General features: G+C 43.2%; 1 long non-coding RNA gene across 3 annotated transcripts; it reads left to right on the top strand.

The window, feature by feature from the left end:
* The first annotated feature begins 5,633 nt into the window (after positions 1-5,633).
* LOC110743422 lies at positions 5,634-28,346 on the top strand. Of its 3 annotated transcripts, XR_002522414.1 has the most exons (5): positions 5,634-6,182; positions 7,343-7,455; positions 10,523-10,688; positions 26,300-26,489; positions 27,231-28,346. It is a non-coding gene; the product is annotated as an uncharacterized LOC110743422 (long non-coding RNA). The 3 variants fall into 3 exon arrangements; XR_002522415.2 differs by lacking the exons at positions 5,634-6,182; positions 7,343-7,455; positions 10,523-10,688 and adding an exon at positions 10,710-13,315 and having other exon boundaries at positions 25,804-26,489; XR_002522413.2 differs by lacking the exons at positions 5,634-6,182; positions 7,343-7,455; positions 10,523-10,688 and adding an exon at positions 10,729-13,315.
* The last annotated feature ends 43,743 nt before the right edge of the window (positions 28,347-72,089 follow it).

Genomic DNA, 72,089 nt, shown 5'->3' on the forward strand with positions numbered 1-72,089 from the left:
GATCCTCCCACCACGCTCACAGCCCACGGTGGAGGGGTCACTCCCGGCACCTCCTCCCGCAATTGAATTACGAGGGTTCCCAGGCCGAGTCCACTCCGCGGCTTTGTGAGAGGGTGGATGTGGGCAGAGCTCAGCCGCCAGCGCCCGCTGTCCCAGGGCCCTTAGTGTTGGCAGCAGTGGGAGAACCGTAAGGCTGGCTTGAGGCGTAGGTGCAATCCTCCGTATAAATCTCAGCTGTCCTCTCCAGTCAATTGTGTGTGCCTGCTGCACCTTTCCTGGCAAGGCCGGTTCCCACACCCTGCCTCCTGCCCCCGTTAGCCAGAGACTTTTTTCATTTAACTTCTTAGGACAATGTGAAGTCAACGTCTAATGGACCCGAGTTCAGGCAAGACACACACCAGTTGGTCCAGGGAAGAACCTCAAGGTGAAGCAGTAGTGAGTGTCCAAGCAACTCACAGTCTAACCTCAGGGGTCTGACCCTGGGGCTGCTTCTGCCACGGCTCCTGGCTGGCGATGGGGCTGTCTGCGTGTCAGCCAACCATGCATTGCAGATGCACTTTGAGGGAAAATTAATGTACCTGGGTACTTAACAGGATTCCCTGCATGAGTGGGGTCTAATTGAAACAGCCAGGACATCAAAAAGCTGGAACACTGGGAGCCTGGCCCTAGGATGGCGGAGGCCTTAGCGCAGCCGCCAGCTGGTTGCAAAGAGGCTTCCTATGCTTTCCTTTCCTTGCCACTGCGGAAGTGTTAGGGAACAGGAAGACCAGGGCATTGCCAAGTGAATAATAACAACCATGTGTGCACTGTTCACGATATCCCAGGTTCAGTGAGAGCCTTTTACTCAGGATCTCATGTGATGCTGAAAACAATCACACGAAGTTTAGAAGCCTGTGCAGACGAAGGGATGTGCTGTTTCCCTATTGATCCAAACTGCATGCTGACCTGTTCCTGCCAGGGCTGCCCTCCTCCTGCTTTGCCCTGGCTCTCCCACTCTGTACTCCCTCTCCTGCCGCGGATTCCTGGAAGCACCTTTCATTCACAGTGTGCTTTGAATACACACAAATAAAATTTGTAGTCCATTCCACACAATTGAAAATATAATGTAATAAAAATCAGAAAAGTAAATCCAGTAAAGTCTCTAACACATGTTAGGGTCTCAATAAATGGACCCTAGGAGGGTGAGGAAATGGCTTTGGTTTTTAACTGTGCCGCTTTTGAGCTTGATGCTGTTAACTTAGTACAATCTATCAATAAATATTGTCATCAAGAAAATATTGAAGGTGTACCTGAGTCACAGGCGAGGAGGTGCAGGGCTTCTGAGAAAATGCCCTTCAGTCACCCGCCGGGCAACAATGGAACTCGTTAATGTCCCCTCGTCCTGCGTACCACCAGGGGGCACTGATGAGCTGAGAAAGACTTTGCGGTCCAAAAAACGTACCAAATGAAAAGGCCACTTCCCAGCTTCTGTAATTAAGGAGAAAAGCAGACAGGGAATTTATTCAAGACCTTATTCAGATGGCAGGGGGAGGCGGGGCCGAGCAGCCAGTGTTGAAAAGGGTTTTATCCAAGCCAGTTTAACATCTTAAAAAAAATTGTTGGCCATTTTGGTTTTTTTAGATGGAGTTTCATTCTTCTTGTCCAGGCTGGCAATTTTTACTTCTGATAATTTTCTTCTCACTATTGTCAAATCAAGTCGAGCTTAAAGCTGCCTTCTTACATATTTTCAATTTCACCTAAAGGATTTTTGGTACATCATAAACTATAACTGTGTAAACAGACTGCAGCCCATACCTGTGCCAATCACTGAATTTTGCCAATCAAATGTAGCCAACTCTTTGAACCGTGTTCCAATAAATCCAACACCAAGCCATAACCAACCCAGCCGTTTCTATACCTCGCTTCCTTTTTCTGTCCATAAATCTTCTTCCATCATGCAGCTGCACTGGAGCCTCTGAGCCCACCCTAGCTCAAAAGGCTGCCTGATTCATGAATTGTTTGTTACTCACATAAACTCCTTTAAATTTAATTTGGCTAAAGCTTTTATCACTAGTTTTTAAAAATGTCCAAATTGGTTATTTTCTTTTATCCCCTAATTAGATGTTATTCTCTTTATTCTCTAATTAGATTTATTTAGATTCCCTAATAAGATTTTATTGGGGGGGGAAAAAAACCTTTTATCATCTTTTTTGGACTGGAATGTACAGGGTCGCATCCATAGATGTGTAGCTGGTTTTCCCAGTGCAAATTCACAGGTGCTGGGCCAAATGGCCCTGTGTAGGGCTCAGAACTCCAGCCCTGAGAGCACCATTGTTCTAGAAAGTTCTGTGTTCTTTCCACAGAACCATTTCTAGAACCTTTTTTCTAGAAAGAACAAAGAACCATTGTTCTGTGGTTCTAGAAAGGTGTTTCCACAAATCCCTGACCGAGGGATGAAGCACAGAAAGGCAGAACAAGAGAAAAGCAGGAAGAGCGAGGCTGGCGAGAGCCACAGCAGGAGCGGGTGAGAATCCAGCCTTGCAGGGTCACCACCCTGGAGTAGACACAGGTCTGGGAAGAAGCTGCTTTCCCCAAATCCTCGGCCTTCACTGACTGCCTCTCTCCTGGCAGCTACGAGTATGCAATTTAACTCCTTGTTATTTGCTGTTGAGTTATCTAACATTATTATCAGGACTGGTCTAGACTTCCAGAGTCCCCTAACTCACATGAGGCATGAGAACCCAGCAATCTGGGTACTTAATGTCTCTGACGCTGCATTTGGGCTCTGAAATCTGCATGGCCCTGGGTCTCCCTTTGCTTAGAGGGCCCTGCATTCTGCCTCGGCATTTTGTGCCAGCCCTGTCCTGCTAAGTACTAGACAGACTGTCTGAACACATAGGATGGGGCTTCTCCTGAGCTTCAGGACAGATGCAGGGAAGTGCTATGCCTCCTTGACAAGAAATGGGTGTGTGCTTGACACGACTAGGACTAAGGCTTGCATTCCTTGTGCCACTCTTCCTGGGAGCAAGTTCATGTGGAAAAGTCTCCCACCCACCTAGGGTAACCAACGGGCACACCAGCGTGAACAATACAGCGTCTAGCCAAGGGGGAGCCATGCGCAGGGAAGCGATGGATGCCTTTGTGCCTTGGGGTCTCCATCTGAAGCTTCGTTTAGTGGCTGAACATTGAAGCAGTGGAGGACCCACCAACTCATGTGCAAAGTCAGCTATTCCACAAAAGCCCTCAGGACCACAGAGGCCAGGATGCCAGGGACTGTCAGCCAAAGTTCCCTGTGGGCCAGGCTGTATCTTCCTGCAGTGGACACTGTCTGGCCCACAGCTTCTCCTTCACTCCAGTGTGGTCAGGGAGGGAGCCCACTGTGACTTGTCCCCACCTAGATTGTTAGCACTGGTGTCTTGGCCTTCACTAGCAGCACCCATCTCCCTCTCAGGAGAGGACAGACACCAAAGGATGCTGAACAAAGCACAGGACCTGCGTGGAGAGGACCACGTTTAAACATAAAGGCACTGATATGGTTTGGCTCTGTGCCCTCAGCCAAATCTTATCCTGAATTGTGATCTCCATAACCCCTACCTGTCAAGGGCGGGACCAGGTGGGAGGTGATTGAATCATGGGGATGATGTCCCCCATGCTGTTCTTGTGATAGTGAGTGACTTCTCACGAGATGTGATGGCTTTATAAGGCAGTTTTCCATGCTCTTCCTCGCTCTCTCTTTCCTGCCGCCAAGTGAACAAGGTCTTTGCTTCCCCTTCACCTTCTGCCACAGTTGTAAGTTTCCTGAGGCCTCCCCAGCCATGCGGAACCGTGAGTCAATTAATCCTCTTTATAAATTACACAGTCTGACGCAGCGTGAGAACTAACTGATACATGCACTTTTGGGTACCGAGAGATCCCAGCTACAAATACTATACTATAAATTTAATTCTATATTAAAAACTTAATAGGAATTGGTTTTTAAAATAATTATATGATGCAGATAAACTCAAATTGAGCAATAGTCTACAAATGCTGGCACTCTTCACAAACACCAATATGGTGAAAAATGAATAATGGCTAGAGAACATTACAGAATAAAGGAGACTAAAGAGCATGGTAACTAAATGCAATGTGTGAAAAAATTACCGTAAAGATGCCATTGGCATATTGGAAAAGCTCAAATATAGATTGTATATTAGATATTAGCTTTGTATTGATGTTTAAATTTCTGAGACTAATAAAGGCACTTAGGTAATTTGAGAGAATACTCTCGTTTTTGTGAGATACATGCTAAGCTCTCAGGAGTGAAAGATTTCACAGAAGTGAAAGATCATGACACCTATGATTTACTCGCAAATAGTTCTTCCAATCAGCAAAACAACTACATGTGAGTATAGCTGTGTATTCATAGGTGGGGAGGGTGATGGTTCAAATGCGGCAACATTTTGAAAAGAATATCACTGGACAATGTGTTTCAATCCTTTGGCAAAGTTCAGTAGATTTGGGTTTGCAAATCCTAAGTATCCTTGCATAAGAGAGAAATGAGAGGAGACCAAAAGGCAACAATATAGCAGAGAAGGCAATTCTGATTTTTTTTTAAGTGAAAATGGAATTAAAGAGCTTTTTTAAAAAAATTAATGTGCAAATGGAACAGACCTGATGATAAATTTCGAAATTTAAAGTTTTAGTTAGCTTGATTTTTCATCGGCTCTTTCCCATGAATTTAGCAAATTACAAGACAAGTCTAAGAAGCAGAGATAAACTAATAGGGGTCAATATGCTTGAGTCATCTCACTTTACCGCTAATAAGAAAGAGGGTCGCTTTCCGGGAAGGAAGGGAAGCTGAGGAAGAGAGGAGAATCCGTCGTAAAAAGCTGAAGTATGAGAATCGTCGATAAAGCTGAGGCGAAAGTAGCGAAAGGCGCAATCATCATCGCTTCAAAGACGCAGGCATACATCATCGCAAGGCAGCGAAAGTGCATAAATCAACCAATATGAGAGGCATCGCGATCAATAAACTGAAGGGCCTGCAAATCACAATCTCACAAAAAGAACTGAAATTGAGGAAGACGCCGATCGTCATGAAGGAAACAAAGGAAGAACAAAGCCGCCAATCATCGCTCGCTTAAAAGAAGCAGAGGAGAAGCGAAGAACTCCATCATGCAACTGCAAAAATAGGAAGAGGCAAAGAAAGCCGCCGATCATCGCTCGCTTAAAGGCAAAGAGGCGAAAGCGCCATCAGCAAAGGCAAGCAATCATCAAAAGCAAAGAACCTGAGGCCGCCGATCATCTGAAGAAAGCCAGTATGAAGATCCGTCAATCGCAGAAGCTGAAGAACCTGCGATCATCACGCTTAAAGGCTCTCGAAGCGAAACGCCAATCATCGCCAAAGAACAGGAAGCCGAAAGGCACCACGTCATCCGCAAAGCCGAAAGCGCCAGTATCCGCTTAAATGGAAGCGAAGAAGCGCCATCCGTAAAGCAAAGCAGGAAGGCAAGAACGCCAATCCATCCGCTTAAAGCCAGAGGCAAAAGACCAATCTATCCGCAAAAATGGAAGGAGCGAAGGCATGCATCGTAAAGAAGCTGAGGGCGGGAGGGCGCCGTCGTAAAGAAGCTGAGGGCGAGAGGGCGCCGTCGTAAAGAAGCAGTGACAGGGGACCCCTTAGAGAAGCCAAAGAGGGAGCAGAGATAAGGAAGATAGAAACCAGCACAGGCCAGGGAGCCCCCGGGGAAAGATACAGGGCCCAGATGATGCTGCCTCCCCACGAGCTGCAGCACCCAGGAAGCTCCAAAGGCCTAGCCCCCCCACCCAGCCCCACGGCCCTATGTTCAGGAGCCATCCAATTAGCCTGAGCTCAGCTTGCTTCTGATGGGGAACGGAATCCTTCACCCCTGTTTGGAAGTCAGTTGACTAGAGATTTAGCCTGGAGGCAGGTGGGTTTCCCTGCTTCGAGCCCGGAAATGTGAACCAGGAGGATTTGGTTATCATCTTCATATAGCAAGTGTGAGCCATCTGGGACTTACGTACCCAGGTGTTCCCCAGTCAAGGGGACATGTGCCCAGTCAAGGGGACATTGTCCTTTGTGAGAGTGAACCGGGCAGCGGGGCACAGCACCTAGCAGTCATGGCTGGGGAGCTCCTCCTTTCATCCCAAACACTTCAGCCACTCCCTCGTGTCAAGTTCCATTAGGCACTCATTTAAAGGTAGGAGTCTGAGATTCTCTCATTCTACTTCCAGTTTACAACTGGAAAGCTGAAGTCCTAAAAGAAGTGCCTCCCAATGTCACCCAGGAAGTGGTTACTAGGCTTAAAACTTCCCAAACTCTGACGTGCATGCGTGTCCCCTGCGGATTGAGTTCCCAGGCAGGGACGAGGCCTGACATTCTGCAGGTCTAACCAGCTCCAGAGCCTCCCCATCAGGAGGACCTCACGAGCTTGAGGCAGGGACAGATGAGTTAGGGCCGGCACAAGAGTTGTGGTGGGGACAGACGACAGTCGTGAGTTAGGCTGCACAGAGGCAGCTTCTTACCAAAGTCGGCCTTGGCATTAACGACAAGGTGCCAGCACCCCCACTGCATCACTGTCCAGCACTCCAGGGCTCCGTGGAACAGGAATTAATAAGGACTCTACTGGGATTCAAACCCACATCAGTCGCTGAATCCAGCACCCAGGCACTTCTCTGCAATGAACGGCCACTCAGCGGGAGGATGGTGACAGAGAAGCCAGTGGCGTGCTGCAATTCCAGTGGGCAGCAAAGCGCCCAGCTTAGCTCACACCCCTGGGCATCCCTCCCGCTACCACAGTGCAGGAGACACTCACAGGTCCAGGATCACAACTTTGAATTTTCAAATGACATGAAAAGAGGCTTGGCATGCAGTGTTTAAGGAAACTGGGAAGGATATGAAAGGCATTTACATAATGATTTCCTCGCATAACAAAAATGCTTAAACTTCACGGCCTTGAAAGAAAAATAAACTTCATGGTTATGTGCCAAGTTAGTGTACAGGGAAGGTCTCAGTTTTCTATGACGTAATGCATACGTTACACACTTAGAAGTATCTATATATTTGCAGGCTGGACCACACATGCAACAAGTCAAGACGCATTTGTGCATAGCGTCCATTTGTAACTTGTGCTTTTTAAAAATTACTTTGCTTGCCATAAAAAGGAACTTTGACCATTTGTCTGTAATTTTGTTTAGGACTTGAATGGGAAAACTGTAGGCCTTTAGAAACTGCTGTTCCCTGGGAGTCAGTCATTTTTATAAATATTGGTTCCCCTCTCCCCTTAATCAAAGTTTGCTGTGTTTGCTGTTTGTATTCACTGACTCAAATTTTTGTTCTTTTTTTCTTGCTCTGTTTTAGAATATCTATGCCTGTGCAGGTTCCAGGGTGCCCTGCTGTGAGGAGCTGGCAGAGACTGATGCCTGAGGCCAGTCTCCCGGCAACTGCCCACAGCCTTGACCTGTTTACCTAAGGTCAGTGGTTCACATATGGAGACGGGTACTTTGTAAAAAAAATTTTAACTTCACACTTGTAAATATTTGCTGGCTCTTTTTCTTTTTTAATTTAAAAAAAAAGGTTCTATTTGAAAAAGGAGCTTTGAAATTATTGTCTTAGTTTAGAAGAAATGACCAGAAACCCTTCCCCACCTCCCCCACCCTGCCTTCTTGCAATTATTGATGCTATTAATCTGCCCAGCAAATGCTTCTTTCAGGTTGTTATAGCATCAAGATGAGGAATTCTTAGCTAAAGGGGTTTCTGTCCTCTATGGGGGATCAGAACCGGCCACTCACAAAGCCTTTGGCTTCATTCCTGGTACCTCGCTCTATGCAAAGAAACGTCCATCCAACCTTTCTCAGCCCAGGGCTTCCCGAGCTTCTTCTCACAAAGACCTGATAACAGGAGAACTGTAGACCTTCATTTGCTTTTACCCTCAAAAGCATGCACACAGCCAACTGGGTGAGCAGATGAAAAGGTTAATCCCCCTCCTGGTCTCCACTCCGCTCAGTAGAGAATGACCTCCTGTGACTTTCCTTTCCCCCAGCTCCTACTTCTCCCTGGGGAAGTGCCAGGGTCCCCACTCCTGGAACTTGGCCGGCCATGAAGAGTCCTGTTTTAGTTTTAACCATCAGCTCTCAACTGATTCCAAACCAAAGGCAACGGGTTGCCTGTGAAACAAACTAGGTGCTGCACCACGCACGTTTGGACTGATTGAAAATTTGAATTGCTAGAAAAGTGGTTTATCCCATCTCGTTTTTCAATATGACTATTAAGTGAACTTCTTTTTTCCCTTTTTGGCAAGAGTGGAAAGAAAGGGTCAAGAATCAGCCCTGTTTATTTTGACAGTGGCATATTTCGTGATGGGCTGGGGATGATGATGGGCAGATAGAGGTGGCCCCATGCAAACAGCAGGTGGAAGTGGGGGTGCTCAGCCTCTGTACTCCGAAGGGAAGTGGTCGGGTAGGCCCTGGCAATGATGGGGCCCTGAGCAAGCAAGTTTATCACATCCCAGGTGCATCTCTGCCTCACCCACCCTCGCAGCAGTCTCAGGCAGGGTCCTTCGGAGACCAGGCGGGGAGAGAGGGCATCTTGCCGAGCTCCTTGCAGTCAGGGGAAGCTTGAGCCTGCAGGCCTCCCAGGACCCAGTCGCTGACGGTGAACTGGCCCTGCAGCTGGCAGCTGCCCCACCTCTAAAATCAGAAGGGGCGGCCAGAGCCAGGGCCACAGCTGAACTTCTGCTGTTACAGAAAAGCTTGGTGTAACGGAGGTGGCCTGCTCTTGGCTTTGGGTGATGACCGGACTGGGAGGTTTGGCTTCTCCCTGAGATGGTCACTGTGTCAGGTAATGACGCCACACAGCCCTGCCTTCGATGGACGTGTAACCTTGCATGAGGCCGACACATTGACAGATTGTCACCTGGGCTGAAGACTGGCTACAGCTGGGGCCCTCCTGAGGGTGGCAGGGCCGGCTGGGAGGGTGAGCTCCCTCGGGAGCAAAAACTGCACCGGGAGGATGCACTGTGCCAGCCTGGCCTCCTGGAATGCGGGGCTCAAGCAGGTGGGCTGGGTCCAGGTTGTGGACAGCACCTGCTCTTAAGAGTCCTTCGAATTAACCTAAATAACCAATATAAAACCCTGGTCCAGAGCAAACAAAACATAGATGCTAACACTTTCTAACAGAGGATAACAGAAGAGAGGAAAGTCGACTCCGCACCGACAGTCCCCAACAGCAGCCACACGGCAATGCACCACACTGAGGCTCGTTTCCAAGCCCCCTGCTCCTCTGACGTAGGCCCAGGAGGTCCTAGCAAGAATTTATTCATCCTAGAAGGACGAATTAAATCTGTCTAAGACTGTCCTGATGTTAGTACTGAAGGTCCTGCACCCCAGAAAGCCCCCAACTCAGTCCTAGGCAGACCAGGAGGGTTGTTCACCCTAACTTGGAGGCTGGCGTTCAGACCCCCAACACCCAGTGCAGAGGGACAGGAACAGGGCCTCTCAGCCAAGCTGTTCCAGACCCGACCAGAAGAGGGCAGCCAAGGACCATGGCTGTAAAATAGACTTGGGGTTGCCAGGAATCGCCACAAACACAGGCCCTGGTCCACCTCCCAGGTCGAAGCCTCTTTTATGGGCAGGGCTGTGGAGTGTAGACTTCGAGGGGATAGAACTCTAACATAGGTCCAATGAACCCACGGTACCGGTGTTTGTGAAATGTCTGATGTCCGGTCTCCCGTTCTGATGTGCTTCAGTGTAAATTCTTCCTCAGCATTATTTGTTTTTATTAGATGTAAAGAATGAAGGCTTCTTGTTTAACAAAAATGACAGCTGTGGTTTTGGAAGAAATAATAAAACAACATTACACCTTTTCGTTAAGTATTTGGAGAATCACGGGAGCCTTTAGAAGTCTTGGTAGTTTTTGTGCTGACATTGGCAGGGCGTGCAGCTGCCCTGACCATCAGCGTATCCCTGTCTGGGGATGGAGATGGCTCATGGACAGGAGGCAGCAACCCCGATGGGAACAGCAGCCGCAGGAGCCCACAGGGACATCCTCCTCTTCTTATCTGAGGCCTGCCAGTGCTAGTGCAGCAGCACTTCCTTGGGGCAGAGGGAGTGAGAGAGAGGAAGGGGAAGGACTCACCCCAGCACATGGGGGACCATGGCAGCTGCACCACGGATGCCCCCGTGAGGTGCTGGCTGAGGTCAGAAGGGCTGTGACTCATGTAGCACCCACCTGCGGGGCTGACTCCAGAAACCAGGACCTGTGCCCAGGAAGCAGACCACTCCCCAGGCCATGCACTTCCGGCATCAGTGGGGTGTGCAAACTGCTTGGCAACTGGGGGGCAGGGCGCTGTCGAGGCCAAGAAATCAGCTGGTTTTATTCGTTAACACAGTGGTGCCTGGCATGCAGGAGGCACTTAATAAAGCTTTGTTGGCTGAAGGGTTATGGCCACTGACTAGCGCTGCTTTCTAGAACAACTTTCCTGGGAGTGCTCGGCCCTTGGTTTGCACCCTAAGTACTTTATATTGTCTTGTGCTCTGCTAGGTTCCCAGGGCTGCCTAAAAACTTAAAATGAAATTGACAGCTTCAAGCAACAGAAAGGCTGGAGTGCTGGAGGGCAGAATTCTGAAATCAATGTGTCCAGGGGCCATGCTCCCTCTGAAGCCTCCGGAGGAGAAGATTGCCTTGCCTCTCCCTGCTTCTGATCCCTGTAAGCATTTGGCAGCTGGTGGCTGCCCCCCTCCATTCGCTTCTGACCTGGCCTTCTCCTCTTTTGTCCTGTGTCTCTCTGTGTCCAGATCTGTCTCTTATGCGGACACTCTCATTGGATTGAGGCCCACTCTCATCCAGTATAATCTCATCTCAATTCTTACCTTAATTCCATCTGCAAAGACCCTATTTCTAAGTCAGGCAATGCTCTGAGGTTCCCAGTGTACATGAATTTTTGGAGTACACCATTCACCCACTACATACACGGAGATAGCAGCCTCTGTGGCTGCCGACTTAGCACAGGCAGGCCCTATGTTAAATGCTTTACTTGTTTTCACATTTTATTCTCAGAGTCACACTATGAAGTAGGTTTTGTTTTGACCATTCCCATTTTACAGGTAGAGACACCAAGGCAAGTTATGTCCTCTGTCCAAGGTCTGAAAGCCGAAAGGTGACAGAGCCAGGGATGGCCTCCAAATAGACATGAGCCAGCTGAACCCTACAGCCCCAGCCATACCTGCCCCGTGTTGCCCCTCCAGATGGACTCACCACTCAGCTCTGCCAGAAAATGCCCCAGGGCATGTTTAATAGATGATTAGAACTAGTTGAAGTTTTATTTTTTGTGACTACTTTGAAAACGCAGGACTATCCAGAAAACTAATAGAGGATGAACAAAACCAGCTGTTGATATGTGGATGTCCATCCCACTCTAAAATACTTGGCCTGCCACACACCAGAGGGAGTTCTCACTGATCTTAGATTCCTCAGTGTGCCAAAGATGAGATCTTCCTAAACTGTTTGCTGTAATTTGAAGGAGCATGACAAGTGAGGGCAAAACAAATTATACACAAATTCTGAGCGTCGCAAACTTCCTATGTAGAACGTTAGCTATGTAAGTAGCATGACAAGGGTAGCCACACTAACCACCAGCCCTTCCCTGGCAGTTACGGGGGTACTACTGCGCTGGTAAAGTTAGGAGAGTCTGGAATGGCATCACCATAGATAACTCCCCAATCTGCTCCCATGGATGAGGTCCCCTGGGCAAGCCATCCTGTTGCTTGGAATCAAGGAATCGGGTGCAATGTCTGCTGATCCCTGACCAGTGGCCTTCCACAACCTCCAGCCCGTGAAATGATGCAAATGGGCCAGTTGCATCTTCCCTCTGGGACCAAGGTCATCCCATCCTCTTGTTACTACACAGCCAGCCTGCCCCAGTCCCTGGGTGGATACTCAGTTCCTGAATGTGACTCTGTGGGGCTACATGACGCACGCTGTCTTCCATCCTGGGAATGCTAGTGAATGTGACCAACATACCACTGCCAGCTGCATCTGCCCGGTGCTGGTGTGTATTTGGCCATCTTCATAAGCCTGGAGCAGGACTTCCTCCCTCACCAACGGGATGAGGAGGAGGCCATTGGAAGCTCCACTCACCAGGTCCTGCAGAAACTCACAGTCCCTCGGGAAGTAGCCACCGGAAGAAATGTCTACAATGCAATGCGGAAACATGAGGTAAGAGACAGGAGTCCAATGCTAATGGCAGGCAGAGAAAACAGTGATTTCTGAAAGAAAGCTTAGAGAAGAGGTGACCTTTGAGATGGATGTTGAAGCCAAAAGAGGTTGTTGAAGCCAAAAGAGGTGGTCCCCAGACAGACACAGGGCTGGAGGGCCAGGCTGGAAGGGCATTTGAGTCACAGGACAACAGGCATGAATGTGACAACCAGGAGGCAACTCAGGGCCCTGTGGTTGTGCCCTTTAGCACTCTGCAGTGTGGACGTGTCTGAATCCAGATTCTGGCAGTGTCTCTTCAGTCTACACTGTTGGGGGCAGCATCTGGATATAAGCTCGGAGGCAGCACCACTCTAGGTGGCAGGAAAACATTTACAGATGGTTCTGAGACCTGACTGACAAGAATCTGCCAGGGTCCAGCGGATAGGGTGGCTGGGCTTTGCTTGTCATCATGAAATGGTACAGGGTAGAGACTTATCTGAAATGTTTGACTCCAGGCACTGTAGGTTGACGGTGTTGTTCACTGACCTCCCGATATCTTCACGGGGTCTTTGATGACCTGCGCCAGAAAGTCTTTAGACCTTCGATGTCTCACTTTTGACAGAACTGTAGAAGTAACTTTTCGGAATCCGTATGACATATTAACTACTACTCTGAGGGAGGTGAGGGGATTGCATTCTGGCAAATTTTAAAAAACAAGTGGGGACACAAGCAAAGAAAAGCCATGTCCTGAGGCATCTGTTGCCGGGAACAAGACACATCTCAAGGGTGCAAGCCAAGGAGTACCCCGTTATGATCACAGAGGAGCAGAGTTCAGCAGAGTAATATAACTGTCACCTCGGCAAGGCAGGGCTGGATGCGTGCATAAATCAGGATGTGAATCCTGGATTCACATTCAGTGCGTGATTCTCGCTCACGTTACTGTGCCAATAACTTTAATTTAATAAGCCCACGTGTCAAGGGCCACTTCAGATCCGTCACAGCTGCTGCTTCCCCTCCCTTGTTCCTTGGAAAAGCTCAGATCTCTGGCTGGCTGCTCCCTCCGGCATCCGCAGAGGACTCTGTGCTCACACTCGCTGCCTGCACCGACCCTTCCAGAGGAGGAACTCGGCGTTCCCACAGGTCAGCCTGGCTATGATGGCCCAACTGTACCCTCATGACAGTGAGCGTGGCCATCAGTGTTCCTGGGGACCTTTCCCTGTGGTGAGGAAAAGTGCTGAGCATGCGGGGAGAAAAAGGGAAAACAAATACACAAATCGCTTTAATTTGATGCCCCAAATAAAAATTGCTCAAATTGACATTTAAAGTAGGCATTACAGGAGCAAGTTTTATGACTAACCCTTTTACCCAAGAGTAAGCAACAAAAGGGAGACAAAGGTTATTTTTAAGAAATAGTAACGAAATTTAAGAAAACAATATTGAAAATGAATTAATATTGGTCGTAACATTTAACTGGGGCTTGCAGACAACAGGGAGGAGAGGCAGGTTTGCAGTGGATGTGTTGCTTATGACCGCACTGTTTATGACTGGTCTAATGAAGCCGGAAACCCAGCCAGGAGAAGGAACAATGTTTTCCAAAAATTCACAGATGATTCGGACCCTTAAGTGAATGATTATAACAGAATCAGAGGAAAGGAAGGGTTTAGGTGACCACAAGGCACGGGGAGCATCACAAAGGAGAGACAGGGCAGAGCCAGGGTTTCCTCGGGGCTGTGACAGCCCCTAAGCACCAGAGCTTCCTGTGCATGGGGTCCAGCCAAGTGTTTCAGATAACACTTTCTGGACTGTTGCTTGTTTGTTTTGGTTTTTTAACCCAGCAATCTGTGAAAAGGCCAATACTCTTGAGAATAACTGCACCCGCACTCTGCAGTGAGACCTGCATGTGCCCAGCCATAGGTAACACAGCCCCCAGGCACATGCTACATTCCAATGTTTGGGGCTCTGTAGGCTGGTGTGCACTCAGTGTCTGCTAGAGGTCCAGTCTTCCAGATTCACATCCTCTCTGGGCCTACATTGTGCTTCTCTACGATATCTGAGTTACATTGTTTTGTTTCTTTGATTCACACTCTTTTTTTCCAATGAGAGTTTTTCACATATGCATTTTCAATTCCTCAAGCACTTTCAGTACAACCTTTACATATTTGTTCATTGTGATAGCGGGCTTCTATTTTCCCTAATTAACAGACTTTGCAAATTCCTTGTCTGATTCCGCTGGGAATATTGCTGTGCGCTGCCTTCTCCATGCCTTTCTCTCTGTTTTACTTGAGCAATCTGTCCATCATCGGTTCAGTTCAGCCCTCACTGAAGATGTCTGTATCACCCACCAGGCACCATGAAGACATAGCACCTGACATGGCAACCAGAAGGCCACCCTCTCTGTTCAAGGCTCTGTGCATGCTCTCGAGGGGCCTTCTCTATAGAAAGCCCTTAGAGGATGGCAGTCCTGCCTGAGGTGCTTCAGCATGAGGGGTTGAAATGCAAAGAACTGGGTTTAAAAAGTGAGTAATGAGAGAGGTGGGTATCTGGTTTTCTAGAAAGAAAGAGTTAATGGAGAAAAGAAATTAAGTTTTTGAATACAAATAATCTTGGCCAGAGGAAGAAAACAAAAGCCATATTCCAAAAAAGAGAAGCTGTGTGAGCAGAAGTGGATGGAGAGGCAGATGAGCACACTACTGTTTGCTGAAGATTCACCACCATGGAAGAAAGACCAGGGTCAGGAGTGAAAAAGGTAGAAGGTGGGGAGCTGGATGGGGACTGTAAGAAGGCCTTCTACAGCCACCAAGTGTGCAAGCTCCTGTCCACAGCAGCGGGGTGAGCCGGACACAGGGGTCCTTAGAGCCCGCAAATGAGAAGTGAGCTCAACCCCTTGCCTTTTCGATCAAATGAGCTAGTAGGTTCCTGTGCTGACTGAAGCTATTTTGAATCATCTTGTAGGCTCTAAACTGGGGTGCTAGTAATTGAAATTGGAAAAGAGAAGTTTAAAGAAATACTTACAGAAAGGAGAGAAGTTAGAGATCAATTAGAGGTAAAGAGAGTGAGTGCAGGGGGTGTTGAGATTGACCTCAGGTGAAAAAAAAAAAAAAGAGAGAGAGAGAGATTGACTTCAGGTTGCTGAAGTAGGTAAGTGTGGATAGAGTGATAGAATGACAGATTTGGGAGAAGGAGGACATGCCTGGTCTTTATTATTTGGAGTTTGAATAATCGTTGAGGATTTAGGATCCCAGTAAATAAAATCTCCCTTACTTGAGCTTGGAATCCATTGATAAATAAATGGAGGTGTCAGCCAGTTGGAAATGTGTGAGATATTATTGATAGGAGTTCTACGGGAAGATGGGGCTTAGAAGTAGATTCAGGTGTGCTCATCAATATGTCCCCTGGCTTTGCATGGCCCAGAAAGCAGGTGAGAACCCAGAATCTCTGCAAACACAGGAGCTCCAAGGAGGACCCAGCAGAGCTGGAGCCCCAAGTGGTCTATTGTTTCTGCACAAGCTCACCAATCACAGCAAGTGTGAGAAGGCAGAGAGAAGTGAGGATGGGTGCTGGACAGGGGGGCTCATCACCTGTAGCCAGGGGAGTATAAGCTCTTGCCGCCAAGAGCCCCTTCAAGCCTGAAGCACAGGGTCCAGCAGGAAGTTCCAAGAATGCCTCTGATATTTCAGGGAGAACCCATGGCATGGAATACGTGTGTGTGTGTGTGTGTATGCACTTCTGTGCATGTGTGTGTTGTGACTTTACAAGAGAAGAAACCTCAGGAGGGCCTGGGTTCCCCTGGTAGAGATTTTCCTTAGGGAACAGCAGCGAAGTGTAGTGGCTTGAGGATGGAGCCCTTAGGATCACCACAGTCTACCGAGAGCGATCAGAGGAAGAGAACTCTTTAATGAGACAAAACAGACAGCGAAGTCCATGGAGAACCAGGAGAGAGGAGTGTCCCCAAAGCCAGCAAGGGAGAGTGATAAGAAAATGCAATAAACATCACTCTCTGAAGAGCAGTTCATTAAGATAAGCCATGAAAAAAGGCCATAAGTCATGGCAACGTGGGCGTCAGAGACGACATCCAGAGAAACAGCCAAAGCAGGATTCTCATCATTTATCCTGCAAATAAACAAGGAAGGCTAAGTGCAGGCCTCTGAATAGAACAGGGGCATTTTCTGTTAGGATCTGAAATGGAAATGGCTCCCCAGTGCCAAGCCACGTGGTGCTGGGTGTTGCCCGTTGATGTCTGTCGTAGCACAGAGGGGTGGCTGAGTTTAACCACCTCACATCTCAAATTTTGTTGGCCAGCGGTTTTCAATCTGTGCTCTTGACAACCTGGGGGATCCAGGGATTCCTCAAGGCCAGCAAAAAGGGTTTTGTGACCCGATAACACATGCACATGCACGCGCGCACACACACACACGCACACGCGCATATACATGCATCTTCCATGCCATGTGCTGTGCTTCAAAGGACAGACACATTCTTGAAACTGCCTGCTGTACATTGCGCTTCAGGCTCCAAGGGGCCTGATGGCCTGAGGAGCTTATCCTCATCTTTGAAACTCAATTCCCCTTCATCTGGAGCATTTTTGTAGGGACTGGCTCTAGCTTTCCTTTGCAAAGTGGACGTTCCACTTGAACAAGGGTCCTAAGTTGTTTATCAAAATGGTGCCTGGTAGAGTAGACTCCGAATACATTAGGATTTACTTTACTTTTTTGTCTTCTGTTGGTTTTCATTAAGATTTAACATTTAGTCTCAATTACATTAATTTAATAATAATAAAATATACAATTGAAAGATTAGTATTGTAATTCTGAAGAAATTCAGATCGAAAGTGGCTCATAATTATTATTTTGCTTTGAGCCGTGCAGGTACATGCTGTGTGCATTTGTAGGAAAGATCAGATAATAATTGCAACTTTTTTGTTTGTTTGTTTAAGACTTCATTTAATGTGATCCTAGAGTGTCAACCCTAACAAAGTGAGAACATACCTAAGATATGGGATCTACTCCTAGCTGGTTTTTTTTTTTTTTTCAGATTTTATTATTTATTATTTGTTTTTATTATTTATTTATTTATTATACTTTAAGTTCTAGGGTACATGTGCACAATGTGCAGGTTTGTTACATAGGTATACATGTGCCATGTTGGTTTGCTGCACCCATCAACTCATCATTTACATTAGGTATTTCTCCTAATGCTATCTCTCCCTGAGTCCCTCAACCCCTGAGAGGCCCTGAAGAGTGATATTCCCTGCTCTGTGTCCAAGTGTTCAATTTCCACCTATGAGAGAGAATATGTGGTGTTTGGTTTTCTGTCCTTGAGATAGTTTGCTCAGAATGATGGTTTCCAGCTTCATCCATGTCCCTGCAAAGGACATGAACTCATCGATTTTTATGGCTGCATAGTATTCCATGGTGTATATGTGCCACATTTTCTTAATCCCGTCTATCATTGATGGACATTTGGGTTGGTTCCAAGTCTTTGCTATTGTGAATAGTGCTGCAGTAAACATATGTGTGCATGTGTCTTCATAATAGCATGATTTATAATCCTTTGGGTATATACCCAGTAACGCGACCACTGGATCAAATGGTATTTCTAGTTCTAGACCCTTGAGGAATCGCCACACTGTCTTCCACAATGGTTGAACTAGTTTACCCTCCCACCAACAGTGTAAAAGCATTCCTATTTCTCCACATCTTCTCCAGCATCTATTGTTTCTTGACTTTTTAACGATTGCCATTCTAACTGGTGTGAGATGGTATCTCATTGTGGTTTTGATTTGCATTTCTCTAATGACCAGTGATGATGAGCATTGTTTCATGTATCTGTTGGCTGCATAAATGTCTTCTTTTGAGAGGTGTATGTTCATATCCTTCACCCACTTTTTGATGGAGTTGTTTGGTTTTGTCTTGTAAATTTAAGTTCTTTGTAGATTCTGGATATTAGCCCTTTGTCAGATGGGTAGATTGCAAAAATTTTCTCCCATTCTGCAGGTCGCCTGTTCACTCTGATGGTAGTTTATTTTGCCGTGCAGAAACTCTTTAGTTTAATTGGATTCCATTTGTCTATTTTGGCTTTTGTTGCCATTGCTTTTGGTGTTTTAGTCATGAAGTTCTTTCCCATGCCTATGTCCTGAATGGTATTGCCTAGGGTTTCTTCTAGGGTTTTTATGGTTTTAGGTCGAACATTTAAGTCTTTAATCCATCTTGAATTAATTTTTGTATAAAGTGTAAGGAAGGGATCCAGTTTGAGCTTTCTACCTATGGCTAGCCAGTTTTCCCAGCACCATTTATTAAATACGGAATCCTTTCCCATTGCTTGTTTTTGTTGTCAAAGATCAGATGGCTGTAGATGTGTGGTGTTATTACTGAGGCCTCTGTTCTGTTCCATTGGTCTATATATCTGTTTTGGTGCCAGTACCATGCTATTTTGGTTACTGTAGCCTTGTAGTATAGTTTGAAGTCAGGTAGCATGATGCCTCCAGCTTCGTTCTTTTGGCTTAGGATTGTCTTGGCAATGCAGGCTCTTTTTTGGTTCCATATGAACTTTAAAGTAGTTTTACCCAATTCTGTGAAGAAAGTCATTGGTAGCTTGCTGGGGATAGCATTGAACCTATAAATGACCTTGGGCAGTATGACCATTTTCACGATATTGATTCTTCCTATCTATGAACATAGAATGTTCTTCCATTTGTTTGTGTCCTCTTTTATTTCGTTGAGCAGTGGTTTGTAGTTCTCCTGAAAGAGGTCCTTCACATCCCTTGTGAGGTGGATTCCTAGGTATTTTATTCTCTTTGTGGCAAGTGTGAATGGGAGTTCACTCATGATTTGGCTCACTGTTTGACTGTTATTGGTGTATAGGAATGTTTGTGATTTTCGCACATTGATTTTGTATCCTGAGACTTTGCTGAAGTTGCTTATCAGCTTAAGGAGATTTTGGGCTGAGACAATGGAGTTTTCTAAATACACAATCATGTCATCTGCAAACAGGGACAATTTGACTTCCTCTTTTTCTAATCGAATACGCTTTATTTATTTCTCTTGCCTGATTGCCCTAGCCAGAACTTCCAACACTATGTTGAATAGGAGTGGTGAGAGAAGGCATCCTTGTCTTCTTTCTGGTTTTCAAAGAGAGGGCTTCCAGTTTTTGCCCATTCAGTATATGTTGGCTGTGGGTTTGTCATAAATAACTCTTATTATTTTGAGATATGTTCCATCAATACCTAGTTTATTGAGAGTTTTTAGCATGAAGGGCTGTTGAATTTTGTCAAAAGCCTTTTCTGCGTCTATGGAGATAATCATGTGGTTTTTGTCTTTGGTTCTGTTTATATGCTGGATTACATTTATTGATTTGTGTATGTTGAACCAGCCTTGCATCCCAGAGATGAAGCTGACTTGATTGTGGTGGATAAGCTTTTTGATGTGCTGCTGGATTCGATTTACCATTATTTTATTGAGGATTTTTGCATTAATGTTCGTCAGGGATATTGGTCTAAAATATTCTTTTTTTGTTGTATCTTTGCCAGGCTTTGGTATCAGAATGATGCTGGCCTCATAAAATGAGTTAGGGAGGATTCCCTCTTTTTATATTGATTAGAATAGTTTCAGAAAGAATGATACCAGCTCCTCTTTATACCTCTGGTAGAATTCGGCTGTAAATCCATCTGGTCCTGGACTTTTTTTGGTTGGTAGGCTATTAATTATTGCTTCAATTTCAGAGCCTGTTATTGGTCTATTTAGAGATTCAACTTCTTCCTGGTTCAGTCTTGGGAGGGTGTATGAGTCCAGGAATTTATTCATTTCTTCCAGATTTTCTAGTTTATTTGTGTAGAGGTGTGTATAGTATTGTCTGATGGTAGTTTGTACTTATGTGGGATCGGTGGTGATATCCCCTTTATCAAATTTTACTGCGTCTATTTGATTCTTCTCTCTTTTCTTCTTTATTACTCTGGCTAGCAGTCTATCAATTCTATTGATCTTTTAAAAAAATCAGCTCCTGGATTCCTTGATTTTTTTGAAGGTTTTTTTGTGTCTCTATCTCTCTCAGTTTTGCTCTGATCTTAGTTATTTCTTGCCTTCTGCTAGCTTTTGAATTGGTTTGCTCTTGCTTCTCTAGTTCTTGTAATCATTATGTTAGGGTATTGATTTTAGATCTTTCCTGCTTTCTCTTGTGGGCTATAAATTTCCCTCTACACACTGCTTTAAACGTGTCCCAGAGATTCTGGTACACTTTGTCTTTGTTCTCATTGGTTTCACAGAACATCTTTATTTCTGCCTTCATTTTGTTATTTAGTCATTCAGGAGCAGGTTGTTCGGTTTCCATGTAATTGTGTGGTTTTGAGTGAGTTTCTTAATCCTGAGTTCTGATTTGATTGCAGCGTGGTTTTAGAGACAGTTTTTTGTGATTTCTGTTCTTTTACATTTGCTGAGGAGTATTTTACTTCCAATTATGTGGTCAATTTTAGAATAAGTGCGATGTGGTGAGAAGAATGTATATTCTGTTGATTTGGGGTGGAGAGTTCTGTAGATGTCTATTAGTTCTGCTTGGTGCAGAACTGAGTTCAAGTCCTGGATATCCTTGTTAACCTTCTGTCTCGTTGATCTGTCTAAGATTGACAGTGGGGTGTTAAAGTCTCCCATTATTGACCTAAGTCTCTCTGTAGGTCTCTAAGGACTTGCTTTATAAATCTGGGTGCTCCTGTATTGGGTACATATATATTTAGGATGATTAGCTCTTCTTGTTGAATTGAACCCTTTACCATTATGTAATGGCCTTCTTTGTCTCTTTTGATCTTTGTTGGTTTAAAGTCTGTTTTATCAGAGACTAGGATTGCAACCCCTGCTCTTTTTTTTGCTTTCCATTGGCTTGGTAGCTCTTCCTCTGTCCCTTTATTTTGAGCCTATGTGTGTCTCTGCATGTGAGATGGGTCTCCTGAATACAGTACACCAATGGGTCTTGAGTCTTTATCCAATTTGCCAATCTGTGTCTTTTAACTGAGGCATTTAGCCCATTTGCATTTAAGGTTAATATTGTTATGTATTAATTTGATCCTGTCATTATGATGTTAGTTGTTATTTTGACCATTAATTGATGCAGTTTCTTCATAGTATCAATGGTCTTTACAATTTGATATATTTTTGCATTGACTGGTAACTGGTTGTTCCTTTCCACGTTTAGTGCTTCCTCCAGGAGCTCTTGTAAGGCAGGCTTGGTGGTGACAAAATATCTCAGCATTTGCTTCTCTGTAAAGGATTTTATTTCTCATTCACTTATGAAGCTTAATTTGGCTAGATATGAAATTCTTGGTTGAAAATTCTTTTCTTTAAGAATGTCTAATATTGGCAACCCACTCTCTTCTGGCTTGTAGGGTTTCTGCCAAGAGATTTGCTGTTAGTCTGATGGGCTTCCCTTTGTGGGTAACCCGACCTTTCTCTCTGGCTGCCCTTCATATTTTTTCTTTCATTTCAACCTTGGTGAATCTGACAATTATGTGTCTTTGGGTTGCTCTTCTTGAGGAGTATCTTTGTGTTTTCTGTATTCCTGAATTTGAATTTGAATGTTGGCCTGCCTTGCTGGGTTGGGGAAGTTCTCGTGGATAATATTCTGAAGAGTGTTTTCCGACTTGGTTCCATTCTCCCCATTACTTTCAGTTATACCAATCAAATGTAGATGCGGTCTTTTCACATAGTCCCATATTTCTTGGAGGCTTTGTTCATTTCTTTCTAATCTTTTTTTCTCTAAACTTGTCTTCTAACTTTGTTTCATTAATTTGATCTTCAATCACTGATATCCTTTCTTCCACCTGATCGAATCAGCTATTGAAGCTTGTGCATGAGTCACAAAGTTCTTGTGCCATGGTTTTCAGCTCCATCAGGTCATTTAAAGACTTTTCTGGCCGGGCGCGGTGGCTCAAGCCTGTAATCCCAGCACTTTGGGAGGCCGAGATGGGCGGATCACGAGGTCAGGAGATCGAGACCATCCTGGCTAACATGGTGAAACCCCGTCTCTACTAAAAAATACAAAAACCTAGCCGGGCGAGGTGGCGGGCGCCTGTAGTCCCAGCTACTCGGGAGGCTGAGGCAGGAGAATGGCGTAAACCTGGGAGGCCGAGCTTGCAGTGAGCCGAGATCGTGCCACTGCACTCCAGCCTGGGCAACAGAGCAAGACCCCGTCTCAAAAAAAAAAAAAAAAAAAAAAAGACTTTTCTACACTGTTCATTCTAGTTAACCCTTCGTCTAATCTATTTTCAAGGTTTTTAACTTCCTTGCAATGGGTTAGAACATGCTTCTTTAGCTTGGAGAAGTTTGTTATTACTGACCTTCTGAAGCCTACTTCTGTCAACTCGTCAAAGTCGTTCTCCATCTAGCTTTGTTCCATTGCTTGTGAGGATCTGTAATCCTTTGGAGGAGAAGAGCTGCTCCGGTTTTTAGAATTTACAGCTTTTATGCTCTGGTTTCCCCCCATCTTTGTGTTTTTTTCTACCTTTGGTCTTTGATGTTGGTGACCTACATATGGGGCTTTGGTGTGGATGTCCTGTTTGTTTATTTTGATGCTATTCCTTTCTGTTTGTTAGTTTTCCTTCTAACCATCAGGTTCCTCAGCTGCAGGTCTGTTGGAGTTTGGTGGAGGTCCACTCCAGACCCTGTTTGCCTGGGTATCACCAGCAGAGGCTGCAGAACAGCAAATATTGCTGCCTGATCCTTCCTCTGGAAGCTTCATCCCAGAGGGCCACCTGCCTGTATGAGGAGTCAGTCAGCCTCTATTGGGAGGTGTCTCCCAGTTAGGCTACACAGGGTCAGGGGCCCACTTGAGGAGGCAGTCTGTCCATTCTCAGAGCTCAGACACCATGCTGGGGGAACCACTGTTCTCTTCAGAGCTGTCAGACAGGACCGTTTAAGTCTGCAGAAGTTTCTGCTGCCTTTTGTTCAGCTATGCCACACCCACAGAAGTGGAGTCTATAGAGGCAGTAGGCCTTGCTGAGCTGCAGTGGGCTCCACTCAGTTCGAGCTTCCCAGCCGCTTTGTTTACCTACTCAAGCGTCATGAATGGCGGATGCCCGTCCCCCTACCAGGCTGCAGCCTCATAGGTCAATCTCAGACTGCTGTGCTAACAGTGAGCAAGGCTCCACAGGCATGGAACCTGCCAAGCCAGGCACGGGAGAGAATCTCCTGGTCTGCTGGTTGCTATGACCGTGGAAAAAGTGCAGTATTTGAGTAGAAGTGTCCCATTTTTCTAGGTACAGTCTGTCACAGCTTCCCTTGGCTAGGAAAGGGAAATCCTCCAACCTCTTGCTCTTCCCATGTGAGACAATGCCCCACCCTGTTTCAGCTCACCCTCCGTGGGCTGCACCCACTGTCAACCAGTCCCAATGACATGAACCACGTACCTCAGTTGTAAATGCAGAAATTACATGTCTTCTGCATCAGCCATGCTGGAAACTGCAGACTGGAGCTGTTCCTATTTAGCCATCTTGGAACAGAATCCAATAATTGCAATTTTAAAAAATGTATCCAAATGACTTGTATTTTCACTACTAAGCATTGAATTGAAATTATATAGATATAACTCAAATTCTCTGTGAAGGATTATTTTATCAACTAATGTTTGTATATCTTTAAGATTTTATATTTTGTTGTGTATTTAGTTGTTTGGCCTATAAAATATTTTATGAATGTTACCAAGATATTTTCTTACATGAAATATGGGATTCTGAGAAAGGTATTTTATTGGAATTATACTTGGTATGTAAGTAAATCGCCATTCACCTTTGTCTTATTGTGCTGTGTGGCACAAGAGGAAAGAGGGGAAGGGGAAAAACCACAAAGGACTTTTCAGGAAGGTGCTGGGAGTCACAAGGACTCAGCTAAAGGAAGGAAACAGGATGCACAGAGAATAAGCTAGGGTTGGATTCTCCAAAAAAAGAAATTTTCTTTTTTAACTCCATTGATTAAAAAAAAACAGGTAAGTGAGTCCTTGCCCTACTTTACTTCAAATAACATCTTACGAAGTTTGGGAGAGGTCTCCTAGGTGTCCTTATTTTTTGCTTGTTTTAATTTTGACCCCATGTCTTTCCTAATATTTACTGGCCTCAAATGCTTAGGAAACTCAAGCAGCCTCTTGTTGATTCTGGGGACGCAAGAGGATGATTTAGAAACTTCATAGATTATCATTTTCTTCACTGTAGAAAAATTGCACAGAAAAAGGGGGTGGGAGTCACAGTGGGCCACAGGGAACAGCCCAAAGTTTCCAAAGAAGAAGAGAGTCAGAGGGATGGGTCCATCCTGAGACACCTGTGAGCCCACAGTGGGGACGCTGGCAGATGAGCCTCAGGGGCACCCCATTTCTGCAGCGCTCTCTTGAGTCCCAGGCTCTAAAGGGCCCAAGTAATAGTAAAGGAGCTCTGGGGTAGAAGGATGGCTGTGGCTGCCATTGCTTCCTGGTGACTCTTGGAAGATGCAGTCATGATAGCAAAAGAATTTGCTCTTTAACAGTTCCTAGCATCTTTCCAACACATTTCCCATTACATGTTGACTTTTTTCCAGTATTTCAAGATCAAATGGTGAAAAGCTATAAGGGAAGTGACAAGTCCTTCACACCAGAATGTGATTGAGCTGTGGACTCAATTATTTATATATTTCAACAAATATTTAAAGAATATTGGCTAGCTGGACATTAACTCCAACACTACAGAAAAGAGTATTGGTCTTATCACTGCTTTATATGTGTATTCCTATAATGAGTTCAAATATTCCAATGATATGGTTTGAATGTCTGTCCCATCTGTATTAGTCAGCGTTCTCTAGAGGGACAGAACTAATAAGATAGATAGATAGATAGATAGATAGATAGATAGATAGATAGATAGATAGATAGATAGGGGAGTGTATTAAGTATTAACTCACAGCATCAGAAGGTCCCACAAAAGGCTGTTTGCAAACCAGGGAGCAAGGAGAGGCAGTTCAAGTCCCAAAACTGAAGAACTTGGAATCCAGTGTTCAAGGGCAGGAAGCATGCAGCATGAGAGAAAGATATAGCCTGGGAGGCTAGGCCAGTCTAGCCTTTTCATATTTTTCTGCCTGCTTTATATTCTACCCTCATTGGCAGCTGATTAGATGGTGCCCACCCACATTAAGGGTGGGTCTGCCTTCCCCAGTCCACTGACTCAAATGTTAATCTCCTTTGGCAACATCCTCACAGACACACACAGGATCAATACTTTGCATCCTTCAATCCAACCAAGTTGACACTCAGTATTAACCATCACACCACCCAAAACTCATGTTTAACTGTAATTCCCAATGATGGAGATGGGCCTGGAGGGAAGTCACTGGATCATGGGGTGGATCCTTCATAGTTTAGCACCATCCCTTTGGTGCTGTTCTTGTGATAGACTTCCCACGAGATCTGGTTGTTTAAAGGTGTGTGGCACTGCCCCCCCACCCTTTCTCCCTGCTCCCACCATGTGAAGCAATGGCTACCGCTTTGCCTTTCACCATGATTGTAAGTTTCCTGAGGCTTCCCCAGAAGCTGAGCAGGAGCTGCTATACTTGCTGTACAGACTACAGAACTGGGAGCCAATTAAATTTTTCCTTATAAGTTACTCAGTATCAGACATTTCTTTATCGTAGTGCAAAAGTGGACTAATACACCCATCATTTCAAAACCAATGAAAGCAACACTGATTGAGAGTTGTGTGCCTGACACTTCATATTCCTACAGCTACTCTTTAAGGTAGGTATTACTGTTCTCATTCTAATATTGAGAAAACTAAGAGTCTAAGATGCGAGTGACTTGCTCATGATTTCTCAGCTAGCATGTGGCAGAGATAGAGATGGATAGAAAGCACATTTTGGGTTAACTAATGGCTGTATAGGCCAAGAGGCAAGAATAGAGAATAGGTGAAATACAATTTGCTAATTAATATGAAGACATAATCATGCTTTTCTTTAATAGACCCATCAACTTGCAAAGTGGAGCCAATTTCTTCTGTTCTCTTTGCTTTGTCTGCAATTCCTGGGCATAGAGAGTAACCTGTACATGTTTCTCATCCAGTCATTATTGAATCGAGTGAATGCGATGGTTTCCAAGTGTTTCCCATAGCCTGCCACTTTTTTGAACCCACAGAGGCGAATGAGGAGCATCTTTACAATATCAGCAATTGAAACTGATATGAATGAAGACAAGAATGATGACTGCATAACTCTTCGGAATGCAATTTCAAAACTGGACATGAGTCCAGGGAAATGGAACAAAACCCCGACCATCCCAACGCCTGCATGTGGGAATCTCAGTGCCAAGCACTTCATTATGCAAAGTAGGTGCTTCCCAAGTACTCTGATAAGGATAACGGGTGGATTTTGCCAAATTAAATCTGTCCCAAGTAACAGACTCTTCTTGCTGCTAAGTTGAGAAGTGCTAAAGAAAACAATAAAAGCCCATACCCGAGTCCAGAGGGACGTATAGAGCATACGTTCTTCCCAATGGCAATAAAGCTTCATGTCTGGGCTCACCTCCCTTGACTCAGTGGGATTGCACAGATCCTCTGATTCATGTCAAGCATAAATCCTAACCTGGCACTCTGATCCTCAGCATGTACAAGATGGAAGAGGGATTCTTTCAGCTGTTTAGAAACTAAGTTACAGAATCTACACAGGAGAGTTTTCTAATTTCTAATTAAACATGAAGTCAGAATGAGCTTTTTTTTTTTTTTTTTGGCTTTTAGCTACCTTGCTACCTTAACTCTTCTTGTAATAGGAGACAAAGTGACTCATGGGCTTCCATTTTGAGGATCAATTGAACTCATTAGGGATTTTTAAAAACAGATTTCTGAGTCTTAGCCCCAGGGATTCTAACCGTCAGTTATAATGGGGCCCCTTAATGTGATTTTGAGGTCTTTTCTAGTTCTAACAAAGCTGGAAAAGTTTAGGTGGGGCCCCGAAATGTAATTTTTTAGGTGGGGCCCCCAAATGTGATTTTGAGGTCTTTTCTAGTTCTAACATCCATTGTTTCTTCTTTATTATAAATGTTCATTTATTTCCGTTCTCCGTTTTTGTAGATTTCACCGGACCCACTCTTCAAAAACAATCAACCCAGTTTGATGATACTCCTCTCAGCTGAAGCCATCATAATTCAGTTGCCCTTGGTTTTGTAGACCTATTCTCCAACCTTCAATTATTTCCACTACTCTCATTTGAGTATTCTCAAATTTCCATCTTGTTACAAACATGATCGTCCGTGGTAATGATTATTTTAGAAGCTACATTTGTCATTGTCAGTCTGATAGTTCTTACATGTATGTAAGCTTTTTTTTTTTTTTCAAATTATCTCAGTTAAATTAAATCATCCTTGGGGAAATAAAAACAAACTTTTTTTTTTTTCCACTGACTCAATACTGTCTACTTGATTCCTTTATTCCTACCATCATCTTTCAAGAAGCTGGTCTCCTCCACCTGAGTTCCCCTGTGAGAAAGGGTTTCAGTAGAATATTGCACTGTCTGTGGGGTGGTGTGTAAGTTGGAAGAAATGTGATTTAGTGAATTTGGAAGTATATTGTCTGTCCCCATGATACTTATATATCTGTTATAAATAATTTCTTTTACTTTTCTTTTCAGAAAATGATTAGTTCACCCGAAATGAGTCTGAATGTCCCAGGTCTATTGTTTCAGAACTGGAGCTGCAATCCATAGCCCTGTGAATGTGGTTATTAACTTATTTTGGAAATGCAATCACAGACCACAGACTATTTCAGTGAAACCATGTCTATCCCATATGTTGCATTCCATTTTGTTAGTGAACAGGGTCTGTTGTTGGTGCCACCTACTGTTAAGTTTATTGATGAGAACTTAAGCATTTGGTCTCTAAGGAAATACCCTGGGTCATATATGTGCACCTGGTTTCGGTTGGGAAAAGTTTCATCCTCCAACTATGTCTTTGTGGCTGGAAATTTTCAGCCACCACAACACAAAAGGTAAAATATATGTCATCTCATCTCTAGGCACTAACAAAATAGAAACAGAGAAGGTGTATGGTCTAAACAGAACCAGAGAACAGTTCAGGCCTCACGTGCAGAGCGGCATCCTATCATAAAACCTGGCCACATGCTGCTAAAATGGTGCAAAATGCAGGTTTCCCACTTTTCACATAAAAAAATAAATAAAAGTCAATAAAGAAATGTTGGTGTTTGTTTATGTGCATGCATTTTATCTAAGTTCAGGACATTCAGCTGATTCTATCTACTACCCCATGGCTGTGTTTCCATGGTTCCTAAATAAACTTAACTGACTTCTCCATGGCTAACTCTTGGTTAAGATAATTTTCTTAACTTAAGATTCTTTCAGCTGGGCACGGTAGCTCATGCCTATGATTACAGCACTTTGGGAGGCAGAGGCAGAGGCAGGTGGATAACCTGAGGTCAGGAGTTCGAGAACAGCCTGGCCAAGATGGTAAAACCCCATCTCTACTAAGAATACAAAAATTAACCAGGCGTGGGGGCAGGGGCCTGTTATCCCAGCTACTCAAGAGGCTGAGGCAGGAGAATCGCTTGAATCTGGGAGGTTGAGGTTGCAGTGAGCCAAGGTTGCGCCATTGCACTCCAGCCTGGGCAACAAGAGGAAAACCCCATCTGAAAAAGTAAAATAAAAAATAATATTTTAAAAAGATTCTTTCCATGTCCCTACTTTGAAGAATAATATAAAGTCTCAAAATGACGAGGATTCCACTTTATGCAGGCCAGCAGCTGGTCCAGAAGGAGTCCGATTTCTTCCATCTGCTCCCTGGTCCTTCTGACTTCCCTGCTTGCAGGTGAGACGAGGGGGATAACCCCCTGTGAGTCAGCACCTGCCGTGGAGCCTCCCCACAAGTGGGCCTTCTGCCAGCATGTGTCCCACACAGCATGTGATATGGTTGCACTGAACAGCTTCCAGCTACAAAGAAGCTGGAAGATGGTCTAGCAGGAAATGCACTGGAGGCTGTTGTCCGAAGTGCGCAGGCCTTATCTTCTCATGAAGTCCCTCCTGATATGTTCATAGATGAATATTGACATGTCCTGTGAATGATGATTGAGACCCCTGCTTCAGAGGCCTGAGGCAGTTTCTGGGAACTAGAAGCCGTTGGCGATGCAGTTCACAGAGCTTCAGCTCCAGCCCTTAGGGTGGCCTTGCGATGCGTTTATGGACCACATGTTTGATAAAATTTGCCAGTCTAGGAATGTTACTACAATTGAGATCAATTACATCCCATCTATCCCTTGCCCACCTTCCCTTCATGGCTGCTGGTATTGAACAGGCTATGAACAAGTTAGGGATCTCAGAAAGTGGAGTTGCTTTAGAGATACATTTAGATTGTAATTAACCTGATACAGTTAATGGACTTACAGTAACTTACTTGTATAATCAAGTTACTGTTACCTGTCCCTCCTATAAGACACATAGGAAGGGGCTGGACAGAAGTCCTAGGATAGGAGTATGTCCTCAAGGTGTTGGCATGAAAGCCTGTGGGGCCGATGAGAAAAGTCTTAAAATATATGGCACTATGGTAGGGTGCAGTGACTCACGCCTATAATCTCAGCACTTTGGGAGGCCGAGGGGAGCAGATCTCCCAAGGTCAGGAGTTCAAGACAAGCCTGGCCAACATGATGAAACCCCGTCTCAACTAAAAATACAAAAAAGTTAGCTGGGTGTGGTGGCATGGGCCTGTAATTCCAGTTACTTTGGGAGGCTAAGGCAGGAAAATCGGTTGAACCCGGGAGGCAGAAGTTGCAGTGAGCCGAGATTGCGCCATTGCATTCCAGCCTGGGTGACAAGCATGAAACTCTGTCTCAAATATATATATAAATTTTTTCATATATATATATTTCATATATATTTTTTAATATATATTTTCACATATATATCTTTCATATATATATGTGTATATATATGGCACTAGAAGCCAATCCAATCCCCAGATGTATAAAACTGTAAACAGATTTCCTCAGCAAAATGGATGCTCTCTCCTGTCAGAAACATATCCAGTTAGGCAGCACTAATATTTAGGAATATATTGATAGTTTTTTTCCTTGACTTTTGATGGAAATCTTATGAAATAGAATTTATCAAGATCCCTGTGTCTGTAAAACACAAGCCCACATCAGTAGTGCAAATGCAAGAACTCCTGCGTGTCTTATGCTTTTCCATGTTTAATGATAAAAACCAATAAATGTTACACAAGCAACTTAGAGCAAAGACTAAACTAGTTTTTCTAGCTTTCTGTAGAAAATATATAAAACTAAATAAGTTTTAAACAAGCAAGTTAGAGCAGAGACTAAACTATTTTTCTAGTTTTACTATAGAAAATACATAAACATAAACAAATGTTAAACACGCAAGTTAAAGCAAAGACTAAACAATTTTTCTAGTTTTACTATAGAAAATATACTAGGAAATCACTGTCACTTAAAAAGACAATAAAAGAATATGCAACAGAAAATTGTAGGCAAATATAATAGCAGACATCTAGCAGTTTATTATTTTTGTGTGTGTGTGTTTCCACTTAAGTTATAATCTGATGTGATTTATTTTCTCATTCAAGACAAATATTTTTATTTGTACCATGTTTAGCTGAGTGAGACAGCAGGCTGCCCATAGCTCCCTGCTTGGGCACCAAGCCTTCAACACACGGCTCCATCTGGCACCATCTGACTCTGCTGTTTCTTGCTCCCCTAGTTGTGAAATGCAAGGCTCTGTTTGCCTACCAGGACTTTTTGTGGCCTGGACTCTTTTTTCTTGTTTTCAGGACCTCACTGCTCAGGGGCATAACAGAATACCTGCTTCTTCTCCAGTCCCCTGGTTGGGATTTCTGAGCGTTGTAAATGACCAGCTTATGCTCTTCCTGGACTTTTATCCAATGCCTTGTCCTTGATCTCTGGCAAGACTCACTTATGCCTTTATCCTCGTTCACTCCCTGCACACCAGTGACATCTTCCATATGCAAATTTGGCAAGCTCATCACCTCATATCATGGCCAAAGCTTCCCGAGGTCTGAAGCCCGTCATTCCCACATCCCTCCACCCCATCAGGTCTCTGTCCTCTCTTGCAACTCCAAGCATGGCTGCTCCTGCCATCAGTGTATCCCTGGGTCCATCCCCAAGTGAAGTGTCCACGTGAGGTGTGGTTTAGAGACCCTAAAGACAGGGATGGGAAGTTTTCCTCAGCTGTTAGAATAGGTTGAATGAGTACATGTGTGTATGTATGCCAAAAAGTGACTATATGATTTGCAAACTTGATACTAAGACTTTCTTTTCTTGTGTAATAATCTGGTAGCAAGGCTGTGGGGAGAGGAGGAGACATGTTCCCCCACAGAACACTGAGTGCTAGAGACTTTGTTTATCCAAGGAACTGACAATTGCTGGGAGGAGAAATTCACTTAGGTCAGTTTTCACGCTGCTTTACACACTTGGCTGGTGCCTCTGGGATCATTCCCCAAACCTCGGTTGTTATTTTTCTGCATACTTAGTTCTGTTCTAGTCTCATATCTCCTTCCAGGCCACTTGGGCTCCCCACTTGGGATCCACTCTTCCCGGCTTTTCAATTTCCTGTCTCTGTAAATACAGTTCCTTGTAATTCTACAATGCAAGCCTTAATCATTCCACCTGGCACAGCTAGAATCCAATCCCCCTCACAGTGTACAAGAACCTCTCTTCCTTTCCAGGGATTCCCAATTCACATCAGCCTGATAAACCCGATACTCATCCAGACCTCAAAAGTAACAATTGTCTTGCACTGGGACATCTATGTCACTTAATTTGCATTCTCAAATATCAACTGCTAACTCATATCTGGGCTTTATGCTCCACGGTTCCCCAGGGTAAACCTCCAGGAACTTATGAACTGCTCTTTCTTACAGAAAGATACAGTGGCTGGGACTGCACAGAGCAAGAAGATACTTCTGTAATCAAGCATGATCCCAGTGAGCATTTAGACACACAGGGGATGGAAAGATGTGGACCCTATTTGTCAATCATCAGTTAGTGACATGGCAGTGCACAGAAGGCAGGTTGTGGAAGGTCCATCAGCTCAGGGTTTCAGATGCATCCTGAGAACAATGTGGTCTTGCTGTCTACACAGAATTGGATGAGGTTAGAATCCATTTGGAAGCGGCATTCTCTTCACTATGGAAGGTACACACCTCTAATAGCTCTTGAATTATTTTCTGTTTTTTCACATAGAACATGAGTTCAAGACCACCCTGGCCAACATGGCGAAATCCTGTCTCTACTAAAAATGCAGAAATTAGCCAGGCATGGGGGCGTGTACCTGTAGTCGCAGCTACTTAGAAGGCTGAGGCAGGAGGATTGCTTGAACCTAGGAGGCGGCAGTTGCAGTGAGCCAAGATTGGGACATTGCACTCCAGCCTGGGTGACTCTGTCTCAAAAAAAAAAAAAAAAAAAAAAAAAAAAACACGAAAAACATGAGAAGGGGTTGCCTTAACTATTTTACAAAAATGTAAATATAGAGAGGAAAAATGTGGTTTGGAGCACCCTCAATGAGCACTTTGGCCCTGGTGTCAAAATATCACTAGCAGGAGAAATGGGGAAATACATAAGATGAAAAACTCCAAGGGCAGCCCTAATGCAAGGTTTATGGAGAAAATATTAGTGTTATTTTTAATCATGGGAATGTTACAGGAAAACCTCCTACTGTATGTGAACATACTTATTATAATAGAAAACCGAAAACCAGGAGATAACTACTTTTCAATTTTAGTTGTGCAATGGCACACCCTCAGGTCAAATGGGTCTCCCAAGCAGGTAACAAACCAAGGGACAAATGAGTGTTTTGCAGAGTACACAAGGCTTCAGAGCTCAAGGTGGACACCGATGCAGTCTAACAGCAGTGAAATCAGCATTAAAAAGAGGACAAATACAGATTTTCTTAAAATAGCATGCACTGAATTTCAAGGGTTTTACAAACTGTGCTCTGCAGGTTCAATGGACTGCACTATAATAAGTGGATAGATTCCTTAAAGCTGTATGCATTCAATTTATTATCCCTCCCAGATAGTAGAAAGTCAAAATTGCAAATTAAAATCTTTAGTATGAATTAAAATTAATTGACTCTTTCCTGTGCTCAATACCTGCATACTGATTGCTTACTGCGTAACAAGCCTGGGGCAAATGGTGTGGCCACCTCATCTAATCAATAACTGAGTTTTGATTATTTTACCTCCCTGTCTCTCCCTTCAATGTATCTCCCACGTGGTCTGACAATTCATAGTTTTTGTAGTTTTGACCTTCATGATTTCTCTTCTTTATTGCCACAGTTACTTCCTACCTGCAAGTTCTGTATCATATGCTGGACTATATCTCCCCAAGACATGCGCATACACGTGTACACACACAGGTACCTACCCAGAAACACACACTTCTTCACACATGCACACACTCATTCACAATACATTCTCCCTGTGAAAACAAATGTGAAGCTGCTAAACATCTAAAATCAGAGCATTGTCTGAGCATTGGATTGGATCCCTTCATGGCCCATCTTGGATTCAGGACAGTTTCCTAGCTGGTCAAAGAACGAGCCTGCCTGTCTCTGGTTCTGCTCCCCACCTCTCCTGGCCGACCCCTCCCTGTGTCCTGCACTGTAGCATGTGCCCGTGGCTCCTGCCTCACCTGTTCTCACTGCTTCCCCACCTGCATCACTTCCCTCACGGTTTCTCTATCAGGCCAGGTTAGAACTGGCTGCAAAGACTGAGGCGAACAACAGTGGCTTAGACAATACGGAATCCATTATTCTCTCATCAAAAGGGGAGATCTGCACCTTTCCTGTAGCTCTAGCTGGATTTTCAGAGGGAATAAACCTAGCTCCAGTTCACAGTTTTACCTGGAGGCTGTCAGAACTTCCTTATTCTCATTCTCCCCCGTCAGTCTTGGAAACAGCGAGGGCTGTGCCAGCACCCTAACGGTGCTGCAGAGAGGAAGAAGCAGGCAGCCTCCAGATGCTTTCTTGTTTACTGTCTGTTTCTTCTACTTAGAATTTCAAAAAGGGAAAATGAAAGGCCCCTGATGAACAAGGCATGGAGAAGAATCCATATTAGCAAAGAGAGGAGAGAGAAGACGACGACTTCACGCCCATGTTACGGTCCCCAGGCTGGGAGCCAGGCAGAAAGACACTAGCTGGGTGGGGTGGCCAGAGGAGGTGGGGTGGGCAGGGTGGCACCGCAGCAGGCAGCCTGGGTCATCACCTGTACGTGGGTATGTGAAAGCACCTTTCACTCTGCAGAGGAACGCAGTAGCCCGCGCATGGCGAGCGATGTCCTTGCCCCTCAGAGGCAAGTACATTCCTTTACATCACTCAGCAGAGGATGCTCGCCCACCCGCACTGTCCCTGTGGCCAAAGAAAATGGTCCCAGAAAACCATGAGGGCAGGTGTGCTTGTGAAGGTGGCCTTCCCATGGGGTTCCAGGGACCTGGGGTCTTCTCCTCTTGCAGCTGCCACACCTCATGGCCAACAGAGTCCTCTGCAGGAGCCTGCACATCCAGCTGATGGAGGAGAGTGCGCAGATGGCCACACAGGAAGCTTCCAAGAGTCAGGCCCGGAGGCAGCCCAGGCCTCCACTGACCACGCCCCGGTCCCCACTGCCACCGTGAGCTCCCCGGGAGTGGGAAGTGTGGACTAGCTCTGTGCCCTGCAGAAAAAGGAGATGGGCCCAGACAACGTCTCCTGTTTCCCTGCCATAAGAGAGAACTCCCTTTCTCCTTCTCTTATTTTGAACAGACAGGACCCTAGAAAATGAAGATAGCAAATGGAGATGTTCAAAGAAATGTGTAGAATGTCGTCACTGAAAAAACTGTAACCTCTGAATGAAAAGACATTTGGGAGAAAGAGAAGCTAGCAAAATAGCAAAATAAAGAGTAACAAAGAAAAGTGAACATCTTGAAATTAGAATCAAATCCATAGATCTTACTTTATTAAGAAAAATTATATTAAGATCAACAATTTTGCTGACCTATTTAAGTTATGCTTCACAAATTTACCTTATTTGATAAAAAATTATTCGGAGCCAAATAAAGGCTCTAGATATTTGTCAGTGGGTTCTCACGGTTATGGGGGTAGAACAGATGCATGAAAACATGGACTGGAGTGATTCCTTCCTGGAATCGTTGTATTTTAACTTCTCTAGAATGCTGACAGAGCACTTCAGAATTGGGCAATTTAAAATGATACGTGGGTTTTGCCCATTTCTTAATGATGCTTAAAATGATGCAGAAAATGATGCGAAAGCACTGGAAAGGAATACACACGTGAACCCAGGCTCAGGGAAGCACAAAGCCTCCTGGCAGCCCGCCCTGTGTTAGTCATGGTGACCCTGCCGCCTTTGTCCACGAGGTTGGCTTGGGTGGCTCGGGGCCACCAGGCCATGTGGTTTGAGTTGTCTCCCACTGGGAGTGATGGATTTGAACCGGTCCGGCCACAGTCTCCCACCCAGTCCCCCTTGTGGCCAAAGGCATGTGTTTGTGAGAGAGCTGGATATTGTCAGGGGGTGAAAGGGGTGATCACGAAACAGAGCAAAAAAGAAAAACGGTCAGCACGGCAACGACTCCCAAGACACTGGCCTTGTCTATGGCGTGCGCTAAACAACTGTGCTGGAGCTTCTCTTGCCTCGAGCCTGAGAAAAGAGGCCACCACATGGGCCACTGGCATGGTGACAGCTGCGGCCGCAAAGGCTTTGCTGTCGCTGTACAGAGACCCCGCAAAACATGTTCTTAGGGAAATAAGATTTCAGCATAATGAGAAAGAAAAGTCAGACTTTACTGTAGCATAACCCTGAAATGAATATTAAGTTAATGTAAACATTACTTTCTGAAGTTTATTCAGCTTTGGCTGATTTCTCAGGGCACTAACAGGAAGGCAGAAAAAGATCAATATCTTTGTCTGAAATATATTCTATCCAAACATTTCCATACAATGAAAATTGTCTTCTTCTTGAAATAAAGGCGATATATCAGAAAGTAAATCCATAAAAATTGCCAACCAAGTGGAATCCAGAATCTGCATGAAGTGTATCCTTTTTTTAACTATGTCAAACAAAATTTTAAAACAGCTTAATGTTTCCTAAATATGTTTAAAGAAATCATATTTTCAGGGCAGAAGGGAGCAGATGGTTGCAAACACTGTAGGAACTTAGAGAGAATGAAGGAGGTTTAAAGCCATATTTGATAGAAAACTAAAGGAAGAAATCTTTCCTCCCCTTCTTCATCCTGGACTGTTTTCAAAATAGTGAATTATTTTATGAATATGCATTCCCCATTCAGAGCCATGGAAAAAGGCCAAGGAGGGACCTGCCAAGGCATGAGATTAGCAACACAACCCATGGAGATTTATTGCACATAAAAGATAGGGAAGTAAGACAACATATTCCAAAGGAACAGATATTCTCACATAAATTAAGTGCTTTTAACATTTAAGGTGCTCTTTTGCTGATGTGTCTTAACATAATTTGGGCTAATTTAAAGACAAAACAACTTCATCATCAAAAACAGCCACAATAAAAAAATGTTTTATTGGTAAACCATCTGCTGTTTACCAAGGCATGGTAAAACCTTTGTAGACATCTCACCTAGATAATTTTCAATAAACATTGAGATCACTGTTATGGCTACATATGCTTATCAGAGGCCTAATTCAGTATATTAATTGAAGTTATAGTTATCACTTGATAGTGTGTCAGCATCTATTGCTCAGGGACTGTCTGCATGCAAACAAAACTCTTGCTGGAGCCTGGGACCCAAAACCCCAGGAAAAAAAGCACTGAGGAGGGCAAGCTCAAAATATACATGACCATTTTCTTCTCATGTTAGTCTCTGGCAGAGTTCGGAGAAAAATCCTTGCATTTGTGAGGTCCACAAGCAAGGAATGAGTTTTACACATTTGAATGTTTTACTAAAGAATCAAAAGAAAAATAATGTTTTGTGATACATAAATATTGTATGACATTCAAATTTCAGAGTCCATAAATATATTTTCTTGGAACACAGCCATGCCCATTCATTTACACATGGCTGTGGCTGCTTCCCTGCCACCTGCAGAGCTGCAGAGCTGCAGCAGAGACCACACTGCCCTTGAAGTTGAAAATCTTGATCATCCGGCCCATTACAGGACAGTCCATTGATTAAGGCCTGGTGTCTATTCAAGGAGGAGAAGGCGCGCCGCTTGCAGTTCCTAACAACTGTCTGGTCCCAATGGAAGGCTTGGACTGTTTTGTCCTGCCCTGTCCTTCTGCCTGAGGGAGCACCTCAAGGGAAACTCAGCAAGTAGGTTAGAATGGGGTCCAATTAGAATGGAGAAGAAAGCCATGGTGTGGAGATTGTATTGCCTGTGACGTGTTCATGTTGTATAAACTACAATAGCACTTACCTCCCAAAAGTCAAGGAAGGGACCCTTTCCTTATTTGCCCAGCATATGACATAATTTCCAATAATATCAAACTTACAAACCACAGCATTAGAATCTGTTGAGTCAGGGAACCAAAAAAGCAGGTATCTCCTATACATCCTGTTAAGACATAGAATTGACGAAGACCTGGGCTCTGAGGCTAAAATTGCAGGTGCCAGGAATCAGAAGATCTGAAGATTCTCAAAGCAATGCATGTTGGCACTGCTTCATGAAAAAAGAGGTACTTCTCCTTCCTAGAAAAGCGAATAGCAAAAATTAGGAGGTAAAAGCACAGGTCACAAATCCTGAACACGAATTAAATACTAAAAATCACAAGGACACTCTTGTAGAGGTTCATGCTGAGTGGAAGGCAGGCACTGACTGCACTTGCTCTCAGACGTGGCAGCTGCTTGCACTCCTCTTTGCATGGAAATCTCACTGGAGTCCCAGTGAGATCTGACTGATGGAGCCCAGCCACAGAAGCCACTGTGAGAGGAGGCACAGTTTCTAGAATGTACGCTCTGCCCTCCCAGTAGGTATGGGTGAGAGAAAGGACTGCCCAGCCTGTCTGCTTCACTGACTCCCAACCCAGGTTGTCTTAAGCGAAGCCAGTAGATTACAGGCTCCAGGAGAGCATCAGACCCTCCCTCCCTTCCTGCTGGCACATGTACTCCAAACATATCAAAACTGAGAAGCAATAAGACCATGGTAAAGACAGAAAGCACTCAGATCAGGCAGCTTTTGCTCTGGAACTCCTCACTGCACAGTCCCTTCCTGGGCTCAAGCAAGCCTTCTGCCTCAGCTTCCTGAGCAGCTGCAATCACAGGCATGCACAACCATGCCTGGCTATCTTTTTTCTTTTTGTAGAGATGAAGTCTGTTATGTTGCCCAGGCTGGTCTCAAGTTCCTGGCCTTAAGTGATCTTTCCACTTTGGCCTCCCAAAGCATTGGGATTACAGTCATGAGCTACTGTGCCCCACCAGCTTTTACTCATGAATAATTTTCTTTAGAGAGAAATAAGCAAGCGTGGGCCCCGGGGTGTGCCATGTCAGTCAGTCTATCCCAATGCTGAGTGGAGCGTGAAGAGCCTGCTCATCCTACTTCAGGGCTTGGAGGAGCTGAATAGCCCTCAGTGGAAATTATAAGGAAGCAAATGTGAGCAGATGACCTTATCACACATTGGGGTGAAGGGTCAAGGAACTACTGCTCCATGGAAGGGAGGTTGAGTCAGGAGATTTGTATTAGTTGATTCTCATGCTGCTCTAAAGAACTGCCTGAGACTGGGTGAGTTATATAGGAAGGAGGTTTAATTGACTCATAGTTCCGCAGGACTGGGGTGGCCTCAGGAAACTTACAATCATGGCAGAAGGCACCTCTTCACAGGGAGGCAGGAGAGAGAATGAGCACCAAACAAAGGAGAAAAGCCCTGTATGAAGCCATCAGATCTTGTGAGAACTCACTCACTATCATGAGAACAGCATGGGGGTAACTGCCCTCCTGATTCAATTACCTCCTACTGGGTCCCTCCCACAGCATGTGGGGATTATGGGAACTACAATTTAATATGAGATTTTAATGAGGACACATCCAACCAATATAATTCCACCCCTGGCCCCTCCCAAACCTCATGTCCTCACATTTCAAAACACAATTATCCCTTTCCAACAGTCCCCCATAGTCTTAGCTCATTCCAGCATTGACCCAAAAGTCCAAGTCCAAAGTCTCATCTGAGACAAGGCAAGTCCTTTCCACTTATGAGCCTGTAAAACTGAAAGCAAGTTGGTTACTACCTAGATACAATGAGGGGTACAGGCACTGAGTAAAGACACCCATTCCACATGGGAGAAATTGGCCAAAACAAAGGGGCTATAGGCCCTGTGCAAGTCTGAAATCCAACAGGACAGTCATTAAACCTCCAAGTTGCAAAGTGATCTCCTTTGACTCCATGTCTCACATCCAGGTCATGCTGATGCAAGAGGTGGGCTCCCAAGGCCTTGGGCAGCTCTGCTCACATGGCTTCACAGGATACAGCCCCCTCCCGGCTGCTTTCATGGGCTGGCATTAAGTGTCTGTGGCTTTTCCAGAAGCATGGTGCAAGCAATTGATGGATCTACTATTCTGGGGTCTGGAGGACAGTGACCCTCTTCTCACAGCTCCACCAGGCAGTTCTCAAGTGGGGACTGTACATGGGGCCTCCAGCCCCACATTTCCCTTCCACACTGCCTTAGCAGAGGTTCTCCATGACAACCCCAGCCCTGCAGCAAACATCAGCCTGAACATCCAGGCATTTCCATACATTCTCTGAGATCTAGGCAGAGATTCCCAAACCTCAGTTCTTGACTTCTGTGTGTCCATAGGCTCAACACGATATGGAAGCCAGCAAAGATTGGGACTTGCACTCTTTTAAGCAATGGCCCAAGCTGTACCTTGACTCCTTTTAGCCACGCCTGGAACTGATGCAGCTGGGATGCAGGGCACCATGTCCTGAGGCTGCACAAAGCAAGGGAGCCTTGGGCCCAGCCCAGGCAACCATTTTTCTCAACTATGCCTCTGTGATGGGAGGAGCTGCTCTGAAGATCTCTGACATGTGCTGGAAACATTTCCCCATTGTCTTGGCTATTAAAGTTTGGCTTCTGTTTACTTATGCAAATTTCTGCAAGGGCTTAAATTTTTCCCAAGGAAATGGGTTTTTCTTTTCTGTAGCAGCATCAGTCTGCAAACTTTTCAAACTTGTATGCTCTGCTTCTCTTTTAAACATAAGTTTCAGTTTCAGATCATCTCTCTCAAGTTCAAAGTTCCACACATCTTTAGGGCATGGGCCAAATGCTGCGAGTCTCTTGGCTAAAGCACATCAAGAGCCACCTTTGCTCCAGCTCCCAATAAGTTCCTCATCTCTGAGACCACTTCAGCCTGATTTTATTGTCCATATCACTATCAGCATTTTGGTCGAAACCACTCAACAAGTCTCTAGGAAGTTCCAAACGTTCCCACATCTTCCTGTCTTCTGAACCCTTTAAGTCTCTAAGAAGTTCCAAGCTTTCCCACATTTTTCTGTCTTCTTCTGAGGCCTCCAAACATTTCCAACCTCTGCTTGTTACCGAGTTCCAAAGTTGCTTCCACATTTTGGGTATCCTTGTAGCAGCACCCTACTCCCTCGGTACCAATTTACTGTATTAGTTCGTTCTCACGCTACTATGAAGAAATACTCAAGACTGGGTAATTTGCAAAGAAAAGAGGTTTAATTGACTCACAGGGATAAGGAAGTCTCAGGAAACTTACAATCATGGCAGAAGGCACTTCTTTACAGGGCGGCAGAAGACAGAATGAGTGCCAAATAAAGAGGGGAAAGCCCCTTATAAAACCAGTAGATCTCATGAGAACTCCCTCATTATCATGAGAACAGTATGGGGGTAAGTGCTCTCATGATTCAATTGCCTTTCACCGGGTCCCTCTTACACAACACATAAGAATTATGGTAACTATAAGTCAAGATGCGATTTGGGTGGGGACATAGCCAAACCATATCAAGGTCCTCATGGTTTTTCATGCAGGGTGAAGAAGGAAAGAGGCCTGTCCTGATTCTGTTCCCTTGGAGCCTGGGAGCTATGGTTCTAGGATGAGAGAAGGAAGTCAGGCATGGACCAGGAGAGAAAATAAGCCAGAGAATGGGCTCAGCCACCTCAGAGGTTCCACTCCCATTGGCTGTGGTGAGGGAGCCCTGGTCAGATTGCAGCCTCCTGACAGACTCCAGAGCATCTACCCTTGAGAAGAGAGCTGGGCTGTGATTGCTTTGTGGTGACATTGTGTGCCAAATGTGAGGGAGATTTGGAGCTAAATATTTTATTTATATTTTTTCCTTGATTTAAAACATGTGGGGACAAAGAATGTGACCAGCTTGTATACAACAGAAACACAGGCCAAAAGATGACAGTTTTTATAACCCTGACACTTGTTCCTACCCCAGCAATCAGTATTTGGTGGGGACCAGACACTCTTTGCCTGTCACTTTCAATATCAGTTAGCTACTTAACATTATGAAGTCCCAAACTTAGCATGAGGTCATAATCCCCCACTGTTAGTTACAGACGCTGAAGACCCGACAGACATTCCTCTGCGGGGAGTCAGAATCATTGTTGGGCATTTCTCTCTCAATAGAAGATTGTATCTTTGTGATTTGTCATGGAGAAGGAGCACTGGGCTTATTTGTTCTCCTGTCATCACCCTGACACATCTCCTCTCCAGTCAGCAGCCAGCCCACCCTGGGTTGCCACAGGTTCCAACCTCCTCCATGCCTACCAGCCAGCAGTTGCCAGTGGCACAAAATGGGGGCTTAGTCCCCTGGGCTCCATGCTGCGTGGCAGTCTCCATGAACCCGGCCCACAGAATTGTAGGCTTTTGCTGGGCACTGGGCCTGGGTCTCAGGTTCAGCCAGAGTTGGTTCATGACAGCTTTGAGTTCAGATGCTGAGAGAAGCTGTGAGGACACTGCTGGTCAGCCAAGAGTTCTTCTCTGTTGGAGATTTGTGTTTTGGTCTGGAAGGGCATCCATATTCTGTTCCCTTTCTCCCCTGTGAAAAAAGAGAGAGAGAGAGTGAGAGAGAGGAAGAGAGAAAGAAGAAGGAAGAAGGAAAGGAAGGAAGGAAGGAAGGAAGGAAGGAAGGAAGGAAGGAAGGAAGGAAGGAAGGAAGGAAGAAGGGAAGGGAAGGGAAGGGAAGGGAAGGGAAGGGAAGGGAAGGGAAGGGAAGGGAAGGGAAGAGACGGGAAGGGAAGGGAAGGGAAGGGAGGGGAAGAGAAGGGAAGGGGAAGGGAAGGGAAGAGACGGGAAGGCAACATCAGTGTTTATTTTGGGTCCAGTCACTGAGTCAAGGGAGAAGTGAGGTTTGACATGGAGGAAGGAAGATTCTGGAGCAAGCTAGTTCCACACCTTTGAATTCTTATTATGTTTGATTGTGATGGCTCCTCCCTTACCATTCCTTCCCAAATTCTTCCTCAGATTTCTTTTAAAATACAGACAAATGCCATTGAATTTTCCAACTCTCCACAGTATATCTTTTCCATGTTTTTGCAATACACCATGGGAGGAGTAGTTCATCAATTAGAACTAATTAACATCTGTGGTTTTGTTAGAGTCATATTAATTTCTTCAGCTAAGTAAACAACCAGAAAGTGCCAAAGCACAGATAATGCTGAAACCACTGAATCTGTGCCTTCCAGCCTACAAAGCACAAGGGGAATATGGAGTGAGTTAAGATCAGATGTCAGCATTTCCTCATACAACTATGCAGCAGTGAAAGCAAAATATTTAAGAACCCTGAATGGGACATGATTATAACGTGTTTTCAATTTTCAAATTCTTAAAACTGAATCCTTATTTAAACTCAATTATCAAGTTGAGTAAACTGTTTTCATGATAATATAGACCAGTTTTTCATACTAAAAAACGTGACTTTACATGCAAGTAAGAATTGTGCTCTTGGTTGAGTCTCTTGAAAGCCTAACATAATATTAAGAAAAAAATTGTACTGTCATTAGGGGGACTTTTAATGTTGACAAGCATTTCTGTGTGAATCAATTACTAAGCTGTGAGTAGATCTTGACAAAAGGGCAGAAACGCAAGCTAAATGTATTAATAAAAAGACAAACCTGATTTAATTTAGTCTTGTGATTGATCATTGTACCAGTGTTTCATCCCAAGCTTCTCTCTGGTTCTACAGCCCAAGAAATTTAAGAAGTAGTTTTTGTAAGTCTTGGGCCCTCCCTGGGATTTTTTAGGCTGACGCCAATAGTCCCCAACACACACACACACTCCCAACAGATGACTAAACACAGCAAGAAGACCCTCAATAAACCACAATATGTTTCAGCAGAATAGGTTGGGGAGGTGGGGCACAGGCCGAATGAGAGGGACGATTCTCCTGATGTGTTTGAAGTAGATGGCACTTTACGGTTTCATGAACATAAATGTAACATTGTCCCCCCTCTGAGTCATTCTCTAAGAAACTGAAAGTTGGAGCCCTGGCATGAGATGATGTGTCATTCAGTACACCCATGAGGTGTCCTGATGCCAAGGAAATTTGCTATTTTATTTGCTTACTGGTATGTGCTATTTTTTTATTAGACTCTATTTTATATTTTCTTAATAATTTTGCCCTATATTTTAAAGAGCAAAGATTTTGTTTTATTGCATTTTACCTAGTAAAAATTACATTCTACCCAGATGAACAACTCAGAATGTATTATAGTAACATCATTCTCGGAATTCTAATTTTTATATAGTTGAATAAATAGATCACCCATATAGCAAAATTTTCTTATAAGTCATATATTTGAGTTAGCTGATAACTTTTTGCACCACAAGAAAGAGAATACAGTTTTTAAGTCTTGTTTATAAGACTCATAGCATAAATAAATGTATGAGAAAAATTTCTGCTTTCTGTCAGGAAAGAGACTATTTTTACTCTGTTACCTAAAGCATACAAAAAGAAAAAGAGAAAACATGTGAAACCCACATTGTCAAGAATGGACATCGAGAAACAAAGGCTATGAACCCTGAAAGATGAAAAACAAATGATGTGAGCTCTCCAACTGTCCTAGCATGTTGCCTTGAGGGAGTTCCCAGATGGGTAAAGGCAGGGGACCTAGCTGGAGGCCCTCAGACTCTCTGAGTTGAGGAGAAGGCAGAATAATCCAGTTAGGCAAAGGCACATAGAATCCACAGTGCAGAACACCAGAGAGACTGAGCACATGGAGAGTGCTTCACAGGTGTCAGGAAGGTTCCTGTGGAGTATTCAGTTGAGTACTCATGAATGCACACATGTGTGGAAACTTCTTGAGGCTGGGGAAAGAACCACCCAATGGATGGGGGGAAAGAGTGCCAGAAACTCACACAGAGCTGAGGATAGTGCTTGTTCCTGCCAGCCAGTTAAGAAAAACTTAGAATTCATTGAGTATTGGGCAAAGTACATACACAGTTCTTGTGTAAGTCATGAAGAACAATTAGTCCTACACCAGTGGTTTTCAATCTCAGCACCACTAATATTTTGCCCTCAATAATTATTTGCTGTGGGAACTTTGTCCACTGCACTATGGATGCTCAGCAGCACCCGTAATATTAGCCCATTAGATGCCAAAACCATAACCCCTGTAGATGTTGCTAAATGTCTCCTGGGTACAAAATTAACGTTGGTTGGAAACCGCTGTCTTAGATTGATCACTGCTCTAGTTCTTCTACAAAAAAAATCTTACGAAGCAAGACATGAGAGTTCAAACTATTTTCAACAAAATTAATGGCATCTCAAGACAAAGCTAAAGTATATTCCTAAGAGAACAGAAATACACAGGACTTAACAAAATCAAACGACAAAATCTTGTATTAGATGAAAATTACTACATCTTCAAATAAAAAGGAAAACACGTCCCAAAAAAAAAATAAATAATTGAAACTGACGTAGTACTAATGCAGGTTTTAGAATTAGCAGATAATTTTAAAAGCTATTATAAATGTGTATGTGTTAAAGGTACTAAGTAGAAACATGAAAGGTATTTAAAAGACCCAAACCAATTTGAACATCCCACACCGGGGCCTATCATGGGGAGGGGGGAGGGGGGAGGGATTGCATTGGGAGTTATACCTGATGTAAATGACGAGTTGATGGGTGCAGCACACCAACATGGCACAAGTATACATATGTAACAAACCTGCACGTTATGCACATGTACCCTACAACTTAAAGTATAATAATAATAAATAAATTTAAAAAAAAAAGTGTAATATGTGAGATTGTGAGATTGTAAAATACACTGGATAGGAGTAATGGCAGATGAGAAGAAAACACTAGTGAACTTAAAAACACATTATTGGAAACTGTAAATGAAACACAAGAAAAAAACTACGACTTAAAGAATTATCGAAGCACCAGTGACCTCTGGAAAACATGTAAACAGAATAATATATAAGTAATTGAAGTTTCTGAAAGAATAAGAACAGTAAGGAGGAAGAAGAGGAGAAAAAGGAGAGGGATGTTAGGAAGAAAAATCAAAGAAGAAACTGAAATGACCATAACTTTTTCTAATTTCAAAAACTACAAACACATAGATTCAAAAAACTCAGAAACATGAGAAAGAGAAACATAAAGAAAACTATGTCAAGATATTTTATAATAAAACTGCTCAAAACCAATGTTAAAGAAAAAGGCTTAGAAACAACTAGAGACAAAAATGATTACATAAAGAAGAACATAGTTATGATGACAGCAGGTTTCTTGTAAGAAGCAATACAGCCAAGAAGACAGTGTAACAGCATCTTTAAAGTACTAAAAGAAAAAACTGTCAGCCAACAATTTTATACCCAGAGGAAAGATCGTTCAAAAGTAAAACTTAAATAAAGACTTTCAGACATAAAAAGCTGTAGAGATATATTACCAATAGAATATTGGTACCAGAAATGTTTTTAAAAGTTCTTCTGGGAGACAGGAAACGACCGGATAGAAATTGGATCTATGGCAAGAGAATGAAAAGTACTAAAAATTGTGGCTACATGGGTAGATACATGAGACCATTCTGATTATCAAATCCTCTTTTAGAGAGCATTTAATAAAAGCATTAATAAAATATAACAATTAGTGTTAAGTTTTCAACAAATATACATTTAAAATATATGCAAAAACAGCATCAAAATCAGAAGGAACAAAGGAAAGTATACTATTATATGTTTTTTATGCTATGTATGAATATATATATGAAACATCATTTGAATGTCAACTGTAATAAATTAGAAGTTTATTTTATTAACCAAAATGAAACCACTAAAGTAACAGAACAAAGAGTTATAGAGAATAAAAAAGAATTGATATAATACGAAATCATAAATATGTTAAATTACTTCAATAGATGACAAAAACAAAAAAGGAAATGAAAAACAAGCGGGACAAATAAAATATAAATGACAAGTTGGTCGATTTATACCTAATAATATCAATATTCACAGTAACTGTAAATGACCTGAATACATCCATTAGAAAGCGGAAGTTATCATATAAGATAAAAAGTCTAAACTCAAATATATATTGACTACCAGAAACACACTTTAATTATAAGTACACAGGTAAGTTAAATTTTGTTAGTGCTTTATCATGCTAACACAAATCCAAAAATGCTAGAAGTATGTATTAACTTGAGGTAAAGTACATTTCAGTGCGAAGAATATTTCCATGAGTAGAAAAGGTCAGTTCATCATGATAAAGTTGTCAATTTATCAAGCAGATGTAGAATCTTAAACATGTGTGCGCACAATGAGATCTTTAAAATATACAGAACAAAACATATAGAACTGCAAAAAGAAAAGGATGAATCGGTAGATGTAGTTGGAGATTTCAATACCTTCATTCAACAATTGAGAGAATATGTGGAAAGAAAATCAATAAAGATACAGATTTGAACAAAATTATCAATCCACTTGAATTAATTAATGTTTATAGAACACGCCATCCAACGATAGCAGAACATTCTTTTTAAGTGGCTACAAAAGAATTTACCAAGATAGACCATATTCCGGGCCTCTAAACAAGTCTCAATATATTTGAAAGGATTCAAGTCAGGCTATTCTCAGACTAAATTGTAATAAAGTTAAAAATGAATAACACAAATAGCTCCAGAAAAAAATTACTCTGAAACTAAATAATATACTTCTAAATAAACCATGGGTCAAACAAGAAATAAACATAAAATAAGAAAATATTCTGGACTGGGCCGGGCGCGGTGGCTCAAGCCTGTAATCCCAGCACTTTGGGAGGCCGAGACGGGCGGATCACGAGGTCAGGAGATCGAGACCATCCTGGCTAACACGGTGAAACCCCGTCTCTACTAAAAAATGCAAAAACTAGCCGGGCGAGGTGGCGGCGCCTGTAGTCCCAGCTACTCGGGAGGATGAGGCAGGAGAATGGCGGGAACCCGGGAGGCGGAGCTTGCAATGAGCCGAGATCGCGCCACTGCACTCCAGGCCGGGCGACAGCGCGAGACTCCGTCTCAAAAAAAAAAAAAAAAGAAAAGAAAATATTCTGGACTGAATGTAAATACAAGTATAACCTATGGACTTTTTTCTAATGCCCCTGAAGTCTGTGGGAAATTAATATCATTAAATGCCTACATTAGAAAAGATGAAAGAGCTCAAATTAATAATATCAGTATCTACCTCAAGAAACAGAGGAAGAAGAGGGAATGTAATCCAAATTAAGTGGAAGGAAATAAATATAAAGATGGGAACAGAAATCTATGAAAGAAGACAGAAAAACAACAGATAAAATGAAAATCAGAAAATAAAGCCAAAGCTGCTTTTTGAGGTCAATGAAATTGATAAGCCCTTAACCAGGCTGGTTAAGAAAGGAGAATTACAAATTACCAGTATCAGGAATGAGAGAGGTGTCATCACCACATATGATACAGATAATGAGAGACAATAAAGAATAGGCAAGGACTTGAATGGATATTTCTTTGAAGATTCCATACAAATGGCCAAGAAGCATGTGAAAAATGCGTGTCACTGATTATTAGAGAGGTGCAAATCAAAGCCATAATTAGATTTCACCTCACACCCATTAGAACAGCTACTATCAAAAAAATAAAATAAAAATAACAGGCATTGGTCAAGATGTGGAGAGACTGAAACGCTTGTGCATTTTTGATGTAAAATGGTGCAGTTGCTATGAAAACCAGTATGGGAGTTTCTCAAAACATTAGAAACAAAATTACCATATGATCCAGCAATTCCACTGGATATATCCAATACAATGAAAGCAGGGTCTCAAAAAGGTATTTGTGTGCCCATGTTCATAGCACCATTATTCACCATAGTCAAGAATGGAAGCAACGCAAACGTCTATCAGTGAATCAATGGATAAACAAAATACGGTATATGCATCAAATGGATATTAAAGGAAGAAAATTCTGACACATGCTACAACATGGATGAACCTTGAAGATAGCACGCTGAGTGAAACAAACCAGTCAGGAAAGACAAATATTGTATAACGCCAGTTATAGGAATTATCAGGAGTAGTCAGATTCATAAAGACAGAAAGTAGAATGTTAGCCTCCATGGGCTGTGAAGACGGAGAGAGAATTATTTTTTAACTAGTAGAGTTTCAGTTTTACAAGATTAAAAGAGGTCTTGGAAGTAGTTGTACATCAATGTGGATGTATTTAAAAATGGTTAAAATATACTTTAAGATGGTTAAGATGGTAAATTTTATGTTATGTGAATTTTACAATTAATTTGTTTAAAGATAATAAGGGAATATTATGAACAACTTTGTGCCAGCAAATTTGACAACACAATGAGATGGATAAGTCTCTTGACAGACAGGAACTACTAAGCTCAGTCAAGAAGGAGATGACCTGAACAAGACCTGTTACTGGATGGAATGTGTTGACTGTAAGTTGTTCACGTTCTTGGCATGTTGAACAAAGAATTGAACAAAACGTACAAACAAAGCAACAAAAGAATGAAGCAATGAAAGATAAACAAAGTAAGAAAATAACAGAGTAACAAAAGCACAGATTTATTGAAGCAAAAGTTCATTCCACAGAGTGGGAACAAGCTCAAGCAAGAGCCTCAAGAACCCCCTGGATTACAATGTTCTTTAGGGTTTTTATTAAGATAAAAGAATTTGGTAACATCCCTAAGTGCCCTTTAGTGGCGTCCAGTTGGTTACACCCTAGGAAGGATTGGCCCGTGACCCATCAGAGGCTGAAGTGGATGAAGACTTGGCACCCAGTCAATCACAGGCTGAAGTGGAATCCTCTGTCTTGTTATCAAAGGAGGCAGAATGTGGCCTGGATGTTGCCCAATCTTGTCTGGAGCTGGCTACACCTGCTGTTCTCCTTCTCCTTAACCCTTGGTTCCCTTATTCCCTATTATCCTGCCTCTTACCTATTAAAGCAAGTGAATTTGTAGCTGATCATCTCCCTTCAATGATTATATCAGAGACAGATGGCTTCACTAGTAAATTCTACTAACATTAATAAAACAAATTATTCTATTTATATAGAAACTCAACTAGAAAACTGAAGAGGCTTCTCATTCTGTGAATTGACATTAACCTGACTTAAAAAAAAACAAAACAAACAAACAAACAAACAAAAAACAAACAGTTAATGACATTATAAGAAGAGAAAACTACAGACTTCGGGAACATGGAAGAACAAAAATCCTAAGCTAAATCTTGCCAATTAAATTCAACATTTAAAAATACATCATGATCAAGTGAGCAAGTGAGGTTTACCCCAGGAATACAAGGTGAGTTTCATACACCAAAATAAACGTGACAAACTAAAAGTGGAAAGTACCTTGAACATCTGAGTAAAAGTAGAAAAAGCCCTTCACAAAACCCAGCATCCGTTTTCTCATAACAGCTTTCAGCAAACTAGGAATAGAAGGCTTCTTCCTCACCCTGATAATAAGTGTTTGTAAACAAAAATATGCAACAGGCAATATCACAGTTATGGTGAAAGACGAAATGCTTTCCCATTGAAATCAGTAGTAAGATATGGATGTCTGGCACTGCTAATTGAAATATAAAATTGTGTAACCATTTTGGAAAACAATTTTTCTCTTTTTTAGAAAGTTAAACCTTTACCTGTCGTTTGATCTAGTTGTTCTGCTCCTAGACACTTACTCAAGATAAATGAAAGTATACGTGCAATATAAATCCTTGTAAACAAACATTCATGGGTACTTAATTTGTGATAGCCAAAAAGTGGAAACATCCCAAATATCTGTCAATAGGTAAACGGATAAACAAGCTGAGTATAACCATACTGTGCAACACCACTCAGACATGAAAAGGAAGGAACAACTGATACATGCAACAACTTTGACAGATCTCAAAATAATTATGCTGAGTGAATGAAGCAAGGAAAAAAAAAGAGTACGTAGTGCATTATTCCATTTTTATAAATTCTAAAGAAAATAAACTAATCTATAGCGACAGGCAGAAAGCAGATCAGTGGTTCCCCGGGCTTGGGACGGTGGCTGAAGGATGCCATGGGCAATTCGTAGAGGTCAGATTTTTCAGTTAAAAATCCACCTTAGGTGGAGAAATGCAAAATAGAATTATAAAGGGAGGTTTTTTCATTAATGTGCAAAACCCAACTTATTCTTGAAAATGTCTTGGAAGCCATGGTGCCAATTTACATCCTCCTGTTTGGGAGCTGAGACAGTTTCTGATAAGGAAATACAGAGCAGTGGAGCTGAACAGCAGGTGCTTATTAGTTATATCCTTAGCCAGAAAAGTGGCTTGAGCTTCAAACGTAAGACTCTAAAATGAACAAGCAATTCGAAGCGTGTGACAGAATGGTGGAGTGTGAATTAGTATTTACTTCCCAGAACTAAATTCAGGATCTGGCAGCCCCCATAGAGTGCTCTGGGAAAGAGAACAATAATATCTTCTTATGCACTTTAAAAGGAATAGACAGTTCTAAAATTGTCAAAGTTAGTGGGGAGGTAAACCTAGCTAGGGCCAATGTTCTCTCTTCAACTGTGAAAAACTGTGATTTGAGAGATCAAAGGGGGTAAAAAAGAAAGTGTACCCCCAGGGTTGCAGAGGGTGTAGAATATATCATTATTGTAGCTATTTGCACCACAATAAAATATGAATGCAAATTCCTTAGACACAGTAAATAATGGATCACATATGCAACACTGGAATCAGACTAGCATCTGTAGTTGCTCTAAATATGATAAAATGTCAAAGCCCATTAATGATCACATTTAGGATCTCAGTTGCTGCCCAGCTGGGACGATGAGAGCATTCCCCATGGAGGAGTATCATCTTCAGCTCTGCAACAAAGACGCTTTGCCTTTCTCAGAATGTCTGGTCATGTACTGAAACTTCTGGAGACAGGAGACTGAGATAAATTGACCGTGTTATCTATGATTCGTTTCGATAAAACAGTGCCAGGATCTCGAAGAAACCTCCAAGTTATTAGATAAACTGATGCATCCATCATCGGAAAGATTAGCTAAGCTTTGATAATAATGGCTGGACTTGTGTTCGCAGTTTTCTTCTATACAACCAAAAATAATTCTTGAGGCAAGAGTTGCTTTAATGCTTTCATGTGAGAAATATGATTATTTCTGTGTGGCTGGAAAGGGAGCAGCCTCTGCGTTCTCTGTTTCTGCATCCGTGTTTCACTCTGACCTGATCAGTCACTTCTCTCCTGGTGATAGATTCCATGGAGATGAACAGATAGCCCCAAGCTCAATCCCTTGGATAAGACTACATTTGTGGCTAGGTACATCTTCTTTCATGGACAAAAGAACTTAAGGGAAAAATAGAATTTCCTTACATACACACACACGTACATACACGCAACACACACACACACACACAAACACACATGCATGCATGCACATATACAGGTTAGAAATGTTAAGAAACATGAAAACACCCTTCTTATTCTCTTTTATGCCGGGTGGCTTTGGATTGCTGCTCCATAGGAGGCAATATAATACACCATAATCAATCATCACAACACCTGAAATATTAACACTGGAGTTGCTTTTATTTACCTCTGAAAAATAGATTCCCCTCTCACAGAAGCAACAACAGTCCAGGGACTCAGCTCTGACCTGCAAGTCCCATGACTGATTGTTTATGGGCTCTTGGCAAAGCAGGAACCCTCCCGTATCAACAGGCCCAGGACCCTGACCTTCATCCATTTTCTCAGCCTGCTGGTGCAGATTTAGTAGAAACCTATTATGTGCCAGGCAGGCGCTAGGATGCAATTTGTGCATGACTGATGAGGGTGGTCCCTCCTTGTATAGAATCACATTCTTGCAGGGAGAGAGATAGCAAATAAATAAACATATAAACACCACAGTAATGTAAATATAGACGGGCAGTGCACATTGTGCAGAGACTTTCTAAAGGGTGAGGCTATGTGGAGTGATTCAGCAACCGTCATCCACTGGGTAGTCAGGAGGTGCCAGTGGAGCTTAGATGTGAATGTTGTGATGGTGTCAATGTACAAGCCGCAGGTGGATGGAGGAACATTTCTCATGGGGAACAGGCACACAGCAATCCCCTGCCTTGAGTTTGGGTGGATCTGTGACTTGACTTCAGCCAAGAGAATGTGGCCAAGGTGACAGGATGCCAATTCATGATTACATTTTATTATAGAAGAAGCCATCATCTTAGCATCATCTTAGCAGGTTGAAGCAAGAGACTTTCATGCTGGCCTTGCAGAAGCAAGTCACTATTTTTGAAGACCTAGAGAGGACCACATCCAAGAAGCTGTGGGGCTTTTAGATGCTCAGGGCAGCTCCAGGAAACCACTATCAGTGAAGCAGGGACCTCTGTTCTGCAACCGCAAAGACTGAGTTCTGCCAATAACCATGCAAGCTTGGAAAAGGATCTATGTGAGACCCAGATACAGGCCTTGCCAAGGGATGGGCAGAAAGCAGTGTGTGATGCTTGGTTCAACACTCACCGTAAGAGTATAAAACACTGAATCTCAAGCTGGACAGACAGAGGGAATTCCTTCGGAGAAAGGTGTTGAAGAAATATGACTTTTTCCCTATGCACGCCTTCAACCTCCAGATGCTGGGTTCTCACCCACACCCAGAATCCTGTAGAAAACACAGAGGTGAAGTCCTCAACGAGCTCCTGGCCTTGGAGGAGAGAGAAGGCTGCACATAATACTGATAACTTAAGGTAGAAATGGAAAAGTACCATACAACAGTAACATGTTAGGGAGGCTAAAGGACGGGGGTTGCCCTGCAGGAAGGGAGACCCCACAGGCTTGGCAAAGGAGATGCTCACCTGAAGTGCATTTGCAAGGCAGGCAGAGTGGGCTCAGAAAACAAGAGCAGAGCACTTCTGAAACTGGGATTGCGGAGAGAAAAGTCACCAGGATGGAGGAATAAGCATAGTTCAGCAGCGAGGTTCTGTGGTGGTTAATTTCATGTGTCAACTTTATTGGGTTGTGAGAGGCGCAGATATTTGGCCAAACGTTATTCTAGGTGTGTCTGTGAGGGTGTTTCCGGAGAAGATTGGCATTTGAATCTGTAAACTGAGTAAAGCAAATGTGGACGGGCCTCACCCAATCCATTGAGGGCATGAATAGAGCCAAAAGGCAGAGGAAGGGAGAATTCAACATCTCTACCTGACTCTGTGAGTTGGTTATCTGTCTTCTCCTGTCCTGGGACTCTCAGGCTGGGCCTCACACCATCAGCACTCCTCGACCTCTGTCCTTTGGATTAGGATTGGAATCATGCTACTTGCCTTCATGGGTCTTAGCTTGCAGAAAACATATTGTGAGATTTCTGGCCCCTGTTGATTGTGTGCACCAGTTTTTATAATCTCTCTCTCTCTCTCTCTCTCTCTCTCCATAAATCGATAGATAGGTAGACAGATAGACACACACATACACTATTTGTTCTGTTCTGCTTCTCTGGTGATCCATGGCTAACACAGGGCTCATAGATGGGATGACAGGAGTGGAGGCTGAATGACAGATGGAGACAACAGCTCAAGGCATTGACCTCCAGGCTGAGTTAACTTGTGATCAGGGCAGTGACCTCCAAATCACAGCAAGAAAGTGAGGCATAGCAAGGACCGTCCCCAGATGACGGCTCTGCTTCATTGAGAAGGATGGGTTTGGAATAGTGACGGGAAAGATGCTTAAAGGGAAGAGGGTTGGGGCCCACTCCTGTGCTCTGCACCCTGAACCCTGGTGGCTACAGGTATCTGGGTGGTGATCCACAGCAGCAGGGAGAAACAAAGAGAATCAGAACTCCAAAGAGAAGCCACAACTGTAGACACAGATTCATGAGTCATCTCCACCAGACAGATACCTGGAACCATCCATAATTTAATGCATACCTCAACAGAGATATGATGTAAGCATCATTACTGTGGGAAGTACTGATAACAGTTTCCAGGCCCTTTTTGAGAGAAGCAGGAAAAGGAGCGTTCTGGAGCTCGAGAGCAGTGTGTGCACTGATGTGATGTGGCAACTTGGCTCAGCTCACCGTTTTGTTCTGGGGCAGCTTAGAGTTGAATTCAAGAGATAGGATATCTTGATAATGATTGCTTGCTAATGGCAACATTTATGCTAAGAGTTTCGTCTTCAATTCTAATGACTTACATTTTTTTTAAAAAAATCCAAAGTTTCAGGGCTGCAACAACTCCATCTTCATGATAAATGGTATGAGACTGTGACATCCTAAGTCACAGCCCTGTTCCCTGGGACAAGTGTTGTCACTGATTACCCTTTCTCAGTAATTATGAGTAGACAGTGTCAGGTGTTAATTAGGCTGCCTTTAGAGGTGAAGCTAGAACATTTGTTCTCCTTATCAAGATGGGGTTGTTGTTTGTGTTTGGCACTGCAGACCATGACCATCTGAGCAAAGAAACTCACTGAGGTTGACTTGAAACTGTTTAACAGCATATGTGTTTTTAAAGGCAGCCTACAAGAATGATTCGTTGCTCATTGAGGACAAGCGTATGGCCACTACTGCTACATCTGTGCACTTACTGGTCTGGGTCTGTTATTTCCTCATACTCTTCAGGTGATGTGGAAAGCAGAGTAAACCCAGTGGTGAAAACCAATGATGCTATTAGGCAGAAAGTTTAGGATAACGTCACATTGCAGGAAAGCACACTGCCCTCTATAACATGAGAAATCCTGATCAGCCAATCATGTGTCAATCGCAGAGTCGAATGCTATAGATATGTACCTGGAGTACTGGTCTACACAATCATAAAATTACATTTTCTACCCAACATTTCTGTTGTTACCATTAAATGTATTTAGTGTGAGAAACTTTTTCAGATATATTACAATAGGAAAGAAGATATTGAATGCTCCAGTGACTTTTAGAAACTAATTTTTAGTGCTTCTTCTATCAAGAACTGTTGCACTTTTGTTTTCCTGAGGTCTTGGCTCGAGTCAAAGGTTCAGACTTTTTAAGACCACCAAGTATCCTGCTTTTAGACGTTCCCACCAGCAGCCTTATCTAATGGGGAAAAGCTCTCAGCACTGAAACAGTTTTGTCACTCTTATAAGAGGGTTCTAGTGATAAATTCCTGCCCTGGAAGCCTGGACAGGTTGCCAAGAGCAGAGAGGATCCACACCAGTATGTCCAGGAGAAGGATATACCTTGCCTATGACACCTGTGTGGCGGCAGTCAGTATCTTGGCAAGGAGAAAAGTGTGAAAGTGAAGAGAAAGCAGGGCTGTGATGCAAGCTGGAAACATAGCTTTGTGCGGCCTCATGCCTTCAGCAGGACTCCTGCTTTTCTCTCCTCCCTCTGTGATGTCACAGCAGTTGGTGTCTATGTGTCAGTTTTACAGGTTGATGGGGTTGGGTTTTAAGATGATGTAACATCCCCCTAGAAAGCTGCCCAGGGACCAGGGTTTCTGTTGTGTTCCACGTTTCCCTTCTACTCCTCTGCTCTGCAAGATTGCTTTATATGAGAACAACGTGGGTGCCAATGTGTAGCCATGATGTATTGGTGTGAGCCTTCACTTCTGAGGCAACCTGCTATTAGCTATGGTATTACCAAGAGTAATTCTTTCCAGTGTAATTTTATGGATCTTGCTGCATAAGACTAAGCCACTGGGGACGCAGACGCAGTTTAGAAATAGGCTCTGCCTGTGGCAATAGCCCAGAGGACCAGTGGCCAATTCTGTCATTTCAAATATCTTTCCAATCATTCATCTTGAGTGGTGAAATCAACTATAATTATGGAAATGATACTGGTGATGTATCTATGAACTTGACAAGCTTTTATTTTAGTGGAAAATCTTAATGCTTTGCTCATGCTCCTATGCATATGCTTTGTCCAACATAGAGTAGTGCCTGGAAAATGTAAGTTTCAAACATGCTCGGTACTGCTCATGGCTCAGAGGCATACATTGGGAAGACTTCGTGGTTATGATCTTTCCTATTGTAATATGTCGCAAAAGAGTTTCTGGGAAGAGTCATGTTTTTAGCATGGTATAGATGTCTTGAGCCCTCTACAGAAAGTGTTTTGCATCCCTTTCTGTTCCCTAATACTCATGTCTCTATCGGACAAGGAGGGAAGTCAGGCACGGTGCTAACAGCTGCACTTTTCCAGATTCATTAATAGGTAAGTAAGAAACTCAGATTCCAGCAATTCCAGAGTCTCAGAGACCATAAAGAGACTATGTGTCCCCATTTACAGTGGGGATGGAAGAATGTTCCAAAGCCCACATCCTCTGAGACTGTTGGGTTTCTCACACAGTTTTCCTTGTCCCTCCCACTACTCTCCATAGAGCAGGGTTTCTCAAGCTTGGCACTACAGACATTCTGAATGGAATAATCCCTGGTTGTGGGACTGTTCCGTGTGCTGTAGGTTGTTTAGCAGAACCCTTGACTTGTACCTACTAGATGCCAATAACACCCTCACCCACTGTGACAAGCAAAAGTGTCTCTAGACATTGCCAGATATCCCTGGGAGGGCAAGACTGCCCCCGGTTGAGAACCAGTGCTCCAGGATAATAATGAAATAACTGGATGATAATGAAAAATAAGACCATGATGATAGCTAGCATTCATGGGTACTTCAACTGCTTCAAGTACATTATCTTTTTGTAATTATTCAAATAACCCATAATACTTGGTGCCATTATTATTCTTACGTGACACATGAAGTAACGGAAGTGCGGGGATCCTAAGTAACTTTCTTGAGTGAACCAATGGTGGAATCCAAACTTAGAATCACTGCCCTGGACACACCGTGCTGTGCTGTGATGGATCACAGACGGGCACAGGGATAAACTGAAGAAAGGAGACAGCACTGCCTGCCGCAGAGCACACCATGCAGTGAATAAGGTTAGTGCTTCAAAGATCCCCATAAAATAAAACACTGAAGTAATAAAACTATTAGAAGATATGGCTTGTATATTATATTTAAAACTGCACAGAGAGCTTCATTTGCTTTGTAAACAAGGAAGATAGCGCCTTTCCTAAGGCAGAAGCCTTGTTACTCTGAAGGCTGCTCTCCTGAGCCTGGCTTGGGTGGGTTGTTATCAGCTGTGGGGGGCTCTAGCTCTTCCTACTTCATCAGTTGAGCAGCCAGTTATTTGGAAAACCACTACCCCTCCAAGTCCCAAATGTCCTGTCTCCTGCCCACCCAGTACTCAATAGCTCACGACATTCTCCTAATGGAATGTGTGTGTCTCTTCAGGGCTGAAAGAAACGTAAAACTCCATCAAACATGTCTTGTGCAGATCTGAGGATAAAATCACTGATTTGCATTCATGCGAGGCAGACTCTTCACAAGGAGGCATCCAGGACCTTGGCACACGCCGCTTGCCTGTAGGGGAAAGATCTTCATACAAAAAGTCATTTTTTCCTGTGAGCAGGAATGGGTGCAACACTGAGGAAGGAGAGGTATGAGTGCAAGCAAGAGCATCTGGGAAACATCGGGTCCAATCAAGGGCCAGCCCAGCAGTAAAAGCAACCAGAGAGCAGAGGGTGAGTCGCTCTCTGACCAGGCTGTAATCCCTGTCTGAAGAGGGGAGTTTTTATTTTAGCACTAGCAATGGAAATATGCTCTGATCTCACTCAGCCTTCAAGCCAGGAACAAGCGATGCCCAGCTCCAAGCCCAGCCTTCTCTGATGCACAGCTCCAGCTGTCATTAGGAAGCAGCATTCAGAGAGATCTATGGAAAGCAGAGGAGGCCACTCGTGGGTGGGATGACTTCAGAACAGCGGGGTCCAAGAGATGTGTGCTTCTGACTTCCCACCGACGCTCCAGTACCACAGTTAGTTAGAGATTTATTACTTTAGCTCAAAGCTTTGTGTCTCCCTTTGAGAAACAGACATACAACTAGTCAATTAGTTGCATTAGCTATGTTAGGTAGAATTGTCCAGAGAGAACCAATAGGATATATACATAAATGAGGGAGTATGTACTCTCCCTCTCTCTCACTCTCTCTCTCTCTCTGTCTCTCTCTGTCGCTCTCTCTCTCTCTCTATATATATATATATATTTTTTTTTTTTTCCATAATGGAATATGTGTGTCTCTTCAGGACCTAAAGAAACATAGAACTCCATCAAACATGTCTTGTGCAGCTCTGAGGATAAAATCATTGATTTGCATTCATGCGAGGCAGGCTCCTCACAAGGAGGCATCTGGAACCTTGGCACCTGCGGCTTGCCTGTGGGGGAAAGATCTTCATACAAAAAGTCATTTTTTCCTGTGAGCAGGAATGGGTGCAACACTGAGGAGGGAGAGGTATGAGTGCAAGCAAGAGCATCTGGGAAGCATCAGGTCCAATCTCTCTCTCTCTCTCTCTATATATATATATATATCCTCATATAGCCTTATATATCCATATACATGGATATATATATATATGGAGATATGTATAAGGATATATAAAGAGATATATATGGATATATATATATATATATATATATATATGGAGAGAGAGAGAGAGAGAGAGAGAGAGAGAGAGAGGGGCTCCTCACAAGGAGGCATCCAGGACCTTGACACAGGCCGCTTGCATGTAGGGGAAAGATCATATCTATCTATCTACCTATCTATCTATCTATCTATCTATCTATCTATAGAGAGATGATATATAGAGGATATATAGAAGGATATATATATGTGTGTGTGTGTGAGAGAGAGAGTGTGTGTGTATGTAGAAACAGAGATAAAGAAAGAGAGGAATTGTTTTAAAGAATAATTTCATGCAATTGTGGGAGCTGGCAAGTCTGAAACCCCATGGGCAGTCCAACAGCATGGGGATGCAGGTACGATTCGACGTGGACTTCTTGAGTCCAAAATCCTCAGGGCAGCAGGCTGGAAACTCAGGCAGGGTTCCGCTGTTGGAATCTTGAGGCCAAATTCCTTCTTATTTGGGAAACCTCCGCCTTGTAAGGCCTTTGACGAATTAAATGAGGTTCACCCACATTATGATGGGTAAACTGCTTTACTTAATGTATTTTAATTTTAATGTTATTAACTTCTGCTGTTATTAACTAACCTCCCCAGTCATGTTTAGACTGAGGTTGGACCAATCAGCTGAGCACCACAGCTGAGCCAAGTTCACACATAAAATTACCCATCACACCAGTCACCACACCTGGACAGGTTCTCTCCTGAGAGCAAGTTTAAGGGGAGGAGGGTTCAGAGAAGTGAGTACCCTGGCAGCCCCAGGAAAGAAGGGAGATAGTTTGAAAGTCATTGGAGGCTGGGACACTAATTGCATAGGAGGCATAACATCACCTGCAAAGTAGTCTAGCAAAAAGACAGAAAAAATATGTATAAAACATGTCATAATACATGGATGCATACTTGTGTGTATGCATGTGTGTGTATGAGTATGATATGTATGTATGTGCGTATGTATGCATGTGTATATGTCAACTGAGATAACAGACAAAGGGTGTCTAGAAGAAAAATGTGTTTATCTGGGAATAAAGCATTACAATGAGAATATGTGCACCTTAGCAAACTATGCGCCTATGCAGGGAGATAAAGTAAGACGGGTTTTTAAAGAGAAAAGATTACATAATTGTTTTGGAATAATTATTCTTGGCTACAAAGATCAATAACAAATGTGGTTCCAGTGCAAGGTTGGACAGGCAGTTGCTGGGCAGATGTCCTTGCAGAAGTATTTTTTTGCAAGGTTGAGATGACCTTTGTGCAAGTGTGTGGTTTTTGTAGTCTTTTTTGTTATCAGGCATGCAGTGTGAGAACTCTCTCTCTTCATGGTGTCACTGTCTCTATTGGTCCGGGTTTTCTTAACGTTAGTGACTCAGACTAAATTTTGATCTTGAGAAATTTCACATATCTGTATATTCATATATCTATGTACATATACGTATGTGTGTCACCTAACAAATTTCAGGAAATGCAGAAGGCAGAGGAACATTTCAATTGCACCATAGAAATGCAATTAGCAAACTGGAAGCTATACAAATTCTGCAGGACAAATAACAAATTTCTCCAAAGACAAAATAGCTAGGAAAAAAGAGTTCAAAAAGAATTTGTAGGGGTATGAAAAGATATACCAATTAATCAAAATGTTGGAACTAATTGGGATTCTGATACAAATAAACTCTAAAAACCAAACAAGCACATTAATGAAAATATTGGAAATATGAACACTGGCTATTCACTGGTATTAAGGAATTATTTATTTTAACATAATTATGTAGTAATTTTTAAATCCATCTTCACAGACACACTCTGGAATATTTGCTTCAAATTAATAAAAGAATGGGCAAGTGGAATGAAGGTTGCACAGGACAGGATTGGCCACAGTGTCCAAGTTGTTGTCACAGCACAATGGTATATTGAAGTTTAGTATACCATTCTGCCTATTGTCATACATGTTTGAAATCTTCCATAACAAAAGTATGTTTATATATATATATATACACACACACACACACATGCACTGTATATATATATATGCACTGTATATATATGTGTGTGTATATACACACACACACACATAGTCACACATATAAACCAAACTATATTACATGCATTCTCTGTATATGGTATATTATACTTACTACTACTATATGTGATCTATGTGAACCATTATATAATGTATATGATGCACTAGGCAATACTGTGTGATGCTGTGGTTGTGTAACAACCGCACTGCTTATTTCTACTGATAGAGTAGAAATTTGTACAAAGACTTTGGTTAGCGATTCTTACAACAACCAAAAGGAACTTCACTCATCAAAGTTTGAATAAGAGATGCTAGACACAAGAGGACATGTTGTATCATCTAATTTATAAGAAGTCCAAAAAGAGACCTAAATGGGTAATGCAGGTTGGAGACGTAAGGAAGTTTCCAGGATGCTGCTGCTGATTTTCCTGACCCAGGTAGAGGTCACCAGGATATGCTCCTTCTGTGAAACAGGAACATGTACACAGTGATCCTCATGTTATGCTTTAATAAATTATTTAAATATTATTTTCTTATTGATATACAAAGGAGAAACATTCAGATGATACTATTATATCTAACTAGAATTGCTCAAGTCCTCCGATTTGTAATCATGTAATTCAAAATGCTGACTTGTACCAATGTATGTTCCCACCAATAGTATACAAGCCTTGCATAGCTTTGCCAACTCTTGCTATCCATTGTCTTTTTGACAACCACCATCCTAACAGGTGTGAAGTGGTATTTTGCTGTGGGTTTGATTTGTATTTGTATTTCTTTATTAGTGCTTTTGAGCATCTTTCTACATACCTGTTGGCCATTTACATGTCTTCTTTGGAGACTGTTTTTAATCCAGTTATTATTCTTTTTGCTATTGAGTCGTGTGAGTTGCTTATATATTTTGGATATTAATCCTTCTTCAGATATATGATTTGCAAATATTTTCTCCAGTTTGTAAGCTGTCTTTTGATTGTTGATTGTTTCTTTCATAGTGCAGCAGCTTTTCAGCTTGATATAGTTCCACTTTATTTTTATGTTTGTTGCCTGAGCTTTTGGTGTAATTTTAAAAAATCATTATTGATGACTGCCAATGTCAAGGAGCTTCTCTCCTATGCTTTCTTTTAGGAGTTTTAGTGTTTCAGGCCTCGAAAGTAATGTCTTTAATCCATTTAGAGTTGATTTTGTCTGTAATGTAGAATAAAGGCCCAATTTATTTATTTATTTATTTTTGTAAGTGGACATTGTTTTCCCAGCATCATTTTTTGAAGAGACTATTATTTTCCCATTTGTCTTCTTGGTGGCATTGTCAAAAATTAGCTAACTGTATGGTTTATTTCTGGGCTTTCTATTCTGTTTCATTGGTCTATGTGTCTAAAACATTACCATACTCTTAGTACCACACTGTTTTGATTACTATAGCTTTGTAATATAATTTGAAAGCAGCACGTGTAATGCATTCAACATTTTTTTTTTCCCTCAAAATTGCCTTGGCTATTTGGGACCTTTTGGTTCCATATAAATTTTAGGTATTTTTCTACTTCTGTGAAAAACACCACTGGAATTTTCGTAGGGATTGGTGCAGTCATTATGGAAAACAGTATGGAGATTCTTCAAAAAATTGAAAACAAAACTACCATATGCCACAATGATTTATCTGCTGGGTATATACACAAAGGAAATTAAACCAGCATCTTGGAGAGCTGTCTGCATTCTCATATTCCTTCCCCCATTATTCACAATACCCAAGATATAGAAACAACCTAAGCATCTGTCAACAGATGAAGGGATAGAGAAATGGTGGTATATGAATGAACACAACAGAATACTATGCAGCCTTACTAAAGAAGCAGATCCTGCCATTTGTGACAACATGGATTAACCTGGATGACATTATGCTAAGTAAAATAACCCAGATATAGTTCTTTGTTTTCAAGGCAGAGTAGTAAAACATTGTATATATGTACCACATTTTCTTTACTCATTTTCTCATGGTGCACACTTAGGTTGATCCATATCTTGCCTATTCACCAAGAATTTGGCTGGTGTTGCAATGAGCATGGGAGTTTAGGTATTCCTTTGACAGATTGATTCGATTCCTTTGATTATATACTCAGACGTGGTATATATAAGATTAAAGTGCCACATAATCTTACTTATATGTGAATCTTAAAAAAAAAAAAGGTTGAATATGTTAAACAGAGAATAGAACAGTGGTAACCAGGGGCAGGGAGGAGGAGGAAACAGACAGATGTAGGTCAGAAGGTACAGCACTTTTAGGCCAGGTGCAGTGGCTCACACCTGTAATCCCAGCACTTTGGGAGGCTGAAGCGGGTGGATCATGAGGTCAAGAGTTCAAGACCAGCCTGGCCAAGATGGTGAACCCCCATCTCTACTAAAAATACAAAAATTAGCCAGACATGGTGGCGGGCACCTGTAATCCCAGCTACTCGGGAGGATGGGGCAGAGAATTGCTTGAACCCAGGAGGCGGAGGTTGCGGTGAGCCGAGATCGCACCACTACACTCCAGCCTGGGTGACAGAGTGAGATTCTGTCAAAAAAAAAAAAGAAAAAAAAAGGTACAACGCTTTCGCTTATGAAGAATGAATAAACCTGGAGATCTAATGCACAGCCTGAGGACTATGGTAAATAATGTGCTGTGTATTGGAAACTCGATAAGAGAATGATTTCAGGTGCTCGTACCACAAAAACAGGGATAATGCTGAAAGGTGATGTATAAGTTAATTTGCTTAACTGTGGCAACCATTTCACTGTGAATTTTTAGACCTCAACAGCATGTTCTACTTAAATACATACCATTTTAAAATGCTTACTTGTAAATGAGTCACAAAGACTTTTCATAATATCGACTGAGTTAATATTTGTGTAGTTGTTTCTAAAATCATAAATTGCTGTACAAATTTAGGCTATTACTGTCATATTTACTAATTCAAAGTTTCTATAAATAATGTATTTATAAATGACTTCATTTCAGTTTCTTAAAAATGAACAAGTTTCAATTTAGAAAAAGCAAATGGAATTAAAAGTTTCATGGAGAAGTTTTGCAGCATCTTGGTTTTGATGGCTTCCTCTTCAATGGATTAGTCTTTTCACCCCAGGGTGAAATCCTTTCACATGTAGATGCTTGCACTTTTAAATTGGTAATGTAAGAGCCATGGATTTATTCTAAGAATTAAATAAGATCATGGATGAGAAATCATCTGAATTCTGCCTGGCACAGCAATGGAAAACTATACATATTTTAAGACAAAACAAAAGTTTAGCTCACTCCCCCAAAGATGGTTTATGGGGAAGATGAAGCCGGGATGTATACAAGGAGTCTTTGGTCATCTTTATGACACTGGTCCACTTCAGAAGAAGCAGGACAGTGTTGACAAAACTCTTACGCATACCCTGTTGGTTTCAACATTATATCATTCATGTCACTGTGCAATTTTGAAAGTCTTTTTTTTTTTTTTTTGAGACAAAGTTTTGTCCTGTTGTCCAGGCTGGAGTGCAGTGGCTGATTATAGCTCACTGTTACCTCAAACTCCTGGGCTCAAATGATCCTCCCGCCTCAGCATCCCAATAAAGTAATTTTTTATTAATACTATTTTTGATTGACAAATAAATAATTGCATGCATTCATGGGGTACAATGTGATGTTTTGATATGTGTAAATGATGTAAATGATTAAATCAAGTGAATTAACATATTCCTCACCTTGCTTACTTATTCTCTTTTTGTGGTGAGACCTTTGAAATTTACTCTCTCATTTATTTGAAATAACAATATGTTACTGTTGACTATAGTCAACTTTCTGTGCAACAGATCTTAAAACTTACTTCTCTTGTCTAGCTAAAACTTTGTACCCTGTGACCTACGTCTCCCAGTCTTTCCCCTTTCCCCCATCCCCAGGGGATCTTCACTCTACTAGGAGTTCAACTGTTTTACATTCCACATGTAAGTGTGATTATGTGGTACTATATTTGTCTTTCTGTGCTTGAGCTCAGAAAATAAAAAAATAGAACTACCATATTATCTGGCAAGCCCACATCTGGGTATATATTCAAAGGAATTGAATCAATCTGTCAACGGAATACCTAAACTCCCATGCTCATTGCAACACCAGCCAAATTCTTGGTGAATAGGCAAGATATGGATCAACCTAAGTGTGCATCATGAGAAAATGAGTAAAGAAAATGTGGTACATATACACAATGTTTTACTACTCTGCCTTGAAAACAAAGAACATTCTGTCATTTGCAATAATGTGAAGGAACCTGGAGGAACTTATGCCAACTAGAAAGTCATTTCTGAGAAACAATAGTGTTTTGTTATTGTTTCGATTTTGTCCTTGCAGGAAGGGGTCAGCTACTGGAAACAAGAGTGAGGAAAAAGAGGAGTGTGCACATTCTCTCCACGTGGCTCAGCTCTTCCTCCAGGCGGGACATTAGGGTTGATGACCAGGAAAGGCTTGCATGCTCATGGAACCCCACGCCCTCCATCAGCAGCTCTGGGGCTGGGAAGTGCTCCAGGAAGCTTTTGTGCCCTCGGATGAACGTGGACTGCCCCAGGAACACCTTCCAGGGTTTTGTGGGACTCAGGGGAGAAGATGAACCCTCCCAGAAGGCCCTGTCACTACAACCTGAGGACCTCCTTGGGCAAAGACCAACCCTGACTCCAGCTCTGAATTCCATTGCAGCCAAATGGATTTTTCCCATCCCTCGGCCCTTGGTTGTTTTTCTTAATTTTTTTTTTTTTATTTCCAACCTACCCCTAGGTTTTCAGTGGCTTCCTTCAAATCGGAAAGCACCCCTGCCAGTGCAGAGCATGTGCCTTTGCTTCTGCCCCAGTGCCTTCCTAACAGTCCAGAGACAGCCACGCCCCACCAAGCCAAAGCCAGGACACCCTCTGGCTCCCTCATGCTCTGCCCAAGAGGTACACTGTGCCACGGCGAGTGCCAGCCTCACCAATTTCTCCACGTAAACAGACACTCCTAAAATTATTGGAAAATTATACCTCTCACCTTTTATATTTTCAGTAAAAATGTAATAGAAAAATGTGTGGCTTTCATGCCGTATCCAAGGAAAAGACATATGACTTCCTTATTTTCCTTAACAGATGCCTGAATTTTCTAACAACTCACATTTCAGGCAGGGAGTTGGTTGGCAGTCAAAATAGAACCCTGGCTAAAAGCAATTAACTACCTTGTAGACATTTTTCTTTAGGTAGGAAATGCAGAGAACAGATCTTCAAATGTTTATGAATATATGTAATAGTCTCACATCATCTTACTTATTTTTATATGTTGATATTGTCAAAATAGTCCTCTATTTGTTGATCTGTATGTAAAGGCCATGCATGGCAAGCCTGGTTCAGCAATGTCCTTGTGCAGTAGAGGGCATGTCCCCAAACTAGCCCATAGCTGTGGGCAGCTCCCTGCGGCTGAGCCCCAGTCAATGGGTGGTCAATGCCCTTCACCAATGGTGGGACTAATGAAAATCTCCCACAAGGTCCTTTGGACATTGTCCCTTTCTGTAATGACCTTGGAGGCTCTTTCCCTCTGACGATGGTGGACCCTCAAGACAGCTCCTGTCCATGAGTCACTGCAGAAAGGATGAGGCCTGTCCACCTGCATCCTTGTGAATAAAAAAGAAACTCTGATTCTTTAGAAGCCAGGGAGGCCTTAGGGTTTCTTAATTTATGTTTACCAGTACCGTGGGACTAAAATGCATTCTATGTACAAATAAGTTCAGATTTTATTTTGAAAAGCTTCAGACAGGAACACCCAAAGAGTGGGAACCTCTCCAGATGTTGGCATGAGGTATGTGTGTGTGTGTTTGAATCCAGACAGGATGCCAACACAGAGCCAGACACTGTCCTGGGGAAGTGATTTGGCTCTGGCCTTCAGAACTGCCGTGACCACAGTGATTGTCATTGAGATGCGTCATGAGAACTCAGTGAGATGATGCCCATCACGTTTTTCTATAACCCTCTAATTCAGTAGGTACAACATTAATCTTCTTTTTACACTGCTATCTTTCACTTTCCCTGCCAGAAAAATAGTCCATTTCCTGAAACAGAGATCAAGGATGTCATCAGTGCAGCTTCTCTCTTTTAATGATTTGTCAGTATTCTAGAAACACAGAGAAGATATAGTACATCTATATGAGATCTCCCTGGTGGCTTGCTTTCTTGTCCTCTTTTCCAGCAAAAGTACCACTTCCTTCAAATCTTAGTTTAGACGTCATCCTTCTCGGTCCAGGGCCTCGGGTAGCCATGCTCCACCTGCTCCTTCAGCAGCCTCTGCCTCCTCTGGCTTTTACTCACAATCCTGAATCGAGGTCCTCCACAGCTTTGAGAATCCCTGCACTGAGCTTCAGCCCCAGAGGAGTGCCCTTCTTGTCAACACCATCGCTTCATCCAAGTGCCTGCCTCCTGGACAGGGTTTAAGACAAGATGAGTAAAGGAGGGAATGAAAAAAGCAGCATTTGGTACAAATACACTATTCTTGAACACATGTGTCTGCAGTGTCATCTTCTAACATGCAAGTCACTGACACACTGTCTTCCAGTGTTGTTTAAATCATGATTCTGGGCTATTTTCTGCAACACTAAAGGGTGCATCTGTTGAAACTGCTTAAGAGTAGCAGAAGGCTTTACTGGCTTTCTTTGTAAGCACAAAGCATGCTATTTCCATTTTAACCCCTGTTACGGGTTGTCTGTGATGTTGTTGTTCCTGAAAGTCCAAACAAAACCCTCTAACTGGTTTCTTGTTCCTACTTTGTTCAAGCTGCAACTACTTATTCACATATGTGCTAGTGATAGTCAGTGAAGTCATTGCTTTCAGAAGAATATACACAAATGCACAGATCAACAGCCAAACCCCTTATATCTGAGCACGTAAATTCCTGCAAAAAGAAGTTTCAGGATGGAATTTCAGAACACAATAAAGGAGAATCTCTCAATGTTCCTCTTTGAGAGTCATCTTCAAATTAAAAGATTTAAAGAGGTCAAAGTCACCTCCTAGGGAGGTGTTTCAAGCAATTGGTGCCACCCCAAGGCATAAAAGCGTAAAGAAGAAGTTACCTTTGTCATTGAGAACATTGTGCAGTCTGCTGGCATGTGCCACATTATATGCAAAGTGATCCAGTCATGTGAGGCCACACTGGATCTTACAAGACAAAGTTTTTCTCTGTATTATGGCAAGTTGCCAATGTAACAGCAATGAAAATCCGCCAGGTTTCAGGACCTTCATTCGGGGACGTCACCACTATTGTGAAGTGCAGCATAAACATCTTGGAGAGGCACTTTGTCTACTTCAGCAAAGACAAAAGAACTCAGTGGTGACAGCACACACCTGAAGCTGACTCTTTCCAGAGCACTCAGCCCAACTCTGCTCCTTCCTCCTGACGGTCTAAAGCAGCATTTCCTACTGCTGGGGAAAGTCAACTTGATCAAATGACTCAGGTCCTAGATGTTGGATGGCCAGGATGTGGCATAATCCCTCCAGAGCTGGTGTTGCCCAGGGGCAGTAGCCAGGGGACTGTGAGGTGATGCCAACACTTGGGGCCAAAAATACTATGGGCATGCGTGCACGGGCACTCTCCAAGTGTTGCACACCAAACTTGTAAATGCCCCAAGGATAGATGCAGCCAGATGTCTGAACAGCTGACACACAGATGGATTTCTGTATTATATTCTCAGCCTGCAACTTGAACATGAGAAGGGCCGGAGGCACAGAGCTCGTGTGCTTGCCTGTCAGGCCACCATCACGAATCTCTGTCATCTCCAGCCTTGGATTCATTTACACACACATTCAAAAGTCCTAGCCAATGAGTTCTTCATGCCCATGACTCTGAGGCATCACACGTAGATACGGGGAGACCAGACGATTCTCCACCTGTCTCTTATGCTTCTGCACATCTTGCCAGGAGAGACACTGACTTCTTTTTGTTCCAGATCATCTTTTCAAGGCTATCTGCATAGCAAACCACCTTACAGCGTACAGAAATTGCCTCCCTGCAGAGCAGAGGGTGGGCCTACTTCCTGCCAGGATAATAAAGATCATGTTTCCTTCCATGTGACACTGCAGGTGAATCACATTTTTCCATATCTAAAAATTTTATGTAAATGAAATCTATTAACCACAAGCAGTAATCCTGGTAAAAGTTTCTCAAGGGTAAGAAAACCAATTTTTTTCTTTTTTTTTTTATGAGATGGAGTCTCACTCTGTCACCCAGGCTGGAGTGCAGTGGCACTATCTCAGCTCACTGCAACCTCTGCTTCTTGGGTTAAAGTAATTCTTCTGCCTCAGCCTCCTGAGTAGCTGGGACCACAGGCATGCCCACCATGACCGGCTGATTTTTGTATTTTTAGTAGAGATGGGGTTTCACCACATTGGCCAGGCTGGTCTTGAACTCCTGACCTCAGGCGATCTGTCTGCCTCGGCCTCCCAAAGCGCTGGGATTACAGGTGTGAGCCACTGCGCCCAGCTACCAATTTTTTTTTTTTTTACATCACTTCAGCCATGTTGGTGAGGCGAGACACCTAGGCAAGCCTTAGTGTTTATCAAACACGTCTAAATCAATGTGCTACGATTATGCAAATTATAGTGTTGTAGACACAGTCAGTATATCCACTGAGTTCCCTGATTCCTTGAACAGGTTGTCACAAACACTGTGTCATGACTTTTTACATTTCTAAGTTTTATGTCATTGCTTCTGCCCTGCTTTCTAATTTGTATGTACAATCTTTATGGACAAAATGTGCTTAAACATCTTAGGGCAACAAAAGAATGAAAGCATTTATAATATAAAACAGTATTTCTTTTCTTTCTTTCTTTTTTTTTTTGGAGATAGAGTCTCACTCTGTCACCCAGGCTGGAGTGCAGTGGCGCGACCTTGGCTCACTGAAACCTCCACCTCCTGGGTTCAGGCGATTCTCCTGCCTCAGCCTCCCAAGTAGCTGGGACTACAAGTGTGCACCACCATGCCCGGCTAATTTTTGTATTTTTAGTAGAGACAGGGTTTCACCCTGTTGGCCAGGATGGTCTGGGTCTCCTGACCTCGTGATCCACCCACCTCAGCCTCCCAAAGTGCTGGGATTACAGGCATGAACCACCGCGACCAGCCTAAAACAACCTTTCCGTCAATAAAAAGCTCGACTATTTTTCAAATACCCACTGCGACAATTAATCCAAAGCCTCACTGCTGAGCGCTGCTCACTGGTCCCAGCTCTGTGCGCAGCTGGGAAGCAGGGAAATCCTTCTAAGGGTATGGAATTAAATGGGAGCTGGAGTGAGTTTGTGAAGGACAGGAATTTTCCACACGAGCATGGTCATTACCCAGTGTGGTGAATCGGCAAGGCCATGGGGCACAGAAAACGTGGTTTGTGTGTGAGAACTGTTTTGCACAGTTCAGGGGTGCTGCCTATGGTTTCCTAGAACTAAGCAGTTGTTTTCCTCATCTGTTTTGTGCATCTCTTGAGTTCGGGGATGGAGGGTGTAATCTGAGTAAGAAACAATCTAGTTATAAGTAAGTCTCAGACTAGAGACACACCCCATTTGGGGTAGAAGCTTGAGCAGAATATAATGGGGAAACTGAGACAGGCCTCATTAACAGAAGAGCTGACACAAAACACACGTTTTCTGTGCCTCACGGCCTTGCCACTTCACCTTACCAGGTAACAACCATGCTGGCGTAGAAAATTCTTGTCCTTCCCAAACTCACTCCAGCTCCTGTTTAATTCCACAGCATCAGGATTTCCCTGCTTCCCAGCTGCGCACAGAGCTGGGCCCAGTGCGCAGAGCTCAGCAGTGCAGCTTTGGATTAATTGTTGCAGTGGGTATTTGAAAAGTAATTGATTTCTGTACTCAGTTTGAACTCAATTGAAGAATCTTTTATAGACTTCACTTTAGGGGTCAGATGCAGAGCCAAGTACAGTGGGTTCCAGGCCACAACAGCTGAAGGGAGGAGGCAGTGCGGCCCCTGCCCAATTGCTAACTATGTCAAATAATAAAAATAATAAGTATTTTTCTCTGAGTCACATTACTGACAAAACAAATGCCACAGTGCCTTATTGAGTTGGCACACGATAGCAATAATACGTTTTCTCTCACTTCTCTGTAAAAATCAGTCCGTGTTTTTGTTAAGATCCTTAAAGGTCATGCTAACCGGCACTCACATTTCAGTGCTAGGCTGAGATTTCTAACAGTTTTCTTAAAACGGATCACTGAGTAGAACCCATGAGCTATTTGGGAACACATCGCTGTGACCTCACAGTCCCCCTGCAAAGGCAGAGGCGCACCTCCAGTGAGGCAGGGCGCGGGGTGCAGGATCCCGAGTCTTCAGCGAGTCCTCGCTCTTTCTCTGCGCTAAGTTCTATGAGCCGTGGCGGCCGGTGCGTCTCCGGAGATTCCGCTGCCATGGACCAGCCGTCCAGTGACCACAGCGGACGCCCTGGCCTCTCCCTGCCTCTCCCAAGCCCGTGGCCTCTCCCTGACTTGGCTTCCCCATGGAGATGCTCTGACCTCCGGCCCACGGCAGCTTCTTCTTCTCCATCTTCAGTTGCTGGTGCTCCTGGGTGGACTCTTCCAAGGGCTCTTTGAAGGCCACCCATGAGAACCTTTCTCTGGCCCACCAGGCGTCCACGAGTCCCATCGCAGCACCCCCCCTTCCTTGGCTGGGAATCCTTCTCAGGAAAAGCTCGGTGTTTTTTTTTGTTTGTTTTTCCAGCTTCGGTCCACTCCTGAGGCGTTGGGTCCCCTCCCCTCTGGAGACAGCGCCCGCGCGGCTGCCCAGGCTGCAGGGCCGGGGGACACTCGGGGACCCTCCTGCCCTGAGGACCCTGGACCCAGGAGAGCCGCCACTTGTACCCTCCGGGCGACCGGTGCTGTGCTGCCACCTAGGGGCTGCTCTACGCACTGCAGGTCAGCCGAGCCCGCAGTCCTCAGGTACTAACAATCTGATTTCTGTGCTTCTTTCGTCGTTCAATTTTTTTATTTTAATTTTTGTGGGTACATAGTAGAAGTATATATTTATGGGATACATGA

The sequence above is a fragment of the Papio anubis genome, chromosome 5, assembly GCF_008728515.1.
Source record: "Papio anubis isolate 15944 chromosome 5, Panubis1.0, whole genome shotgun sequence".
Taxonomy (NCBI): domain Eukaryota; kingdom Metazoa; phylum Chordata; class Mammalia; order Primates; family Cercopithecidae; genus Papio; species Papio anubis.